The sequence below is a fragment of the Callospermophilus lateralis genome, chromosome X, assembly GCF_048772815.1.
Source record: "Callospermophilus lateralis isolate mCalLat2 chromosome X, mCalLat2.hap1, whole genome shotgun sequence".
Classification (NCBI taxonomy): Eukaryota; Metazoa; Chordata; class Mammalia; order Rodentia; family Sciuridae; genus Callospermophilus; species Callospermophilus lateralis.
This window is the reverse complement of record NC_135325.1, coordinates 106,670,106-106,742,194: the sequence shown is the minus strand read 5'-3', so window position 1 is coordinate 106,742,194 and position 72,089 is coordinate 106,670,106. Positions and strand designations below refer to the sequence as shown.

Below are 72,089 nucleotides of genomic sequence, written 5' to 3'. Positions count from 1 at the left end.
TCCCCTGATGAAATTAACTGAGTGGTAACTGTAGGCGGGTGGGATGTGGCTGCAGGAGGTTGGCATTGGGGGTATGCTTTTGGGGTACATCTTTTGTCCTTGGTGAGAAAGAACTCTCTCTCTCTCTCTCTCTCTCTCTCTCTCTCTCTCTGTCTTTCTCCCTCCCTCCCTCCCTCCCTCCCCCCCCCCTTCTTGCTGTTACTTCCTGAATCACTTTCCTCCACCACACCCTTTCACAGTGATGTTCTGCCTCACCTTTGACCCAGAGCAGTGGGGCTGGCCATCTATGGACTAAGTTCTCTAAATCTGTGAGCCAAATAAACTTTTTCTCCTCTAATTGTTCTTGTCAGGTCCTTTGGTCACAGCCCTGAAAGAGCTGATTAAAACATTCACATTTTCTTATATCAATTTTATCTTCAATCAGTTTTGGTAAATTCTATTTTGAAGGGATCTGACAAATTTGTTAGCATAAAGACATTCATAATTTCCTCTTATCTTTATTTCCATGGTTTTACTGGGATTTAATTTATATTCCATAAAGTTCACCCATTGTAACTGTAACAATCCAGGGATTATTAAATAGATTTACAGAGTTATACTCCCATGGCCACAATCTAATTTTAAGAACAATTCATTCATTTTTCTAAATTTTTTCCTTGTGTCTGTTTAGAGTTAATCTTAACTCCTGCTCAAAACCCTAGACATCCACTGATCAGCTTTCTGTCTGTAAAAAATTTACTCTTTTACTGGAAGCTTCATATGAATGAAATAATACATACGTTGCTTTTGTATTTTGCTCTTTTAATTTAATATAATGTTATTAAGGTTCACACAGGTTTTAGGCCATATCAGTAGTTTTTTTGTTTAAACTTCCAAAATGTATTCCAAGTTATAGGTAAACTACATTGTTTTTGCACATTCACTGAATGTTCCCATTTCAAAGCTCTTGTGAACAATGCTGCTATTAACACTGTTGTACATGTCTTTGGATATGTATTTATTTCTCTTAGATAGATCCTAAGAGTGGAATTGTTCAGTCACAAGATAATTTTAAGTTAAACTTAACAGAAACTGCCAGACCTTTTCCGATTGTACCATTTTGATTGTACCCTTTTGCTTTTTCATCAGCAAATGTGGATTACAATTCCTCTGCATCCACTCCAACCATTGGTATCATTTGTCTTTTTTGATACATTCCAGAGGGTGTATTGGCATTTCATCATAACTTTAACTTCCATTTCCATAATGGTTGTTGACACTGAGCATCTTTTCATGTGTGCATTAACGGTTTGTTTATTTTCTAATTGAAAGATCTATTTAAATCTTTATCCAAGTCTTTAATTGTGTTATTTGTATTCTTATTATTGAGTTATAATAGTTTGTCATATATTTTGGATAAAAATGCTTTAGGAGATATAATATTTGCAAATATTTTCCTCCAACCAAGTTTTTCTTTTTATGCACAAATGTTTTTTCATTAAATGTGTTATGGTTTGGATGTGAGGTGTCCCCCAAAAGCTCACCTGTGAGACAATGCAAGGTTTGGAGAAGAAATGATCGGGTTATGAGAGCATTAACCCAATCAGTGAATTAATCATCTGATGGGATTAACTGAGTGGTGACTGAAGGCAGGTGGGGTGTGGCTGGAGGAGGTGGGGCACAGGGGGCATAGCTTTAGGGTATATATATTTGTATCTGGAGCGTGAATAAACTTTTCCTCTCCTAAAGTTGTTCTGGTCAGATCCTCTTAGTCACAGCAGCAAAAAAAAGCTGAATAAAATAATATGAAATGTTATAATTTTTTTTCAAGTAAAGATCATGCCTTAGGTATTTAACTAAGAAATCCTTGTCTAACAAAAAAGTATAAATATTTTCTTATACTTTATTCTACTTTAGAGAATTTTCCAATTTTAGTTTTTACATTTATGTCTAATGTTCACTTAATTTTGTGTATGATATGAGGTAAACATGTTTCTTGTTTACCTTTTTGTTTTTGTTTTCTTTTGTTTACATTTGAATATATAATTGTCCCAGGATCAGTTGTTGAAAATATTTTTTCCTTATTAAATTGTCTTGGAATCATTGTTGGAATGGAAAATGTAAGAATTTGTATCTAGATATTAAATTTGCTTCCACTGATGTACATGACTCTCCTTGTGCCAATAACAAATTATCTTGATTACTGTGGCTTGATAATATGTTATGATATTGAGATATGTAAGTCCTCCAAATTTGTTCTTTTTCAAGTTAACTTTGGATATTCTTGATCTTTTCATTTCCATATAAACTTTTGCTATAAAAATTTCAATTTCTACAGAAAAACCTCTTGGGATCTTGATAGAGATTGCTTTAAATGTAAATATCAATTGGGGCAGAATTGCCATCTTGACAACATGAGATCTTCCAATTTGTGAACATGAAATGTTTTCATTTATTTAGATTAGTGTTGGCAATAGTTTTTCCTGTAAAGGGTCAGATAGTAAATAGTTTTGATTTTGCAGGTCATACAGTCTATCACAACTTCTCACTATCTGTCTTTGGTAGCACAATAAATTGTCACAAATAATATGTAAACAAATGGTCACAGCCTATTTATAATTACAGATTGTTGGCAAATCATATTTTGCCCAAATTTTATTTTGGTAATTTTTATCAATAAAATTTTATGGTTTTCAATATACCAGTCTTACTTCTATTGTTTTATCTCCCGAGAGTTAAAAACTCTAACATTTTTAATTCCCTCTCTATTAAACTCCCATCTTCCCTCCTTCCTTCCTTCCTTTCTTTCTAGTTTTCCTATTGACCTTATGATAACTCCTACTACAATGTTGAATACAGTGGCAAAAGTAAACATTTTTTCACTAGTATGACATCAGCGGTGGGGTTTATTAAGGTCTTTTATTAGATTGAGGACATTTGCTTCTACTCTTGATTTGTTAAGAGGTATTTTTTCCCTAACATGACTGGGTATTAGATTTTATCAAATGTTCTTCTGCTTTATTGTGATAATTATGTAGCTTTTGCCCTTTATTTTATTAAATAATAAATTAATTTTATTATGTCTTGTATTCAGATATTAAAGCAATTGTATCCAGTTTGGTCATATTATAAATTTTTTTATAACTTGATAAATTTTTTTGAATTTTTTTTGTAGTCATAGATGGATAGCATGCCTTTATTTTATTTGTTTATTTTTTTGTGGTGCTAAGGATCAAACCCAGTGCCTGACACATGCTAGGCAGGTGCTCTGCCACTGAGCTACAGCCCCGGCCCCAAATTTGTTTTTTAATATTATCTTTCTCTTGTGGCAAAAACACACAACATAATAATCAACATTTTAAGCCTTTTATAGTATACAATTCAGTAGTATTTTATGCCTTAATAATGTTGTACAATTATCACCACTATCTAGTTCCAGAAATCTTTTAGCACCACAAAATGAAACCCCATACCAATTAAAGATCCACAACCCATCGTCCTATACTCCCAAGCCCTAGAAACCATCAATTTGCTTATTCTGGATATATCTTATTTATATGAGGTGCTGAGGATTGAACCCAGGGCCTCACACGTGCTAGGTGAGCGCTCTACTGCGGAGTCACAATCCCAGCCCCTTATTCTGGATGTATCAATAAATGAAATCATAGAATATATAACCTTTTGTGTTTTGCTTTTTTCACTTAGCATACTGTTTTCAAGCTTTTTCTTTGTTGTAGTATAAACCATGTGCAAGAGTTTGTTTGAAATCTTATTTTTATTTCATTGTGTATATACTGAGAAGCAGAATTTCTGGATCATATGATATAATTACTCAGTAACAGCCAAACTGTTTTCAAACTGGCTTCAATGTTTTCATTATCACCAACAACGTATGAGGTTCCAATTTCTTAATACTCATAGACAATTAAGATTTTTCTTTCTTTTTATTATGACCACCTAGTGGGTAGTGATATCTCATTGTGGCATTTTTTTTTAGTTGTTGGTAGACATTTATTTTATTTATTTATATGTGGTGCTGAGAATTGAACCCAGTGCCTCACACATGCCAGGCAAGTGCGCTACCACTGAGCCACAGCCACAGCCCCTCACTGTGGATTTGAATTGCATTTTCTTGATAACTAATGACATTGAACATTTTATTTTAAAATTTTTTTATTTGTAGATGGACCTTTATTTTGTGTATTGATATGCAGTCCTGAGGATTGAACTCAGGGCCTCACACATGCCAGGCAAGCGCTCTACCATTGAGTCACAGCCTCAGCTCCCATTGAGCATCTTGTATGTGGATTGTGGTCATTTGCATATCTTCCTTGGAGAATGGGTATTAAAATCTTTTCTCCTTTCTATCTGGGTTGTTTTTGTTTTTGAGTTTAAAGCTCCTTATACATACAACACATAAATGACTTGACAGATACATTATTTGCAAATATACTCTTTAATTCTAATAGATTTTTAAAATTTTATTAATACTGTCTGTTGATATAAAAAGTTAGTTTTGATGAAGCTAAATTTATCTGCTTATTTTCTTTTGTTACTTATGCTTTTAGTACCATATTTTAAAAAACCATTGTTAAACCAAAGGTCATGGATATTTATCTCTATGTTTTCTTCTAGAAGTTTTAGAGTTTTTACTCTTATACTTAGGTCTTCAAATCATTTTCGGTTGATTATTGTAATATGGATATAAGGTAAGGGCCCAACTTTATTCTACTATACATTGATATCCAATTGTCCTGGCACCATTTTTTTTTTAAAGAAACTACTCTTTTCCCCCATCAAGTGGTTTTGGCACCTGTGAAAAATTAAAATCAGGGCTGGGAACATGGTGATACACTCCTGTAATTCCAGTGTCTGAGGAGGCTTAGGCAGGAGGATCGTGAGTTCAAACCCAGCCTTAGCAACTTAGTGAGGCCCTAAGCAACTCAGTGAGACCCTGTCTCTAAATAAAATATAAAAAGGGCTGGGGATGTGGCTCAGTGGTTAAGCATCTCTGGGTTCTCTCTGGAACCAAAAAATCAAAATCAATTAGTTACAAATGTATGGATAGTTATAGACTTGCAAATATATATGAGAGAGCCAGTACCGTTCACGTTGCTTTAATTATGGTAGCTTTGGAGTAAGTTTTGAAATCACAAAATGTGAATATCATAACTTCGTTTTTCCATTTTAAGAATGTCTTGACTCTTCAGGATACCTTGAGATTCCATGTCAATTTTAGGATGGATTTTTAATTTCTGCAAAAAATGACATTGGGATTTTGATAGGGATTGTGTTGTATTGTAGTTCAATTTTGCATATTATTGTTGTTTTAAAAAATATTAAATCTTCTCGATATGTGGCTCAGTGTTGGAGCACTTGTCCAGAGTTTAACCCTCAGCACTGCAAAAAAAAAAAAAATCACTTTTTAAATTATTTTATGCAGTGTTCACCTTTCATTCAAATCATTCAAATAGCCAGACTTCTGTTAAGCTCTGATAATACACTAAGCACTATGTTAGGCTAAAGCCCTATATTAGTCTGCTCAGACAGCCATAATATAATACCACAGATTGGATGACTTCAACCATAGAAATTTACTTTCTCATAGTTCTAGAAGCTGAAAGTCCAAGATCAAGGTGCTGAAATGTTTGCTTTCTGGTGTTGACTTTTTTCTTTCTTTCTGTGTCTTTATATGACAAGGATGAAGTGAATTCCCTGGTGTCATTTCTTGTAAGGATGCAAATCGTGTTGCACCAGGGCTCATCCTTAGGACCCTATTCTATCTTAATTGCTTCCAAAAACACTCTCTCTCTAAATACAGTTACTCTAGGCATTGGCGCTTCAGCAAATGAATTTTAGTGGGACACAAACTTTCAGTCCATAGCAAGCTCCAAAATTAATGTAACATAAGGATCAATGTTACATGCAACTTTCATGTATGTAAAAGAGAAAGGCAAATGAGCGTAGGTGAAGAGAGATGTAATCTATTAATAGTAACTTTAAAATTTGATAAAAACATGTGGAACATGATGGAGCTTTAATTGCACTTGAAGATTTTGCTTAGTTCACACAGATCATAGCTTAGCAGCAGTGCATGCAAAAGATAGTTTGAAGTCCACACTTATTCAATGTAAACCAGCAATTTTCCATAGATAAAGGCAGCTCCATTTAGATTATATTTACAGGAATAGAACATCCAAAATGAAGGAGGTTATAATCCTGCAATCCTGTGTCCCTGCAAGATAACACCTGGAATACTTTGCTCATTTCTGGGGTACCAGAATACATGAAGATTATAAATAAGCTAGCACACACCAGATGAGCAATCAGGCTAGGTAAGGAATGCAAAACTATACCATATAAGGAATGGTTGAATAAAATGTTAAGAGTTGATTTAGATAATGGAAAAATTAAAAGGACTAATCATCCATGCTTTTAAGCTTGTAAAGTGAATAATACATAAATGAAGTATTTCACTTCGGGATATAATCAGATTAATTATTAGGAAGAATACTTATTCAGATCTGTCTGAAGATAGAATGAATTGGGCTGAGATGTAGTAAGTTCCCTGTCATTAAGAGTATGTAAGTACCAACTACATGTCCACAACATGGATGTTGTAGAAGGAGTTCCAGCATCAACTAGAGTTTGTACTTTACAGGGCTCTTTCAAGTTGAACATTCTCAAAGGGCATGATTCTTAATATTATTATTATGGTTTAGATGTGAGGTGTTCCCCAAAGGCTCACGTGAGAGACAATGCAAGAAAGTTTAGAGGTGAAACAATTGGATTATGAGAGCCTTAACCTAATCAGTGCATTAAGATTAACTGGATGGTAACCATAGACAGGTAGCATGTGGCTGCAAGGAGTGCCTTTGGTGTTTATATTTTGTACTTGTTGAATGGATCTCTCTCTCTCTCTCTCTCTCTCTCTCTCTCTCTCTCTCTCTCTCTCTCTCTCTCTCTCTCTCCTTTCTGGTGCCATGAACAACTCAACTGCTTTCTTCCACACCTTTCCACCATGATATACTGTCTCATCTCAGACCCTAAGGAATGGATTCAGTCATCTAAGTTAAATAATTACCAAAGGATTATCTCATCTACAAAATAATTATCAGTAGTTCTCACTTAAATATTAAGTAGTTCTGATGGATTTTAAAAGAAATTTAATTTTCTAATTTGGTAAATGGAGGCATGGCTTAAACCTGGCATGCTATATTTGTTTGTTATTTGTACTGGAGCAATTCTTTATTATTAACTATCTCCAATAGTGGGTATGACTCATGACAATACTCAATTGATTAGCAAGTTTTTTTTAACTCACATTCTGTGAGTTGGTAGAAGTCTCAGAGAAAACCCCTGGCCTCAAGGATTTCCATTGTCCTTGAGGAGTCTCTAGGAACACAAAGGCCCAGAGAAGTAAACCAAGCTCTTGGATTTCCCATAGGGTTGGTTGATGTGGTAAAGAGTAGACAAGTGTCCGAAACATGAGCTGACATGTCCAAGTTCAAGATTGAACTTGTAGGGCTGAGGTTGTGGCTCAGTGGTAGAGCACTCCCCTAGTATTGGCAAAGTGCTGGGTTTGATTCTCAGTACCACATAAAAATAAATAAATAAAATAAAGGTATTGTGTGAAACTAAAACTAAAATAATATTTAAAATAAAGATTGAACTTGCATTTTTCTCTTTTTTTCTCTTTCTTGTGTTCCTATCTCAGTGCATGGCACCACCATGCACCAAGTGTTTCAAACAGAAACATTAAAGTCATCCTTGATACCACCCTGTCCCCCTGACTCAAACCACAAAAATCTATTGGTATATAATGCCGATTTTACCTTTATCTTTAAAATGTTTGTTCTCTATTACACTGGCCACTGCCATAGTCAAAATTGCTTGAAAAAATGAAAAATCTATTAACTGGTCTCCCTGTCTATTTATCTTATCTGTTCTGCACACTAGATGTAATGATTTTTCTCACCTCCAACATGAGGATCACACTCTTCTGCTCAAACCTTTTCATTTGGTACTTCATTGCTCTAAAGCCAAACTTCACACTCCTTGATATGGTGTTGAAAGCCCTTCATAATCTGGACCAGGCTTCTCTAGCATCATCTCATACCTCTTTTATCCTCTATGTCTCTGACTTACAAATCATTTTAATCCAGAACTTTCTCCATCCTAGCTCTGCATGTAGTGCTCTTTGTTTGGAGAGCTCCAAAATATCTTTCATGTCTCCACTTTGATATTACTCCTTTGAGACACCATTGCTGAACATTTCCATTCCAAGTCTAAGCAAAGTCCCTTCCTCAGTGGTACTAATAGATTGTATCTTCCCCTCTCTTACAGCCCTTTCCAGAGTGCCATGTAATGGTCTGCTTAATTGCCTGTGAGATATGTGAAGACAAAGACTTTGGCAGACCTGTTTAGACTTGGTAAGTATACCAAGTTATAAGCACTTTACTTGGCACACAGTAGGTCCTCAATAAATAGTTGTTGAATGAATGAGGATAAGGCATGCCAGAAAATAGAGGGAGGCTGAGGCAGGGGGATCTTGAGTTCAAAGCCAGCCTCAGGCAATTCAGTGAAACCCTGTCTCTAAATTTATATATATATATATATATATATATATATATATATATATATATATATACACACACATATACATATTTTAACATATATACATTTTAATATATCATATATATTTTTTAACCCAGCACTCTGGGCTCAATCCCTGATACCAAAAAGAAAAAGAAAAAGAAAATGGAGGGAAACTGATGTCACCAAAGGCAAGTAGGTTGAAATAAAGTTAGAGTATGCTAGGGGAGTGGACAAGAAAGGCATGTTGTATGAAGTTAGCAGCTGCCTGAAAAAAAAAAAAAAAACGAGATGACCTATAAAAATTGAACATGATGGCCCACGCCTATAATCCCAAGGACTAGGGAGACTTAGGCAGGAGGATTGCAAGTTGAGGTCAGCCTCAGCAATTTAGCAGGGCCCTAAGCAACTCAGTGGGTCCCTGTCTCCAAATAAAAATATAAAATAGTCTGGGGGGGTGCTGGGGCTGGGGCTCAATGGAACAGAACTCATCTAGCATGTGCAAGGTGCTGGGTTCGATCCTCAGCACCACATAAAAAATAAATAAAATAAAGGCATTGTGTCCATCCACAATTAAAAATATATTAAGAAAAAAAAGTCTGGGGATGTAGCTCAGTGATAAAGTGCCCCTAGGTTCAATTCCGGGTACAAGAGGGGTGGTGGGGAGAGAAAAAGGACCTATATGGGAATGCTAGCAGTTAAGGTTGGACCTTGAAGCCGGCAAGGTGGTGCATGCCTGTAACCCCAGCAACTTGGAAGGTTGAGGCCAGAGGATCACGAGTTCAAAGCCAGCCTCAACAACGTAAGCAAGGCCCTAAGCAACTCAGAGTGACCTTGTCTCTAAATAAAATACAAAAAAGGACTGGGTATGTGACTCAGTGGTTAAACAACCCTGAGTTCAATCACTTGTCAAACAAACAAACAGAAAAATTTGGACCTTGAATGCCAGTGTGAGGAATTTTTAACTTGATAAACAAGAAAATGAGGAATTTATGAAAAAAATCTTTAAATTTCTGCTTTGGGGCCCCACATATCTTCTTTCTACACACTGCTCCTCTTGGAGTACATGGAAGAAAGAAAGAAGCCAGGACCATACATCTATTAGTAGATTGACATTGGACAAATTTTTTTATTTGTTCAATTGTTTTTATCAACATTACTGAGATATAATATATGATATGTAATTTGCAATGCACCAATTGTAAACATACAGCTCTGAGTTGTGACAAATATACATAGACATGTAACCATTTCCACAAATCACATGAAGAATTTTTTCTTTACTTTCAGAAGTTCCCTTAGTCTTCTTTACAGAAATACGGTACTCCTAACCATGACTCCCTGATCCATGGTAATCACCTATCTATTCTCCATACTTTTAGTTTGCTTTTCCTAGAATATTGTATAAGTGAAATTATACAATACATAGCCTTTTGGGTCTAGCACCATCCACTTAGCATAATATTTTTTGAGATTCATTGATATTGTTAAATGTGTCAGAGTCTACCCCTCACTTTACAGCTGAGTAGTATTCTGTAGTTTGGATATAACACAATTTATCCATTCACTAGTTGATGGGCATTTGGAATGTTTCCAGTTTGGATCTATTATGAACAAAGTTGCTGTGAACATTTCAATAGCAGTGGTGGTATGCTTGCTTAGTCTCTCAACCTAGAGCAAAGGAACCTGGCAGGAGATGAATGGGTCCTGGGAGAGATTATAGGATTGAGAACCCATGAGGATCCACCTTTCCCCTCCCCAACTCTAATTCATCAGCATTATTATAAGGATATCAGTATTGGTGATCACAAGTTGGAAAAAAGAAAGCTGTGATTTCTCACTGTTTTGAAGCTTTTTATAAAGTCAGATGTATTATAGTTACCTAGATATTTGCATCTTCTCTTCCTGTTGTTTTCTCTATTTTCCTATTTAAATTTCTCTTTAATCTATTTCTGTTCCGCCTTCTCTTTCTTTTCACTTCCTTTTCTCCTATTCCCATCTTTTCTGTCTGTCTTTCCCTTTCCTTTTGCCTCCTGCTTTTTATTTTTCTTTCCCTCTCCTTCTATCTGTTATGTTCTAGGATAGAAATTTATATTTACAAAATGTTTAAATCAAAGATGTGGCCAATTTGCATGAACTGCTGCACACCATAAGCATTTTAAGCATTGCCAACTCATTTTATTTACTTGTTTTAACTGTGAGGATACTAAGCACTCAGTCCCATTTCTATTACATGAGATCACATCAGTCAATTACACCTAATTTCCTATAGTGATTCTGAGAATTTCAGCCGGATAGAGCTTTTATGTTTTGCTTTAAAGTACGCAGTTGTTGATTCCTATGCTGCATACCATTGCCAACCCTTCCTGCCCCCCATTAAAACTCCTATGTTTTGACAAATTGGAGTCATTAGTATTTCAGCCCTCTGAAATAGGTTTAATCATTCAGATGGTGATGTTCTATGTTCAAACTTTTGTATTAACAAACTCCCCTTTCCTTTTCCTTGTTAAATAGGAACCTGATATTTAAGCATCCTAGATTAGTGTTACAGGTGCACTTTCAGCCCACCCATGAGGAGCCTTGCTCAGATTCCCATGTCTAATGCCAGCGAGCATTAGGGGGACTAAAGAAGTTCATTTCATAGCTTTATTAGAATTGCTCCTTTTGTACCTAGGACATTTTTCACAAGGCCTTGGCTTAAGGGTCTGTGTTGCTTAATTCATATTCTGTTTCCTTTCCCAGGGACAGGAAGCCCTTCCGAAAAAAAAAGAAATGTGGAGTGTGGCGGTGGCGGATTGGAGAGGTGTTTACTGCGGTTCGATCTCTCTGGCTAGCAGAGGAAGCACAAGAACAAGGGAGAAATGTAAAAGGGGCGCAGGCAAGTGCAGTGTTTAGGGTATGCATGGAAATAATAGCAGTCTCAGATAGGAAAATTGGTAAATTGCTTGAGGAAGAAGAGTAGGAAGGGGGAGGAGGGGCAGAGGAGGGAGAAAACACAGTGGGGTGCGGGAAAGACAATGGTGAGGGAGGATTCAAAACAACTTTTACTTCCCATTCCTCTTCAAGAATTCTCAAGTCCGGGTTAAGCCCAAGACTCAGCCGCCCCTCCTCAGCATGGTTTCCAGACTCTCTGGCTACTTGCTCTCTCCCTTCCAGATGCACCAGTAGATTGTGGCTGCTACCCAATCCCTCCCACCCACTTCCATCCTGCTATTCTCATTGAATATTTCAAGTACAGGTCTGCCAAGCACAGAGCTAGGCTGCGCTATCACTCCCTTGTTTCCGACTCTATCTTTCTATTAATGCAGATGAAGATGGATTTAGCTCTCTGTGCAGCCTCAACACACAACTGAATAATATTGAGCTTACAGTCCCTCGAAAACCCCTAAATCTTTTTTTATGGGTGTTGTTACTTAGCCACATCTCATCCTCTGCTTGTACATCTGGTTGTTTTGGACCCAAATGCAGGATTTTTACATTCATGATCCATATCTGTGAATGTTTAAAATTATTTTAGATGCATTATTAAGCTTAATTCTGAATATTTGGAAAACAACTCTCATCAGTTTTGTAGTCAAGTAAATGTCCTATTTTGTTTTGTTTTCATTCTGAAAAAAAAATTAATTTCCAGAATGAAGGCACAGATAATTAAGCATTCAAGGGCATTTAAATTTTCAAAATTCATCTTTAAAATGTAAATGTCCTCCAATTCAACCTGTTGACAAATAATAGATTTAAATTATCTTTTGCTGTCTGTTTCAGCCTAAGGTGAAAAAAAGTGGCATATGCTTAGACTGTCCCCAGCTTCCTAAAATGGTGCAATGCTGCAAAAACAACCATAGTCCCTCGTTGCTGGGCAATGGACAGCATCACAAATCAAACTCCCTTCATTTTTGCATCTACTTATCTAGCTTAATGTTGAGATGGTCACAAACAAATAAGGTATTTATTATATAAATGGGATGGCTAATGTACTTCAGGAAATTTTTAGATTTTACTTAATGTTTATGTATACTTTCTGTGTTTTTAACCTTGCTAAGGATACAAATTATTTACAGCCAAAATTAAAATTATATTAAAAGAGCTCAGTCTAACCTTATTAGCTTGTGATAAACATGAGTCTTAGAAAATCCTCTTGTTTTCTATTTGAATAATTTCCAGCAGATGACATTAAGTTAGAAGGTGATGAATTTAAAAAATCACAGAATGGTCTTCTCATTTTAAAAGAAAATGTAGGTTGTTGTTAGCTATTATTTCTCTCCTCAAACTCTGAGGGAACACATATTCAAAGAAAACTTTCCCAATGTAGGACACATAATTAGTATATTTTCAGTTCTTTTCAGTTTATGCCTAGTCTTTTATAACTGCTAAGAATACTATTCAATGACATCTTTCACAAGTATCATAAGCTGTTATATGTCCATTACCAATTATAATGACTTTATTATATATGGCACATCAACATTCAGTCCAAAAGCACCATCACCTCTGAACAGATTGTTTTTCTGCAATTAGATGCTGTATACTAAGATAGCTGAGAAAATAAGCATCAGCCCCATGCACCCAGGCTCTGTTTAACAGCATTGTTGCAAAGATAAAAGCAAAAAAAAAGGATCTATGAGCACTTCGGGTGGAAAAAAAAAACAATGGTACCATACATAGATAAGGAATTATAATAAAATAATAACAGTCATCAAATCTAATCTCATGGAAATTGAGCAACAGAACTAAAAGCAATTTCACAAGCCCTTCATGACTTCCTCCTCCTCCTCCCCTCCTCCTTCCTCTTCCTCTTCTTTTTACTATTTTGGTTCCCATGGCAATCTGTATTTTCATAAAAGTCTCACCATTTGGATTAACAGCCCCCCATTGGTTCAACCATTTTCTCCACCTCACTCCCAAAAACCTTTTTCTGACCACATGTTTAACCAAACACCCAAGTCAGTTCAACTCAGCAGTTAGTTAGCTCAGTAAAAATGGTCAAACAACATTAAGACTTAACCATTTCAAGATGGCATCTAAGTAGTTATACAGAAGCTAAACTTTACAATTATATTGTAGGTTGCATGACTAATAATTACGCAAACTTGAGATGGTTTCTTTTTGTCAAACTGGAAATTTTGCAAGGATAGAAAAATCAACAGAAATTGATACTATAGGAAGAGTAAAAATATTATTATTCCAATGATTATTTTCTTTGTTACTTCTAAAATTATGTATAAATTATATACATACATGTATTTACTCTCATTATATACTCATTTTCTTTTGGCTTTTTTATTTTATTTTTTCAAACTAATTTTTCTAATTTTAACATATATTTAGACTTAGAAAAATGTTGCAAGATTATTTTCTAAAATTCCAGAAAACATTCTTTTCAATGTTCAGATTCTCTCTCTCTCTCAATACATATAGATAGATAAATCTATATATGTAAAGAGAGTATATACTATGTATCATGTATAGAATGTATATTCTGTAAACATGTACTCTATATAATATACATAGTTTTGAACCATTTAAAACTAAATTGAGTTGCTCATGGTGAAGCACATGTGTAATCCCAATAACTCAGGAAGCTGATACAGGAGGACCACAAATTCATGCTCAGCCTTAGCAATTTACCAAGACCCTCAGCAACTTAGTGAAACCCTGACTCAAAAAAAAAAAAAAAAAAAAAAAAAAAGCTGGAGATGTAGCTGAGTGGCAAAAGTGTCCCTGGGTTAGATCCCCAGTTCCCCCCTCAATATAAATTAAAAGTTGAAAGTATAACATTCTTTATAATATTCACATCACCCCTAAATATTTAAATATTAAATGTGCATTGCCTAATGACTCAGAATTCTGATTATTATTTTTATTATAGCATTATAGTTACACATAGTAATTGGGTACAGACAAAAATCATACATGCAAGGTATTTGATTTCAAACCCCATTCTCTCCCCACTTCTTTTCTCCCTTTCTCCCTCCTCAATTTTCCCTCCTCTGCTCCTACTAAATTTCCTTTCTTCTACATATACATAAAGGTGAAATTCCCTTTGGTACCTTTATATATAAATATAACATGATTTCTAACATGATTTTTACTTTTAAAATCTGCCCTAAAATTTTAACCACCTTTTAAAAGTTTTTTGTAAAATTATAAAGTATTTGTTGTCATAATAGAAAATACAGGGATGAAAAAAAACAATATCAGCAATAATTCTCTATCATCTAAACAATGAGAATGAACATTTTGCATGTTTTCTTTGAGGTTTTTTCTAGGACACCTTTAATGGATATTACTCTATGTCCTTAGAAATATCATAACATTTCTCAAATTTGACATAAAATAATTTTTAAAAGTTCAGTACATGATAGCTTACCTTTTTCTAATTTTTTTTTTAAATTTGTTTTTTGTTAGATATGCATGACAGTAGACTGTATTCTGACATATTATACCTACATGGAGTATAACGTATTCTAATTAAGATACCATTCTTGCAGTTGTACATAATGTGGAGTTTCACTGGTCGTGATTTCATATATGCACATAGGAAAGTTATGTCCAATTCATTCCACTGTCTTTCGTATTTCCATTCCCCCTTCCTTTCCTCATAGCTTATCTTTTACCAAAGAAAAAACTTCTACATCTTTTAGCTTAGACTGAAAATACAGTGACTGTTTTGTCCCTTCTCCTCTCTCTCTTGCTCTCAGTCTTGTCATTTGTCCTCAAAAACAGTTTGCAGATTCAGTGATCTCTGGCTTCACAATATCTCTCTTCCTTTGTTATTCCATTTCCATTCACTTATTCAAAATAACAGATACTGAGTCATGATTGCACAGGTTTAGGAATCACATGACCTGAGTGAAAATTGCAGCTCTTCCCTCTGACTAACTTGTGTGATTCTCAGTTTTCTCATCTGTAAGAAAGGGATACTAATAGTCATCAGAAGGTTTTTAAGCAATACCTGGATCATAGTCAACATTCAATAAATGTTGTTGCTGCTGCTATTGTGTCACAAAGGAATCTTCTGAAGGTAAGTATGACAGCTTGTGTAAAATATTTAACATGGTGCCTGGCAAAATGGTAAGCACTTAATAAATAGTAGCTGTTGTTAGCATTATTTCTGTTTGAGTCTAGGAGATACATAGATGAATAAGTCACCCTCTGTACTCTTGGAGAACTAACCATGTAGTATTTACAGCTGCTAGATTAATCCAGCCATACTTCAGAGTTCAGTTCACATGTGACCTTAACCGCAAGGCTTGCACTGATCCCCTCAGCTGGAAAGAATATTAGCCTTTACTAAACTCCCATGGTCATTTTACTCTGAACTTTTCTTATCAAACTTTAGCACATTGTACTTTTTATTTTTGTTTGTTTGTTTTTGTCTTTATTCATTAGTATGAGGACACTAAATTTATTAATCTTTAACTTGCCAACATATACATGTTCTTCCTTCCCTCCACTTATTTTTAATTAAATAATTGTTTATTTTTGTTTGTTTATGTATTTATTTTGCAATAGTAGAGATGAAACCAGGGCCACGTGCTTGCTAAGAAAGCACCCTACCACTGAACCACATCCCCAGATCTCTTTCCATTCTTTATTTATTTTATTTCACTAAATATTTGCAGGTTCCTTGTTTATGGTAGATGTTCAATAAAAGTTGGTTAAATGAATAAGTGGAGGAGTTAACCATTTGAAAAATCAAGAAAGCATACATTATTGTCTGTCATATATTTTTTTAAAATAGAATAAAATTTAAATTACTTTATAGTATAGGTTAGAAGTCATAGAAGAAATTTTCAATCATGGCATTCGCAGGTAAGTGGATGGTGTTGGAGAAGATAATGCTAAGTGAAGTTAGCCAATCCCAAAAAAACAAATGCAGAATGTTTTCTCTGATATAAGGAGGCTGACTCACAGTGGGGTAGGGAGGAGGAGCATGGGAGGATTAGATGAATTCTAGATAGGGAAGAGGGGTGGGTGAGAGGGAATGGGAGGGAGCAGGAGATTAGCAAGGAAGGTGGAATGTGATGGACATCATCATCCAAAGTACATACTTTATATACAAACAGAGATGAAAAATTGTGGTATATATGTGTAATAAGAATTGTAATGCAAAAAAAAGTACATATATAAAGGCATGAATTGGCGTGAACATACTCTTTTATACTAACATATGAAAATTGTACTCTATATGTGTAATAAGAATTGTACTGCATTCCACTGTCATGTATTTAAAAAAATAAAATCAATAAAACTAAAAACAAAACAAAACAACATTATTATGTATTTCTTTCAGATATGAGGGCAAAAATAAACTTCATGGATTAATTAATAATGTAAAAAAAAGAAGAAAAAATTCCATTTCATTTTGAGTCTGTGCTAAGTTCCACTTGGTAACTTTTTGGCGCCATCTTACAGCTATTTCAAGTGGGATTCTTTCATGGTGTACATATTTTTAAAATATTGTCATGCTGTGCCCAGGATAGTCACAGAACTTCCACAGCAAGTGCTCCTTGTTGAAATCCTGGGTTATTAATAATGACAAGTCATTTGGATACTTTAATTAGTGTCCAGCACTATTTCCATTAGTTAATATGTATTTTTAACATCACAGTGCCTAAGGACAATTGTAGTGTAGATTTCCTTGGCATTACAATTTCCCCTACTGGAATATATTCTCCTAAATTTTGGGAGGTCTTGTTAAAAAAATTAAAAGGAAAAATCATGTAGATAAAGGTGATAGGATTAATCAAAAAGATTTTTAATGCTGTGGCCAAACCTTTCTTTCTACCCCATTTTAAATATGCAGAGAACATTTCATAAACTTTCTCCTTTACTCTTATACTTCCTGTACTACTTTGTCATTTAATTTTGAATAAAAAGGTTCAGGAAAGGAGATGAGATAGGACAATCCAAAACTCTTCTTAGAGTTATCAAACCCACAACCAATCCCAGACAAAACTGATGTTCAAAAATTCAATCGCTGCAGTTAGTAGCAAAAGTCAGTTCTATATTTTTAGTAACAGTATTGAAAACATATAAGGATATGAAAGCATTAAAAATGTCTCTACCTAGGTATTTAGTAAAAACATTTATTGAGTAATATGTGGGGTTTTTCTGTTTTGTTTACTGATGTATTCCCCAAAGTAGAAAAAAAAGTAGCTGTGCAATAAACATTTTTTAATATAAGCTTAAGTGAAAAGTTGTATTTGCCTAAGATCTCACAGTACCAAAACACTCTAAGCTCCTGTTTTTTAGTTGTTTTGAAGAAAGAGGCATCAAGTTCCTGTTCTAGTTTTTATTAGGCAAATCCTATCAGGTGCTTATACTAATTTTCCATAACAATTCTAAGTATTTCTCAGAATTCATATGGTAACCTGATGAAATCATCTTTTGTATTTGAATTTGTTAGACCTATTTTTGTTTTTATTTTCCCTACACAATATCTTCTTCTCTAAACAGTCTTCCTACAAAATCCATTAAAATTTACCTCCACTTGGATACATTGGAGTCTAAGAGAGACTCTGATTTTAAAATGATTAGACTGCTGAAAAGGGCCAGTGTTTTCATACATGGGTATTTAATTGTGTGTGACTCTAATTGTAAACTGCCCCATCTCCAGTTTTTCTTTTGGAACAGAAACCTTAAATAGGGGGCTGGGGTTGTAGCTCAGTGACAGAGCTCTTCCCTAGCAAGCGTGAGGCACTGGGTGCAATCTTCAGCACCACATAAAAATAAATAAATAAAATAAAGGTATGTGTCAAAAAAGAAAGAAAGAAAGAAGAAGAAAGAAAGAAACCTGAACTACTAGGAGCCTGAATTAGAGGGACAGGTGGACTGTCAGCTCAGAAAGTGGCCTCTGAGCCCTGTCACTGAGGATCTGTGCCCAGGATAGCATAACCGGGAGAGCATTCGGAACTAGAGAAGGTCATGTTCTGCATGGACACAAGCCATCCTTTTGGACCTAGATCATGACCTGGCCTTTCAATTTGGCACAAATATGAAATTTTACTGACAAATGCTCTAGGGCACACATGGTCTTTAATGACCTGGCTTCTGCCCATGTCTCCAGCCTCATTTCCAGTCCTTCTCTCCACACAAGATTGCAGTGCTATACTTTGAGGTTCTTTGCTCTGTACTCCCAAAGTGAGGCATATGGTGAAATGCTAGGGAGACATCAAATGGGTAACATGGATATGGATATTCTGATTAGGAAGCCTCATATGTGCCCTCAACATGCCCAGTTACAGGGATGGGAACTTAAGATGGGGAAGCTTGAATAAAGAACTCTTAAGTGCTGTCGGTCAGAATTAAATGCTTTCTAATTTATGCTCCTTTTGTGCTTTATTTGACACTCTTTTAAAGCTTATGTGCTCTATGCTGTATTATCCTTATTTGTGAACATGGATGTATCTCCTAGTGGATCATAATATATTTTTTCAATATTTATTTTTTAGTTATAGTTAGGCACAATACCTTTATTTTTTTATTTATTTTTATGTGGTGCTGAGGATTGAACCCACAGCCTCGCACATGCTAGGCGAGCACTCTACCACTGATCATAATATTTTAAAAAAATTTTTATAGTTGCTGGGGATCAAATCCAATGCCTCACACATGCTGAGCACACATTCTACCACTGAGCTACCATCCCAGCCCAAATTATAATCTTGAAAGAAAATTTTATTTTCCCATCTTTTAACAATACTGGGGTGTAATCAAGCTGAATCCTTATTCTTTAATTAAAAAAAAAAATCACACATGCTGTGGGACCTGAGAACCTGTCCATTTAAGACCTATTGAGGTTTTACCCTTCCTGTCACTGTCCTGCTTCCACCCCTACCAATCTAAATCCCAGATACCACTGTAAAGAGATATATTAAAATATGATTCAAAAATAAAATATGATTAAATGGAGGCAAATAGCTGGGTGCGGTGGTGCACAGTTGTAATTCCAATGGCTCAGGAAGCTGAAGCAGAAGGATAGTGAGTTCAAAGCCAGCAACCTAGGGAGGCTCTAAGAAACTCAGTGTGATCCTGTCTCTAAATAAAATATAAAAAGGGAAAGGGGGATGTGGCTCAGTGGTTAAGCACTCTTGGGATCAATCCCTGGTACTAAGAAAAAAAAGGATGAAGGCAAATAGAGAGTTCTATATTCAGATTTAGCTCACAATTATTTAATACTCATTTGACTGATGAGGAGATGGAGACTCAAATAACTTTCGGTAGCTTGCCAAATGTCACACGATTACACAGCTAGTAAATAGCTCTGCCAGAACTGAAATTCAAGCCCTCTGACACAAAGTCAAAATCTCTTTCCACAAACACTGAAACATTTAGGTGAACTTCTCTCACTCTCTGCTTTATAACTTGAATGAATTTAGCTGTTTAATCAGAAATATTCTGTGTACTCCCAGCCAGGCAGAGACTAAATATTCTGAAAACATGAGGTTAGTTTTATGTATGTATTTGTTTCCATGTGTATGTATCTGTGTGACTATTTATATTATTTTTGCATGCTTATGTGCATGTGTATTCAGGTATTTAGAGTCCTTATGTATGTTTATGTGTGTGCATTTATTGTTTCATTCTTACACTTGTGTATTTCTTTATCTCACTTATAGGGTAATGAAGCTCTTTCCATCAATGCTATTAGATGAGAGTACATCAGTTGATTATACCTTAATTTCCTACAGGATTTCTGAGGATTTCAGTTTAAAGTAGGTCTTGCATTTCAATGAAAAGACCTCAGCTCTTGAGCTTCTGGGGGGTGGGGGAGGACAGAGAAAGCAGCTGTGTGCAAAACTAAATTGCCAAGTCAGAAGCCTCAGCCACAAGAATAGGAAACAAGAAAACCTAAACTATCCAAGCTTAGAAAAGAATGATGAAAACAAGCTTAAGAGCAAGCAAGAAGAGCTATGATGCCAGGAAAGAAGAAGGGACCTCAGAGGGTTCAAGAGCTATGGCTGGTGCTTGCTTCAGCAGCACATATACTAAAATTGGAAGGATACACAGAAGATTAGCATGGGCCCTGCACAAGGATGACAAACAAATTCATGAAACGTTCCATTTTTTTTTTTTTTTTAAAGAGCTACGACTGGCCCAGAGGAGTAGCAGGCAAAAACCCTGAAAAAAGAGCCAAGGTGAAGGAGTCACCCTGAAAGTGATGTAGGACTAGTGGACATTTTAAAAGCACAAAGGAAAAGCTCCCTAAACACTGTGAAGTTCAGGAATTGAAGATAAACCCGAGAGAGAAAAACTGCCAAAAAAAAAAAAAAAAAAAAAACATGGAAAGGAGACTCAGTACAAACGAGAACCAAATTTAGCTTGGGTCTCAAAGATAAAAATTTTAAGAAAATAGCTCTTCATGGCGCAAGAAAAGGTGATAGATCTTGAAAGTACATCAGGGTGGTATAATATTCATGTATCTGGCATCCCAGAAGGTGCAGAAAATGAGAGTAGCCTTGAAGCCATTATTAAGGAAATTATTGGAAAAAAAACTTTCCAAAGCTAAACATAGATCTCAACTTATATACAGAATTTACAGATCACCACTCAAATATACCTCTCAAACTAAAAATCAAAGGCACATAATTGCACAGTTCTTCAACTTGAAAGAAAAAAAAATCATCTTGTGAGATGCTCAGAGGAAATAAGTGATTTTTTCTACACGATAAAGATGGGCTGACACCTGACTATGCATTAGCAATAATGGAAGAGAGAATGAGTTGGAGAAAATTATCCAGTTGAAGTTCCTGGGCCTAAAACACCAAATGAACCATCCAGCCAGGCTAACTTTCCAAATTGAAGATGAGAGCAGTCTTTGACAGTCAAAATGACTTCAAGGCGTTTATCAGTAAAATTCTTCAACTACTGGCTTTACCAAGAGCAGCTGCAGCACAAGAAGGTGCTCCTGGAGATAAGTGACTAAATTCACTTATAAAATCCATTTCTTCTTTCTTTTCTAGTTTTTTTTTTAATTTTTTTGGTTCATTTTTATGTTTTGGGGGGTTGGGGGCACTGGGGATTGAATCCAGGGGTGATTAACCACTGAGCCATATCCCTAGACCTTTCTATTTTTTACTTTGAGACAAGGTCTCACTAAGTTGCTTTGGACCTCTCTAAGTTGCTGCGTCTGGTCTCAAGTTTGCAATCCTCTTGCCTCAGTTTCTCAAATCACTGGGATTACAGGCATGTGCCACCATGCCTGGCTTAAAGCCAATTTCTTAATAGAATGTAGATCTTATTTTTATGATTACTTGTATTTTTGCCAGGGTGATTAGTGAAAAAGAAAATAAACATGTAACTTTGTACCAAGTTGTTATTGTTATGTATGTGTACCCATTTCTATGCATACACACATATGGTATATACATATGCAATATATATGCATGAGTGTGTAAGCATATATACATACATATACATGCATACATACATAGGGCCCAGGAGCCTGGCATGGTGATGCATGCCTGTAATCCCAGCGTCTTGGGAGGCTGAGACAAAAGAATCACAAAGTTCAAAGTTCAAAGCCAGAGTTCAAAGCCAGCCTCAACAACTGTGAGGCCCTGAGCAACTCAGTGAGACCCTGTCTCTAAATAAAATACAAAATAGGACTGGGGATGTGGCTTAGTGGTCAGTGCCCCTGAGTTCAATCCCTGGTACCAAAACAAAACAAACAAACAAACAAAAAAACATTGTGCACAGGAAAGGAGGATAAGAAAAACAAAAAATGAATGGGATGGGATGGAAAAGGATAATGAAAAAGAGTATGTGAATATAGCAAGATAATTCAAGTTAGGTGAGATAGGGAGACATTGAAATATTAGAGATCAAATAAGAAATAAATAATTTTATTTTCAATCTAAATATAATCAACTATATGAAATTAAAAGACTTGTTTGCTGGAAGTCACCTCCACCCTATGTCAAGGCACATGTGTCTTATAGAAAATTTGATTATATTTTAGGGCCCCAAACAAACAGAACTCTAAGAGATGCATGTACATTGAAATGATTGCCTGTAAACTGTTATTTTTAGAAACAGATTGTATACAGTGGGTTATATTGCAGGGATGTGTTTTTAAATTGCTGATTTGTGTTGTTCTTGCAATTTTGACATCTCTATTTAACTTTAATTATATAATTGGTGAATCATACAATAAATAGGATGATAAAAGAACCCAATTGTTAACTTCTAAACTTTCCTTTGGACAAGTGATTAAAAGTAAATACAAAAAGCCTAGTTGTGCATTCCTGAGTGGCATCCCCCTCCTTCTCCCCTCCCCATCCCCCATGAAAACGTCTGCAATTTAAACACACTGGAGGCAAGTCAGACTTTGAAGCAGAATAAGGTTTTCCTGATACTGGCACTTGGAAGCATTCTACCTGGGTCCAACCTGAACTGCCCTCAGAACCCTCTCTGACTGCCCAACCTAGGCAGTGAGGTTGAACCTACCTGTCGTCCTTCTGTTACCACCAACTTGATCCAGCACAGGAAAAGGGGATACTAAAACACTGCATAGCCTATACTCAGTGCACCCCACATTTTATAGGTCTATCTTAGAACCACCACCCACCCCTGCCCACCATATATTCAGATGCACACTGTTGCTCATATTTTAAAAAAGGCATTTTGTGATGCTGGGAAGATTGCAATTTGGGGCTGGTAGTTTAATAGTTGATCCTGTTGGTAAATGGTATGAGGGACAAACAGAATCCTTTGGCCCTTCTAGATTGAAGCACAATAAAACCTCACTTTCTCTATGTACCCATTAACCTTAAGTTAGCTTCACCTAGGTAATCACACTGTTCATTGGCTCTGTGACACACACAGAAGCCTGATCATGTGGGTCTCTGTCTAATACCTTATGGCTTACAATGGGTGTTCTGATTAAAGAAGTTTCAGTTCTGGTTCATTACTTGCATGTGATTTACTCTAGGAAGCTTCCAGCACAGTCCTGAAAATACCCTTAGGGAAGCTTCTGCAAGTGACTTACTGCCCCAAACTATGCCCTTCATAATTGAAATGCTTGACAAAGGATAAGTTGAAACCCAAGCTCTGTGGGTTGGCTCCAAAGTCCTTTTCTAGCTCTAAACTCCACACCTCCAAAGCCAGACTCCCCATCCAGTTTCACTATTGGGAGCCTAGCCTTTCAGACTGGGTCTGCTCAGGAACAACACTTGCTTATTGGTACCTGAAAGCCTCTTTCATCTACTCCATGCCTTTTTTTCCAGTGTAGAAAAGGATGGTGGCTCTGGCAGACTCAGAAGTTGGGAGAGGTGCGAAGATGCATTATCAACAGGACACATTCCTCAGGTGGTTTACCATCACAATGAGGTGGGGGCAGGAGGAGAGAGCTAACACAATGCTCCTTATCTTGTTAGTGTGGGGAAATGATCAGGATTCTTAGGGGGGTTGCAAAATTTTCTGTATGCCAGTAAAATTTACTGTCTTAAAGCATAAAACTGGAGGAAAGTGGTTTGCTAGTAAATGTTTTAAAGAGGATGCCTGTTTTGCAGCATTTGCTTCCTCTGTGGTGAAAATCCTCTGACCATGACCAATTTCAAGCTACTACTGTTATGTCACTGAATGCCAGGTTGTGATAAGATGCACAGAGTTGGTGAGCTCCAGCATATTGCTGGGAGGAGGCCAGCTTTGCCCTGTGCATCTCTTATTTAGGATACTACAAGACAGATTTAGGAGAATAAAAAACCTCATCCTCTTATGCTGGACTTGATTGGGGTGAAAGACTGCAGATCACTCTGAACCTTGCTGCTTCTCCATCTCTTCCTTTGAGTTCTACCTTTCTTTTTCCTTTTTTTGTTGTTGTTTTTGTGTTTTTGTTTTTTTGGTGGTGCTGGGGATTGAACCCAGGGCCTTATGCTTGATAGTTGGCTTATAATCCATAACAGGTGACTCTAAGTTTTTGCAGGAGGAATTCCCTTACAGCCCCAGTGCTCAGAGTCTGAAATTCAGGAATATTTTTGTCATCCCCTCTAAGAAGGACAATGAAGGCAGGGGAGCTCCCATACCACCCCACCAAATTTAGGTAATACAGACAGTCAAAGGAGGCCTTGGCCATTAGGATTAAGATTGGTCATTCTCAAACTATTCCCTGAAAGAAGAGTTGTGGAAAGCAATTAACTCTAGAGTAATAAAACAGGAGAGAAAACAGGTCTTCTGAGTGGGGTGTGTGTGTGTGTGTGTGTGTGTGTGTGTGTGTGTGTAGGAGAGAAAGAGAAACAGAGATAGAGAGAGGTTTTCAGAATGACAGACATGCAGGATCCCTGATAGAGGAAGAACAGCAGAATCAATGTCAGGAACTCTGTCTCTGCTGAGTCCTAACCCCAGACCCTGTTGGCCTCTACTCCTAGCTTTATAATATTGGGCAACTCAAGGTTTCTTCAGGGAGATTGGCCAGAAAATGTTTCTCTTTCTGTGGGCTGCAGAGTTCAAAACCTACGGAGGTAGCCTAGAGACGAAGCTTCTGGCATCTCAATTGCCAGCCATAGTTTGAATGAGGGGCTCCTATGAAGCCTGAATAATAAGTCTCTTCAAGACTCCATAATGTCCCAGACCAAAAGGCGAGAGTGTGTGGTATTCTCACCCACACAGCCCAGGCAGGACCTTCTCAGGCTTCCAAGGCCAAATGGTGGGGGGGGGGGAGTGGATTCTGAGCTCTAGATTCAGGCTGCTCTCCAAAAGTACAAGCTTGTGCCCAAGAACTTGCAAAGAGCTGGGGGATCTTCTGTCGTCTTCTTTCCACATTACTAACTGCATTTGATTGGTGCCTTTCTATTTTATGAAGCACTTTCATAGTTTTTTTTTTCCCCTTTTTTTTCAGTCTGGTCATATCATTCTACCTATTCAATGCAGAAGCAGCATAGAGTAGTGATTCAGAATATGGGACTCTATGCACAGACAATTTAGGTCTGAATCCTAGCTCTGCCACTTGTTAGCTGTTTGGCCCTTGAGAAATTTGCTTAATGGCCCTGTGTTTCAGTATGTTCGTCTGTAAAATGGAGCTGAAAATGATAGCTACTCCATAACGTTGCTATGGAAATTAAATGAGTTCAGATTTATAAAGTACTATTATAGTGATTTCTATATAAATATTTTGAAAATCAATCATCACGGATACTTTCACTCTGACAGATAATAACTGTCACTACTCTCTTCCAAACAAACATCAAGTTTGTCCAATTTTGCCTCTCCATAATTTGGAAACCCTTGCTCCCCTTTCTTTCTCCATTAACACTGCCCTGGTTTAGACATATAGTAACAGCAAACTGCTTGCAGTTCTGTGCAAACATACTGTCGTGCCTTCCTTGCTGGCCGTTCCTACTGCAGTCCTCTTTGACTCTCAAGGCACCTCCTTCTCTGGCTGCCTCCTACTCATTCTCTATCACCAGTTATCCTTAGACTGCAGACTCTTGAGAAGGAACCGGCATCCTCTCTGAATTGTCAGCATCCAAAACAATGTCTGCCACAAAGAAATTACCCAACAAACTTGTTGAATTAATGGCTGCTTGCTGTGATTCAGGCCCTATGGTAGTGGTTTAGAGGGCAGTTTTTATTCCATCCGACCCAAAATCCTGCATGATAGTAAGTACAATTTTTATCTTCATTTTACAAACAAGCAAATGAAGCTTGGAGAAGTAAAATAACTTGCCTAGAAACACATATTTATATTCATATGGCTATTCTAATCAGTACACAATAATCTACAGTGCATAATGGTATGTGGGAGAATGCCAGGAAGCCACAATTGGTGTCACCTGATGCATGAAGATACATTGTTCATCTGGCACATTAAAAAAACCCTACTTTATTTTTCACATAGTTTTCTGGTATTTTAAAGCTATTTTTTAAAGCAGGAGCAGTTATTTATTTATTTATGGTGCTGCTGGGGATTGAACCCAGGGTCTTGTGCGTGCTAGGCAAGAGCTCTGCCAACAGAGTTACATCCCCAGCCCCAAATTAAGGTATTTTTCATTAGATAACCTATAATCTTTTATGAAGGTTAAAAAAGGCACATGCATATAAAGAAACGTTTGGCTATTTTTTAACCCATTGATTTGTGAGGTGCATATTGCTTACCAATTGGTCTGTGAGTCCATTGGAGTTTAATCCTATCACATGTTATATGTCAAGAGCTTTGGGTTAGTGCCTTATCCGTACATTATCATGTTAAAAGGTATTTCATGCTCAACAATTCATGAAACTTTGTTCTATATTATCAAACTCATGTTGCTCTAAGAAAGTTGAGGAAGGCTTTGCAGATTAACAATGCTTACTACTATTAGTAGCGCAACAGCTACCATTTAGTAAGTACCTACTGTGCTGGACCTACTCTGTTGTGAGTTTTACTTATGTTATCTCATTAAAGTCTTATGAACTAGGCTGTCTTGTCTTATTTTAAAAACAGGTAAACTGGGATTCAGAGAATGTAATTCACTTGCTTGAGGTCACACAGCTATTGAATGTGGAACCTGAACTGAAATCTAAATTTGTATGTCTCTAAAGCCTGGGCTTTTATCCCAAGCTGGACTTTGAAGATTGTCCAAGTTACTTAACCCTCTCTGAGCTTCAGTTTCCTCATCTGTAAAACTGAGGGAAGAAATACTTATCTTGCAGGGTTGTTGTGAAGTTTAGAGATAAACAGATGCTCAGTTGTCGGGGGCACATAGTAGGCATTTAAACCACGGTAGCGATGTTTCTGAACCCATGGGGCGCTAAATGAGCCCAGGAATATCTGAGAGCCCTTTAATGGCAATTGAGAGCTGGCGAGGAGGATCTACAGCTCTGGCTGACTTAAGAGCTGGCCATCTCCCCCTCCAGGATACGGTGACCCAATGAGATTCTGAGCGACAGGCAGGGGGCAGGGGCCTGAGTTTGGCTGGGCAACCTCTGCAGGGAGTCAGCAGAGAGGCGGGGAGCTGGGAGGGGCGTATATATTCCGGTCGCCCGAGGACTGCAGGTGCTAGGCAGAGTTGGTGGAGGTGGGCTCGCGGAGCCCAGTGAAGGAGGTGCGGAGGCTGGGGCGGGCCAGCAGCGGGCGGGGTGTGGGGGGGGAGGCGGGGCTCGGAGCCTGAGAGGCTGTCCTTAGACAGCTCTTCTCATGCCGGGCAGTTTGCTGCATCTGGAGGAGCTCACTGGAGAATCTCCAACATCGGAGCGGGCCTTCAACTACCGTAAGTACCTGCAAATGAGCGCATAGTCCAGTGGCTGAAGATTAATTACTGGCCACCAGATCCTAAACAAAACCCCGAAAGAGTCTCCCTACTGTAATTAATTGCTGTAAACTGCTCCTCAGTTTGTCCCCCTACCCCCTTCATCCCTGCCTTTCTCCTTCCCTTCCCGGATCCCAGCCGTGCCTCGCTGAGAATCTCTGGGCACTGTAGATTTCTTCCCTTTTCCTTCTCAGTCTTCCCTCCCAACCCTCAGCGGAGCATGCAACCGGCACCCCGCCGAGCCCAACCCCTTTGATTGCTGGAGCCCTCAAAGCTATGCAGGGGGCGAGCCATTAGAAATTTCGGGTATGTCACCCTCAAAAGCACTGCGGTGCTGCCTAAGGGTGGGGGGAAAGTGCTTGGTGTGCAGTAGAAAGAGAGGGTAAAATGGTTAAACAGCCCAAGTTGGGGGTGGGGGTGGGGGGGTGAAAGGGCAAAAATGGGCGTGGCCAATTAACCTGAAGCTTAGGGCTGTTGCCACGTTCCCTGAGCATAAGATTAATCATTTTGGCTCGATATAAATGATATAGTTTCCTTAGTGATTGAGGAATGATCAATTATTCTGAGAAGCCCAGGTTTCCTGAATCCACTCAAGCCCCCAGGAAGCGAAGACCCTGATTTGGGGGTCCACGTGTTAAGGCTGGAGCCTCAGATGGCATTTCCTGGGTAGAATCCCAGGTCAAACCTTTCCCTTGGCAGTAGAACCTGGCTTCCCCCAATAGATCCTGGCCCAGTGCCCCAGGGGAACAAAGCAACAGGGTGGCATCCAAGCCTTGGCCTGGCCCTCAAAAGTGGGGACAAGGGGCTGCAGGGACTGAGAGAGGAAGAGCATCTTCAGGGTCCTACACCATTTGGACATCCCCTTTGTAAAGAAGAAAAAAAAAATAATCACCTTTTAACACAAAATGTCCACTATGTGCTGACACTATATGTATATTCTCTAATCTACCACAATAGCAATACGAGGTAGATATTATTCCCCCATTTAACAGGTAAGAAAAGTTCAGAGAGGGTAAATTAAGCCTCCTTCAATACAAAGTGAGAAATGAAAAACGAAGCACTGCCTTCTTGGGTCTCTCACTGTCCACCTAGTCTCTAGTCCAGAGGTTTTGAAAAAGAATCTTCCTCTCTTCCTGTTCCTCCATTCTGCTCAATGTCAGCACTGGACCAAGTTAGAGGCTGAGGTCCCAGGGTCAGTTGGAAAAGCAAAATTAGTCCCTTTCTCTGTTCTGAAGCCACCACTACTCTACTCCACTGAGTTCTGATTAAACAGCAGGAGACCTCAGACTCTGAATAGAAATTTAGTAGAGGAGAATTAGCCTGAGGGTTTGTGGGGGTGGGTACACAACTTCTGCTTGGTGAAGTTTACTCTTGGGGAAGGGGAGAGACACAAAAGCTTAGGGGTTCACTTTATGCAGGGCCTGTAGTCCATGATGACTTCGGGAAAAATCAGAAGGCCCCCCTGCACTCAAATATCCTTGTGGTATTTCCTGAAATTTCTAACACTTCCATTTTCCTTAGGGCAGTGATAAAAACTGCTTAGAAGTTATGGGTGGGCAATGAATCATTTATACCTTATATTAATTAAGTGTAATCAGCTTGATTTTCCTACTTAAGGTGGGAGTATTGAGAATTGGGGGGTAAAAGATAAGAATGAGAAGAGAATGTCTTCATAACATGAGGTTGGACGGTTGAGGGAGGATGAGAGGGGAGCTTAGGCCTTGAAGTTAAACATGGATTTGAATTTTGGCTTGAATATTCAGTAACTTTTGACTTTGGTGAATGAATAACGTCATTTTCCTTATCAACCAAATGGGGATGGTAGTAATGTCTTTTTTGCTAAGTTGTTGGAGAGAGAGAGAGAGAGAGAGAGAGAGAGACTGAACAAAGGATCTGAAAAGGTGACTATATCTCCCATCTCCTTCATTCCATGGGGCTTCTGCAGGCTTACATTAGGCCACCTTCTGATCCCAAGGACAAGTAGAAATTTCTACAAAAATGACATTTTACATACAGACAGAGGCCTTCATTGAAAAATAAGGGCAAGGAGAGGATGAAGCAGGTAGCTTTGTAATATCCTGCGTGCCTGTGAGGGAGTAGAATGAAGGGTTGTTAAGTGAATTCAGTCGTTTATACTAAACTTTGAAAAGCATAACAAGTCCCGTGTGTAAAAACAGTTTTACTTTTAGATCCTACTACATACTGAGGAGCAAAATTGGAGACTCAGGGTGCCGACCAGCACCAGAGGCCCCACAATGCAGGACAGACCAGGGGAGGGGGCCACCATGCTAAGGACATTCCTCATCTTGCTCTTTTGCATTCGTGAGTACAAGGAAGGGTTGAGGGGCAAGTGACTTCGTCATAGGTACCCCTGTGAGCGTGTATCTCTGGGAGGGAGAGAATTTTAAGGTTGGAGGGAAGAGTGGGGACAGAGGGGCTCTAATTCATCATAATCTCTCTTTTTAGGGCTGAGTCTAGGGAAGACACCGATAGGTAAGTGAATCCCACCCCTCAGGTCCCTTCTTTCCCATAGGATCCAAAGACATTGTCCTGCCTGCGTGACCCTGAACATAACTGCCTTGAGATCCCAAAGATAGATGAGCTGCTTGGGAATCAGAGCCTCTCCCTTTATGCCTTGGTTTCCCACAAGGAAAAAAATGAAGAGCAATATCTCAGATGCAAAGGAAAGCACTGTACTCCCCAACTCATTTTTGATTCCTTCAACAAATATCCTGGGGTCCCACATAAGCAGACACTCCTGCCCCCAAGGAAAGGCAAAAGGAGGGATCTGGCTTGGAGCTAGTTTTGAGTTACATTGGGGGGTACTTTATGGGATGAAGAGGGATGACTGCTCACATCTTTATGATCTTTGGGAATGACAGGAATGGAACCTCAACCGGAGCTGTGGATCGAGTCCAACTACCCCCAGGCTCCTTGGGAGAACATCACACTTTGGTGCAGAAGCCCCTCTCGGATATCAAGCAAATTCCTGCTGCTGAAGGATAAGACACAGATGACCTGGATCCGCCCTTCCTACAAGACCTTTCAAGTTTCATTCTTCTTAGGTGCCCTTACTGAGTCCAATACAGGTCTTTACAGGTGCTGCTACTGGAAGGAAACAGGCTGGTCAAAGCCCAGTAAAGTTCTAGAGCTAGAGGCACCAGGTAAAAAAGACAGAGATACATACTCATGAATAACCTCCAACTCCTGGGATTCAGATCCTGATTTTCCAGGGCAGGGTTTGTTTAATTCATACATTCACTTATGTCAAATGAACGCAAGCACGCATTCCACAGTTAGTAAATAAGTACCTACTCTGTATTAGGCAATGCATGGCGGCGAGGGTATAGACTCTGGAACAGAAGTGGGGGAAGGAGGAGTAGCAAATAAGGATCATGCAGGGAAGCCTTATTTAAAGTAGAGCTGTCCTCTGCAGCTCTCCAGGCAGCACTATCCTTGTTCTACCTAATTCCAGTTCATTTTTTTTCTTTCAGGCCAGCTACCTAAGCCCATCTTTTGGATCCAGGCTGAGACCCCACCTCTTCCTGGATGCAACGTTAACATCCTCTGCCATGGCTGGCTGCAGGATTTGGTGTTCATGCTGTTTAAAGAGGGATACGCAGAGCCGGTGGATTACCAAGTCCCAACCGGGACAATGGCCATATTCTCCATTGACAACATGACACCTGAGAACGAAGGGGTTTACATCTGCCGCACTCACATCCAGATGCTCCCCACTCTGTGGTCAGAGCCCAGCAACCCCCTGAAGCTGGTTGTAGCAGGTGGGTGTGGCCATGGCTGCTGGCATCTTACAATTATTATCCCAGGGATTATGGCTGGTTGAGCCAGGGTTTCTGGTTTTACTTTCCTCAACTAGTTCCTACACCCTGCAAGGTTCATGAGGTAGAGTCATCTGACATTTTACTAAGATTTAATGTAAATTAGAATCACACATGCTGCAAGGCAGATGGATGGGAGCCAATTATTTGGCTAGTGAGTGAGCCCAGCCAACTGTCCAGAAACTTTCATCATAGCTTTGTACTTTCTCTACTTGTTGAATATTATGCATTCATTTATTTGTTCAGTATTTATTGAGCACCTAACGTGCCAGGCACTGCTGCTGCAGTCTTATAAACCAATTTTTAAATCTAAATTTAAATTTATAAATTGATTTTTAAATTCTTTTCTGCAATTGTTATTTTTAAGTGTAGTTAATAGAACAAATTGCTTTGTTGATGATTAAAAACAAGCCAGACAAGTGAAAAAAGTGAGAGATTGCATTTTAGAGATGGCTTGATAAATTATTTTGGCCCCATATCAATAGGTCCAGTAAGGTGGCACCAAGTTCTAGACACAGAAGAGGGCTCCCCACATATCCAAATGCCAGACACATATTCCAGCCCCAATGGCCTGGATGCTTTTAAATGGAATTGTTCACTTTTGCTTTAGTCCCCTCCATCAAGCTAAATAGACTTGGGGGAAAACTGTGGGTGCTACACAAAGTGCCCTGGACTTAGAAGTAATAACCCTGATTCTTAGTTTCACCTCTGACACTGCCTCCCTGCGTGATTTTGAGTGAGTCACTTCAGTTCTCTGTGCTTTGGTTTCCTCCACTTTAAAATTAGATAGCAATATCTATCCGACCTATTGTATGATGCCTCTCTGTGCCTCAGTTTCCTAATCTGCAAAATTGATATAAGAATAATGCCTACCTCACAGGGTTGTTGTGAGGATTTGCCTAAGTATAATATTTGTACAGTGCCTGGCATATGAGTTCTCAATAAATGGTAGATATTACCATTATATTAGTATAGCTTTTTATTGAGGATCAAAGAACAAAGGACTGTCTGTTTGAACTGTGTGTATGGATGTTTGTTGTACACAAGCCCTTCCAGCACAGATTCCACTAACACACACTACTGTAGTTACCTGTTCACCAGAATCCTCCACTAGTATCCCCACTAGTCCATGAACTTTTTGCTAGTAGTGATGGTGCCTTCTTAACCCTTGTACTCCTAGAATTATCTGATACCTGACACCTCTTAAATGCTCCATGAAAGTATGACAAAGCTGATCCATTTAAGTGGGTGTACCTGGGATTGGGATGGGGTATGGGGTGGTATGGGAGTGAAATTTGATCTTTTATAGTTCAATCATTTTGGAAGAGGAATTCATGGAAATGGGGGTGGGACTCCATTAACAGAGATTTTGTTGGTTTGCAGACTTACTGACTAAACCCTCCTTATCCACCTCCTCCAAACCTATGTTGGAAGTAGGATCTTAAGTGGGCTTAGTGTGTTCAAAAGCTCTCCTTAATATTATTCTATATTCATGCTCTACAAAGATGGAATCAGTAATTTTCAGAGGTTTGGTTTTGCAGGTGGTTGGAAGAGCTACATTTGTCATTTCAGGTACCTGAAGATGCAAGGAATTATGGATGTAGATATTGCACTGAGACACACACCTACACAAGATCAGAGCTCAGTGGAGCTGATAGTCTTGTGAGAGGGAAGGGGCGTGGGTGAACCTACCCTGACTGTGGCCTAGAGGAAGCAGAGATCCAAGGAAGAAAGGGAGAAAAGGACAAATTTCAGCTACCATTTATTATCCAAAGAAACTAGGAAAATAAAAATAGATTAGGGAAGAATCATCCTACTTCTAACTTCAGGGTCTCTTCCCTTTTTAGGACTCTACCCCAAACCAACTCTGACAGCCTATCCAGGGCCCATGATGGCACCTGGGGAAAGCCTGAATCTCAGGTGCCAAGGGCCAATCTATGGCATGACCTTTGCTTTAATGAAGCTAGAAGACTTGGAGAAGTCCTTTTACCATAAGAAGCCAATAAAAAACGAGGCACACTTCTTCTTCCAGTCCCTGAAGAGCCAAGATTCTGGACATTACCTCTGTTTTTACTATGATGGGTCATACAGGGGTTCACTCCTTAGTGATATCCTGAAAATCTGGGTGACTGGTAAGAGAGGGGTATGCTATGGAACTTATGATAGGGGCTAAGGATATAAAACTTCTTCTAGGCCCCCTGGAGAGCCTAGTCATGCAGCTAGGGCTAACAGTGGTGAAAAGAGGAGTATTTGTGTAACTGGGCTTGGGTCAGTATTTACCAAGGGTAAACTCGGGGTGGGGGGAGTTAGACTGTACAGTTCTTTATATTTACATTTTGTCCTAGACTCTTTCCCCAAGACCCGGCTACTTGCTCAGCCCAGTCCTGTGGTCCAAATGGGTCAGAATGTGAGCCTGCGCTGTCAAGGACAAGTGGATGGAGTGGGGCTTGCACTCTTTAAGAAAGGAGAAGACAAACCTCTTCAGTTATTGGATGCCACCAGCATCAATGATACTAAATCATTCTTCCTGAACAATGTGACCTACAGTGATAGTGGCATCTATAGCTGCCACTATCTCCTCCCCTGGAAGACCTCGATTAGAATGGCAACACACAACTCTGTGGAGCTTGTGGTTGTAGGCAAGTGCTAACAACTGTTTTTATCACCAACCTATTTGTTTCTATCACCATTACAGTGTTCTAAGAAGGAGCTAGTGGCCCTTTGCACTCTCCTGGAGCTATGAGCCAAGGATAAACACATTATGAGGGTGGTGTAGAACTTTCTCCAAATCCTTTAGGGGCCTTCTCTCCCAGGTTTGTTCCTTAAGCCCTAACCTCTCAACATGGCCCAACCCCACTGCAACCCCAGGAAAAAAGTATTGTCCTTTAGTCCAGAAGAAGCTTACAGATATGACTTCTTCCTCATTGAAGATAGAAACCATGAGTTTTAGAGCACCCAGGTGATAGCATAAGAATTCTAGTACATGGTCAAATTTTGAAGCCACTGATCAAGTGGAAATGAAAAGGAAGAGATAATCAAATGGGGAGCTTATAAACTTCTGGTGGGGAAGAGGGTGTTGAGTGCAAGGTTACTTCTAACTCTCATCTCTGGATTGGTTTCAGATAAGCCCCCTAAACCTACCTTATCAGCTTGGCCCAGCACTGTGTTCAAGCTAGGCAAGGCCATCACCCTTCAGTGCCGAGTATCTCATCCGGTACTTGAATTTTCTCTGGAATGGGAAGAAAAAGAAAAATTCCAAAAATTCTCAGCGGATGGTGACTTCATCATTACTAATGTTGAAGGGAAAGGCATAGGCACCTACAGTTGCAGCTATCGTGTAGAGGCACACCCTAACATCTGGTCTCATCGTAGTGAGCCTCTGAAGCTGATGGGGCCAGCAGGTGAGAGGATAACTATTCACAGGAACGCCCCTTCATACTTCTGGGATCTCAGAGCAGTGCCCAGAAAGATATGGAAAGGGGACTCGGGAACTTTGAAGTCAGGGCCCATGGATTTGGGCACCCTTCCCCTGGGGGTGGTCTAACAATCATTCAAAGGCAGAGAGCACGAACTTCCAAAGTTCCCATGAAAAAGAAGTTCACTTTTTCCTGACCTTCCCCCACAAAAGCACTCTCAGTAATCGGCTCCCCATTCCCCCCGTGAATATATTCATGTACCTGTCCCTGTCTCCATCAAGGCCCCTGCTTCTGGCTTTCTCTGGTCACAGGCTTTCTCACCTGGAATTACGTTCTGAATGAAGCTATCAGGTTGTCCCTAATTGTGCAGCTTGTCGCCTTGCTGGTGGTAGTACTGTGGATAAGGTGGAAGTGTCGGAGACTCAGAATCAGGTAACTGTCTGGCCCCAGACCCTGTTTCCTGCCCAAGTTCAGTCCAAGCTCCCCAAGTATCAGAAACTGGTTACACCCTATTTGAAACAAGGCACAGTAGCACACCTTATGTATCCCCCGCCATCTTCTGGGTTTAGGAAACAAGACCTTCTCACTCCAGCTGTTTCTCTTTCACCTCACAGAGGGGTCATCGCCCAAGCCAGAGGGTGGAGAAATGCATAATTCTCAGAGGCTGGAGAAGCTATCAGAACCACATTCACTAACCCTACCCCTTCTGAGAGTGACCAAACCCCCAAACCACTCTGTCCCTCTGCATGATTAATGTTTCTCTCTTTAACTTGATCTGAACTTTTTCTCTTAATAACAAGCCATGCTGCCTGTCTCCCAAGTTCTTATCCACTCCCACCTCAACTCTGCACCCTTACCCCTAACTCTCAAGGGCTAAAGAGCCTTGCGGCCCATCCTAGTTGCCTTAGAAACCTGTCTCTCTGCCACTCTGGCCTCCAAACACCTGTGCAGAGCATCCTGGGAATACAGTCTTAACCTGAATAGGCATCTGATGAGGCAATGGATGGAGCCAGGGAGTCAGACTGTCTCATCTGACCCTCAAAATGACAAGCCAAAAGATTCTCCTGCTACTTCCTTTGATCCTTCGGTGTCCTCTGGGCTATTCACCTCTCTCCTTGATCCCTGTGGCTTGTCTCTGGCTACTCCGCTTGAGAACGAGAAGAGAAATGACAGCTCCAGACCAGTGGGGGCGTCACCTCCTGAATGCTTTGCTCTCTTCCTCTTCCCTCTGCTTCTGGCTGTACCCCTCTGCCACTGTGATCATAGACCTTTGTGTGTCTGGGAGTATTCAATACACAATGGATGATGACTATGATTATGTGTGTCTGTGTTTTCCGCTGGGATCTGCGGGGTAGAATGTTTGGGTACCAAGAGGGGGCGACACCAAAGGCTTCTGCAAAAACCACCACTCTTTGAGTTTTCCAAAAGTTTCAGTGAGGTTCAACTCTCCTTTGTCTCAGATTCTGTCCTGAGTCTCATGCACATAAAGATAACCCCCAAGCCAGGAGTTAGAAAAAAATGTACCTTCATGTGCCCTGACCCCAGTCCAGGAGCATTGAATCAAAGAATAAGATCAGAAATCTTATTTCAGAGAAAACACCTACAAAAGCATGTTTTCCTCACCAGGAAGGAGCTGGGGGCATCAGTGTTTTCTAAATAGAAAGTGTCAAATGGATTTTGGGTTAATATCATGTAATTCTACAGGACCCATACTCCAACACTGCTGCACTGTCATAATATGGGAGGGGGAGGGGAATCCCACTCTCTGACGAGCTTAGCTCAGCACTGACAGTCTTCTGGTAATTCATCGCGGCTGCCTAGGCAACCCTTCCATAACAAAGGCAGGTGAGGCAGGTCGGTCTGAGGACCAATACTGCCATAATAACAACTGCTGCCAAACTTAAACTTGATGACACAGAAATACTCAAGGTCTCTCCCTCCACCCCACACCCACCACCCAGAGCTGCCGATCACACTGAGCTGCAGGAGTTCTGAGAACTACAGGTACAAAAGCATTTTCCCATTTGATATCTCAATTCCAGCAACAGTCTGATCAGAGGCCATGGGGAGCTGACATATGATATAGGCTGGGGTGAGGGAAAGGGGCAGGGGGGCATCTGGGTCATGAAAGAGCAAGGGGTTTGTAGGTAGTTAGGCCCTCCAAAAGAAAAGTCATCGATGTCAGAAAAGATTATATCCCATTATCCTGACCTTACCCAATCCCCATTGGGTAGTGAGCAAGCCAATGACATAAATTGCCGCCCCCTTCTCTCCGCCCTCCCCCTAATCCCAGCAACTCCTCTCATCTCTTTTCTGGTCTCGCTAGAGAAGCCTGGTTGCTGGGAACAGCTCAAGGGGTCACCATGCTCTTCATAATCACGGCCCTTCTCTGCTGTGGTGAGTACAAGGGGGTGGGGAAGGGGCCTGGGCAGAAGGCCGGGGTGAAGTCCTGTGGAGGAGGGGGCAGAGCCCTGGCAGCAGTTTCTTTTGCAGGACTGTGCAATGGGGTATTGACAGAAGAGACTGGTGAGTTTTTCCTGCTCCAGACTGGGACATTCCTCTCTGGAGATCCGAAATAACTACAGAGTGTCAGTGTCAGTGGCCAGGGAGTGACTGGTTGGGAGGGAAGGACAGCCAGGAAGGGGCACTTGCTAAAAGCTGCTGGCAAAATTCAGCCTCCAATTCTGCCTTTCTGCCTGCAAAATTTCCCCCAAGCTTCTGCACTTTTCTGAGGCTCCGCTGACACATCAGATTCCCCCTTCCCCAGCACCTGAGGAAGAAAGGAAGGAAGGAAGGAAGGAAGGAAAGGATTCTGTTTGGGGTTGAAAGGGGAGGTGGGCAGTGTGATCTGGGCAGGGGGTTCAAGGGCAAGGAAAGGAAGGAGGGAGGATGGCTTCATTAACTCTGCTGTTTCTAGAAATAATCATGCCAACCCCTAAGCCTGAGCTGTGGGCAGAGACAAACTTCCCTCTGGCCCCGTGGAAGAACTTAACCCTCTGGTGCAGAAGCCCTTCTGGCTCAACTAAGGAGTTTGTGTTACTGAAGGACGGGACTGGGTGGATTGCAACTCGCCCGGCCTCAGAGCAGGTCCGGGCTGCTTTCCCCCTTGGCGCCCTGACCCAGAGCCACACCGGGAGTTACCACTGCCATTCATGGGAGGAAATGGCTGTGTCGGAGCCTAGTGAGGCGCTTGAACTGGTGGGAACAGGTAAGAAAAGGCAAAGGATCCCCCTGGAGTGATCCCCAGTGACCCTGGGACTCTTGTGCTGCAGGGAGGAGAGGAGGGGCCCTGGGATGGGGGAGGGGCGGGGAAGAGAGTGAGAGGAGCCTGACAGGAAGAGCCTAGGGCCAGCCCAGGATGGATTTCTTTTTTGCTGACAAAGTGACTCTGAGTGTCCCATCTGAGCACTTCCAAACTTCTGACTCCTTTCCCACTCTATTTTGTTTTCCAGACATCCTCCCCAAACCTGTCATTTCTGCTGCTCCCCCAGTTCGGGGCCGGGAACTGCAAATCCGATGCAAAGGATGGCTGGAAGGCATGAGTTTTGCTCTGTATAAGGAGGGAGAACAGGAACCTGTCCAGCAACTTGGTGCCGTTGGGAGAGAAGCCTTCTTTACAATCCAAAGAATGGAGGATAAAGACGAAGGCAATTATAGCTGCCGAATGCACACTGAAAAGCGCCCCTTTAAGTGGTCTGAGCCCAGTGAGCCCCTGGAGCTTGTCATAAAAGGTAGAGCTGAAAAGGGTGTGTGAGGGAGGAGGGGGAGGCAAAGCCTCTCCCCAGGGCAAACTTTCCTGCTGGTCCCAGGAGCCTGTGTCCAATCTTAGAGCTAGGCAGGCGTGGCGCTGGGAGTGCCAGGGCCTCTGGCTGCATGATATTAATAGCCATAATCGTTATTAATAGCTTGGGTTTGTGGAGGGTGATTTAATTTTTCTAATTATTTTCCCATCAATTATCTCATTTAACTGTAGAACAAATCTTCAAGGGAGGTGGAGCAGCTACTATTTCCCCCTCTGGTCCAAATAGGCAAACTGAGGCTCAGAGAACCAGCAAAGCCCCAGTGAAAATTCGCACTTTTCACTAGTGTCCATTGCCTGTCCCATTGACAGTGAGGACTCATATGGAGGCAATGAGACACAGGGGTGATGGATCCCTGAGTAATATTTGGGGGGGGGCGGGTATTAGGGATACTAGGGACTGAACCCAAGGGCACTTTCCCACTAAGCCACACACTCCCAGCCCTTCATATACATATAATTTAAAAAATTTGAGACAGAGTCTTGCTAAGTTGATCAAGGCCTTGCTAAGTTGCTGGGGTTGGCCTCAAACTTTCCATCCTCCTGCCTTAACCTCCTGAGATAACAGGTGTTTACCACTGCACTCGCCTATGTAAGATTTTTAAATGCACCTATTTCTGAATTAACACATAATTGAAAACAGAGCAGCTTCCTAGAACCAATATTTGCTTTTTTTCTTAATTCAGTTTTGTGTTATTTGTGTGTGTGTGTGTGTGTTTTCTAGAAATGTACTCCAAGCCCTTCTTCAAGACATTGACCAGCCCTGTGGTCACCCCTGGTGCCCGAGTGACTTTCAACTGCTCCACCCCTCACCAGCACATGACCTTTATTCTTTACAAAGATGGCAATGAAATAGCAGCCAGTGACCGGTCTTGGGCAAATCCAGGGGCCAATACAGCTAACTTTGTGATCAATTCAGTGGGCATTGGTGATGGAGGGAACTACAGTTGCCGCTATTATGACTTTGCTATTTGGTCTGAGCCTAGTGACCCTGTGGAGCTGGTGGTGACAGGTTAGGAAGGGGGAAATCCTGGTGGATGTGGTGCTCATCCTAGGACAGTGAAGTGGAAGGCCTGTCAGTGGGAGAGGAAGAAATGTTCCTTCTAAAAGACACTAAGTGCTTAGGACAGCGCCTGGCACATGGTGAACAGTCCATGTGGGACAGCTGCTCATGTTATTACAGGAAGGAGAGACAAAGGAGAGGGGAGAGGCAAATAATTCACTTCTGAGGAAAGAAGTGAGGCAGATGGGGATGTTCAATCCTAGAGCCAAGCTCAAGTTGTCCTATTTCTAAAATCTTTTTGTGGCTTGGCCTTGAGCATTAGGTTCAATGTCCACTTTTTCTTTAGCTGGGCTTGTCAGAGATTGGTGGGCTGGATGGCCTTAAGAGAACAGAAGACCTTGAAACGTCAGCTGCATGTTAGGCAGCCATTGCAAATGATAGTTTTCAAAGGCTGTTTAACGTCATAGGAAAATGTTTACAATATAAAATTAAATGAAAAATATCAGAATAACCAACTGTGAAGACAGTGGAATCCCATTTATGTAAATACTTATAGCTACATGGACATTGGCATATCTAGAAAAAATAAATGGAAAATATATAAATAATTATCTTTGAGTTGGTAGAATTGTGTTTTCTTCATTAGGTAACATTGTTTCTTATGATAACACTATAAAGGATATTTTCACAACACAGTGGGTGGGCTTCTCTCACGTTGTGATCTCTTTAATTTCAGAATTCTACCCCAAACCCACTCTCCTGGCACAGCCAGGACCTGTGGTGCTTCCCGGGAAGAATGTGACCTTGCGCTGCCAAGGGATTTTCCAGGGCATGAGGTTTGCCCTTTTGCAGGAGGGAACCCAGGCTCCCATACAGTTCCAGAGTGCCTCTGGGAACTCAGCTGATTTCCTCCTCCACACTGTCAGCACAGAGGACTCTGGAAACTACAGCTGTATTTACTATGAGACAACCATGTCCAACAGGGGCTCATATCTCAGTATGCCTCTTATGATCTGGGTGACTGGTAAGGACAAACAAGATATGGGACTGGGATATAGATAATTAGAGCACAAGTTAAAGAGGGTACTCCTTCCTGAAAGGTTAGACTAAGCCTTAAGGGGAACAACTATATCCAGGAAAAAGATAAAGGGTTAATTCAGGGAGGGACAAGTTGCCATACTCACTCAATCCACCTTTATTCTCTTTCTAGACACATTCCCCAAACCATGGCTGTTTGCTGTGCCCAGTTCTGTGGTCGCCATTGGGCAGAATGTTACTCTCTGGTGCCAAGGTCCTGTCCATGGAGTAGGGTACATTCTGCACAAAGAAGTTGGACCCACTTCAATGCAGCTCTGGGGATCCACCAGTAACGATGGGGCATTTCCCATCACCAATATATCTGGTGCTAGCCTAGGGCGTTACAGCTGCTACTACCACCCTGACTGGACTAGCTCTATCAAGATACAGCCTAGCAACACCCTGGAACTCATAGTCACAGGTATGGGATGGTGCTCTGAAACATGCAGGGGAGTGTAAACAGGAAGGAATATACTGGTTCATGGGAGATGGTTTTCAAAGAGCTGGAGGAAAGGCAAGCAATAATCTTTCCTTTTTATCAGAGAATCCAGGGGTGATGCACTGGATAGTGTCCTCTTGTCTCTGACCAAGCATTAATCTTTTCCAGGCTTGCTCCCCAAACCCAGCCTCTTAGTCCAGCCTGGTCCCATGGTGGCCCCCGGAGAAAATATCACTCTTCAATGTCAAGGGGAACTGCCAGACTCAACATTTGTCCTACTGAAGGAAGGGTCTCAAGAACCCTTAGAGCAACAGAGGCTAAATGGGTACAGGGCTGATTTCTGGATGCCCGTGGTGAGAGGTGAAGATTCTGGGATCTATAGCTGTGTTTATTATTTGGACTCTGCTCCCCTCGCTGCTTCAAATCACAGTGACTCCCTGGAGATCTGGGTGACCGGTAAGGTCCTGGATACTTAAGCAAGCTGTTAGATTGTGTAGCTTTAGCAGTTCACAGAGGGTCGAGCTGAGTTCGGGATCAATTCTCTGAATTCTGTGTTCTTTTTGGTCGCAGATAAACCTCCTAAACCCTCTCTGGCAGCCTGGCCCAGCACTGTGTTCCAGCTAGGGAAGGACATCACCCTTCAGTGCCGAGGCCCCCTGCCAGGTGTCGAATTTGTCCTAGAACAAGAGGGAGAGGAAGCACCTCAGCAATTCTCAGAGGATGGTGACTTTATCATCAACAACATGGAAGGAAAAGGCATTGGGAACTATAGCTGCAGCTACCGCCTCCAGGCCTTCCCTGATATCTGGTCTGAGCCTAGTGATTCCCTGGAGCTGGTGGGAGCAGCAGGTGAGTGCATAATCCCTCTCTAAGGGTCCTGGCCTGACACACTGAGATCTCAGGGACAGCCCCTCTAAAGACAATCCAAATCAGGAGAGAGGAGGGACTTGAGATTTGGAAACCTCAAATGTCATCTTTCTCCTAAGGATGGTGATGAGGTGAGATATCAGTTCAGGACTCCTTCAAGGCCTCTTACCCACCAGGAAAGGAGAGGTATCTTCCTTAGTGGCATATGTGCCACCACTGATCACCCCTTCTGCCCACCCTTCCCACGTGGCTCTGGAGGAGGCTAGAGTGAGGGGGTAGCAGGAGATCCAGGGGGAACTACACTTGCTAACCTCCATGGCCTTTGATTCTGCTCTTTTATATACACCAGGGCCTGCTGCTCAAGAATGCACCGTGGGTAACATTGTCCGAAGTAGCCTGATTGTGGTGGTTGTGGTAGCCTTGGGGGTGGTGCTAGCCATAGAGTGGAAAAAGTGGCCTCGACTCCGAACCAGGTAAGTGCTCATCTCAGGCTCCTTCTGGATGCTGAGAGCTGCTCGACAATGATCCAAATACTCCTCCAGGATCTGAGCTGTACTATGTGACTTGGTTTCAGGCTCATTGTTCTGAATCTTTCCTTGCTCATGTTGTTTTCTTTACACAGGGGCTCGGAGACAGATGGAAGAGATCAGACTATAGTCCTTGAAGAGTGTAACCAAGAAGGAGAAGCAGACACCACTACTAACTCTCCCTCCTCAACCTCTCAGGGAATCTCAGTGGAACTGCCAGTCCCAATATAATAATCCCCTTTACAAGAGCTTTCCTCTTCTTTCCTTTACCCTCAGAGACCTGGAAATCCAGCTGATTACCCTGAGTGTCAACCCTATCTACTGCTCCTTGACCTCTAATCACCTGAGCTGGGTGAAGGGGATTCTGGGAGTTGCAAGCTCTACCAGGATGAGATGTTTCCCAAAGAGAGGTTCCTTACCCCTATAACTCCTCACTGTACTGATTCACTGGTGCATGGAATTCTATTAAAATGTATTCTTCTGAATAAAGAGAGTATTCACTATATAACTGCAAAAACTATGGCAATCGTCTTCTATTGGTATGTTGCCCACTTCTAACTTAGCAGAAATGGTGAATTGGAACTGATCTCCATGGCAGAAAAAGAAGACACAGGGCTACAAGTACAGAAAAAGGAGTACAAGGATGGGTGGGGAACAGGGGGGCAGCTTCACAACTCAGTTTGGTTTGAGATGTGGTCACCAAAAGGAGTATTCTTCTGTCCTTCCATCCAGTTATTGAATGAATGAATGAATGAATGAATGAATGAATGAATGGCAATGTTCTGTCCAAGTTGAGCCTGAAGACAAACTCTAATGTTACATTGTATTCACCATGTTAGAACATCTGCTTTCACACAGCAGGGTTGGCTCTCTGTAGAATTTTGAAACTGTGCTTTGTGATACTTAGTAACAATTAAAGGGTATATATTAATTCCCTTTTAATAAAGTATGAACAATTGATAAAAGCCAATACTCTAAAGACAGCCCCAGTTCCCTAAAGGTGTGCACTTCTAGTGGTGGGAACTCAGGGAGTAAGGAAGCAGGTGACATGGGTAGTTTGTTGTTTGGGTTTTTTTTTTTTTTTTTTTTTTGGTGGGGTACCAGGGATTGAACTCAGGGGCACTCAACCACTGAGCCCTAGATTTAGCCCTGTTTTGCATTTTATTAGAAACAGGGTCTCACTCAATTGCTTAGTGCCTCACCAAATTGCTGAAGCTGGCTTTGAACTCCCACCTCTGCCTCCAGAGCTGCAGGGATTATAGCCATGCACCAATATGCTCGGCTTGGGAGTATTTTTTTGTTTTAGTTTTTTGTGGTTTTGTATGGGAGATTGAACCCAGATGGGCTTAACCACTGAGAAACATACATGGCCCTTTTAAAAATATTTTTAAATTTAAAGACAGGGTCTCACTGAGTTGCTTAGGGCCTCGCTAAGTTACTGAGGCTCCCCTTGAACTGCCTCAGCATCCCGAGCTGCTGGAATTACAGGTGTGTGCCACCATGTCTGCCTGACGTGTAGTTTGGAGTGGGAGAACACCTAATGTTCCTTCCAGGACCCCAAATGGGAGCTGGCTGTCATTCTTAGACACTAACCTCTCTCTCTGGATCAGCATGTTCTTTACCCCATGAGTGGAAATTCAGTACACATTAGGTGGGTTGAACTGGGGTAGGAGGCTTACCTAGTTCCTTGAACCTTGTTCAAGACCTCAGAAGAATTGATCTATGGGACCTAGAGGAGGTCATGACCCCTTCAAACATGACCCTAAAGTTCCTTGCCTCTCAACACTGTTTAATTCTAAGCAAACACTGTTCACTAGAACAATGTGCAAGGGTTCTGCACACAGTGCGTTATTTATCCTTGGTTACAATAAAGTTTAAAAAGTAGCTCCTATATTCTTGCATTAGGAAGCTTATTTACCCAGCAAGTTAATGAAAAAATTGCATCCCATTTCCCTTAATCCTTACAGAATGAAACACTCTGAGTATTATAGACTAATTTGTATTAAGCTTTTTGGAATGTAGAAGTACAAAGTCCCACTCTGATTTCCATTTGATGAGATTCTATTAGTCGCTTATACTAATTTCTTATAGCAGTTCTAAAAATTGCATTTCAAAGTGCTTTTACATTTGAATTTAGCCAAGCCTAATTGTTGCTTTGTGCTGAACAGCACTCTCTGCCCTCAAACTCTGCATCCCTAACTCTCAATCAAGCCGTACATTTTGAACACTGGAAGGAGGCCTGTCCTTGGTCCTTGGTTTTAGGATAAAAGTCCTTTGATCAGGTCGGATTCTGTTTTCTGATCTTCGGGTGTTTCAAAGTGTATATTGTCAAGGCTAGTGGTAGGGCCGTGCAAGTTAGGAAGTGATCTCTCAGTTGTTTTAGCTGTTCACCAAGGGAAAAAGAAATGGGAAGAAACCATGGGAGAGCCAAGGAGTAAAGTTTAGAGAAATCCCCTAGTCAGAAAAGCAGGATAAAGGAAAGACAAACATGACAGAAAAAGACACTTGTGAAATCCAGACATTGAACCTGGGGTCTTTTGTGTCAAAGAGGGTCAAACAGAGATACTCGGGCAATCAGAGAAAAAGTTTGATAAACCTTTCAGAGAAAAACAAATAGAAATATTGTAACACTGAAATGTTAGCTGGCTTTCTGAAAAAGCCACTCATGTGTATCGTTCTTTCACTTACAGAACCAAGTTCTATATGTATTAGAAGGAAACAAACAGTTGTCAATTAACCGTGAAATACTTCAAGAATGGCTTTGGGATTTAACTTCCTACTTGCTGTCAGAGCCATCTCAATGAATTAAGTATCTATTTATAATGCAGTTGTCGTCACAAACCATCTCAATGAATTAAATATCTATTTATAATGCAAACGTAGCTTGTTGCTGACAATTCTCCACATGGTATGTTTTTTCAACCCGGTTGCCATGGGAATCAGTCCCTTTACCCCTGGCTGGCCTCTAATCATCAGCCCAGCATCAGGTAATTTCTGGGAAATGGAATCTCAATTAGGGTGGAATGAACCTATGACAGGAGAATTTGTTTCCGGAACTCCAAAAAGAAACATCAAAGGGAGACTTCTCCTAAATTTTAGAACACAAATATAAATTTCCACGCCTTTGGCTTCAACATCTCAGAGCTATGAAGATTGTCAAAGCAGTGTGGATCAATTCCCCATCCAGTACAGGATCTTCTTTATAGCAAAGCTGATAGGTAGCTTCTTCTTGTACACCTCCAGGGACAGGGAGCTCACCACATTATGATCCTTGCAAATCTCAAATTGTTCTATTGATCCTTAATCTGCCTGTGTGTGTTCCCTCCTTACTTACTGGCTCCAGTTTTGCCAGAGGTTGCAACCCAGAGCAAATCTGCTTCCAAATCAAGTTTGGAAAGTGGAGATTTCCCTTCCATTTGATGACACACACTGGTGCTATCAGAGTTTGGTGAACATTCATTTGCAAATGCATTTATGTTGTCAACTATCAATAATCCAAGCTCCAGAGATGGCAAAATTCATGCCTACCCCACTCCTGCTAGATTCAACCAGAGCAGTACTTTTGTCCATTTTATATATGTTTATTCTACAAATATTTTTTGGTTGCCTTCTATATGGCAGACGCTTTTGTGAACACTGTATAAAATAGTGAGTGAAAGAAATGACAACTCCTGCCCTTATAGTGTGGGAAACAGATAATTAATATAATTGTTAAAAAATATGGAATATATATGGTAACAAATGCTATTTGGAAAAACTGAGCAGGAAAGAGAGATACAGACATTTTGTAAGCAAATTGTCACAATTTTCAAAGAGTGGTTGAGAAGACCTCACTGAGAAGGTGACATTTGAGTTATGGTTTAAGGAATGTGAAGGAACAAGTTGTGCAGATATCTAGGCAAAGTGGGTTCTGGCCAGAAGTCACAGCAGGTGCAAAAGCCTTGAGACAGGACAACGCCTGGCTGCTCTGTGGAGCTGCAAGTGGGCTGGCATGGCCCGGAGCAGAGTAAGCAAGGAGGAGAGTTAGAAGGAGATGAAGTCTGAGAGGCAATGGGAGCTGAGCCAAGAAAGCCCTTGGAGGTCTTTGTAAGGACTTTGACTTACATGCTGATTGAAATAGGAAGCCACTGGAGTTATATTTAAATCGGGCCATGCAGATTTCTCTGTGGAGAAAGAACAGACTGAGGCGTTAAGGGTGGAAACAGAGATGTGCTAGGAGGTGATTACAACAATCCTGGCAAGAAAGGCTGTGTGACGCCAGGACGGTAGCCGAAGAAACAATGAGAAATGGCAGGATTATTGCTATAATTTGAGGAAAGAAACAACAGCATTCACTGACAGATTGGGTATAGGATATGTTCTGTATCATGTCCAGTAGAAAAAAAAATAATTGCTTCAAATATTTCTTTAGTGTTTCCCTCCCTGGATTATTTTCATCTCATTCTCATAAAAGAGATTTCCAATCCCTCCCACCCCAGGTCACCACTCCTGAATTGTTTGTCAATGAGTTTGTCATTGTCCATCCAGAAACATTGTAAGCAGAATATAGTCCCATATAGCTTTAGCAATATGACCAGCACAGTATAGAGAACAGTGAAATCATTACTTTGTGGCATCTCAACTAACCATTTTTACTAATGCCATCTAGAATTACATTAGTCCTCGGGCAGCCAAATCACACTGTTGGCTCATAGGAAACTTGTGGTCAACTAAAACCCACAGCTCTTTTTCACACAAGCTCTTGCCAATTCAATTCTTCCTTGTCTTTTACTACTGCAAGTGATGTGTTATTTTTCAATTGTGTTTTTTAACGAAAATGTAAGATTTGGCATGTTTTCCTGTTAAGATTTGTCTTCTAGGTCCCAGCTTACAAAAGTCATATATTACCACTTACTGAGCCCATTTTTATATGTCACACCTATAGATAATATCTCATTTACTCCTAACAACAACCCTGCGTGAGGCTCCTTATTATTTTCCATGTTTTACACGTGAGGAAACAGAGGCTCCAAGAGGTTAAATTCTAAGGCCAACCAGCTCCCAGATAAAGGCACAGCCAAAAGTAAAATTCAACTTTGCCTGCTTCCAAGCTGGAACTCTGAGATGAACAGTATCTGCAACATAGTAGATATATAGTACGTATTTACTAAATTGACCACCTTCCTACCAGGTTCTTTTATTTATTTTATTAAGCAACACACATATTCAGTTAATATTTGTTAGGCTTTGTTCAAGAGCTTTCAATTTATTAATCCTAACAACCAATCTATGAGATAGGTACTAACATTATTCACACTTCTTACAAAAGAGAAAAAGGAGGCACATAGAAGTTGAGCAAACTGCCTGGGTCACACAGCTAGCAAGTATTAGGGACAGAATTTGGGCCCAGGCTGTCTGGCTCCAGAGTTTGTGTTTATAACCACTAAGCTATGCCGTGTCAGGTTTCTGTGAGATTCTGACCTTGCACTCTCAAGGGAAGGAGGTGCCTTGGCCTAATTCACTGTCCACTGCTAATACTGAACCAGTGGACCTCCTGTGGAAATCCATTCCAGTCCCCCTTCTTTTTTCCTTCCTTGACTATGAAAGCTGACCACTAAGCTAACTAAGAAGAAATACTTGTACATGTCTCCAATGTTTCTCTTATCTTTCCCCTTCCCTCACAGGATTCCATGCTCTGCTGTACATCAAATTCTTTCAACTTCCCTCTGTAAGAGACAGAAATTGATTCTAGCAGCTGAGGAGGGAACCAATATGATGAAATGGTCTCCATTCTGGGGCAATCCCTGAAAAGGAAACCCCATTACTGGTGGCAGCAGGCCTGGAGAAGAAAGATGTTCTGGAAACCACTTCCTGCCCCCAACAATGCACTTTTAGCCAGAGTTATCATACCATGTGGTAAATTAACTCTACAGAATCCTGGCCTGGACTCATGTTTTCAATTGGTTGTGGTAAGAATTATGGAGTAATTCAAGCCATTCACATGATTTACTGACCTACCAAGGATGACTGTGGTAAAAATCCCTTCTTATTTCAGAAGGCCATCTTTGGCACCACATGCAAAAGATCCATGAACAATCTACATGGATTCATAAGCTAGCAGAATGTACAGTGGGGACCAGAATTAATTTTGAACTTGAGACAAATCCTGTAAGGATGGCCTGTGGAAGGAAACTTGCCAAAAGTAGCCAAAGTTCCCTTAATTTGTAGGATCATTATTCAAGCCTTCATTGCATTTTGGGCCTAGCCGTGAGTCCTGAGTAATTCATTGACTGATATCCTAAAGATGTATTTGACCATCTTCATGCAGACACAGTTAAGGAACATAGACCTGGAAGTTAATGGGCTGTCAGAGATGATACAATGCATAAACTTTCTACAATAAGCCAAAAAAAGTGTCTGATCAACCTCTGCTTTTTGAAAACTTCTAGAGTCAGGAGGTCTTGCTGCATACCTGCCCCTTCAATTATCAGGTACCTGTGAATGATGGGGAAATATTTTTAAAGTTTTGAGAGCCACCTCCTATCAGTTTTTATGCCCATTGGCCGATAGAAAATGTGTAACGCAAAAATTTTCCTTGAATTCTTTGCTTTTCCAAGTAAAACATCTCAATTTTCTTCAAATGGAGCATCCAGTGTAAAATGATATCTTAGAGATGCTCTGATGTATTTTGGATACAAAGAAACTATCACCTGCAATGTGATGGGCATTATGTTTTCATGAATATATCCCTGTGCTCTCAATAGCATATTTAGTAACCCCACTACACTCATACTAAGTGGGCCTATTCTAGATTTGAAGATAACTGGCGTCAACCCCATGTCTTTTATTAGAAATACTGCTTGATAATTCTTGCCTTCACTCTGAGTTAATGCAGTTAATTTTGAACCTGAAATATACAATTTGGTATTTGCCTGAACTGCATCAGAGTAAGAATTGTGGGTTGTTCTTATTGTTTTTTTTTATGTTAAGTTTCATAACTCTTCATCCCTTTGGTAAATTACTGCATAGTACAACCTTAATTTTAATTTTCATTTCTGTAAAATGGATATAATTACTATTTTCATTTTGCAAGTTGTAAGGATCAAATAAAACATAATAGGTAAATGTGTTACATAACTACAACAGTATTAAATAGAAGGCCAAATGATGACAACAATAAGAATTGTTATTCTCTGTTGTAGATGTACACAAATATCCCTTCAAGCTTGGTCTTAGTCCCACTTGGTCAATATCTCATCCTTATCCAAGTGTCTTCCTGGGTTTACAATAATTCATTGAATCCATATATTTTGTGTATGCCCATTTAACAAGTGAAATATTCAACTCTCCATATTATCAGCCATCCCCCATTTCTCTGTGTTCTCCAGGACATCACAAAAGTGTTTGTCCTGATCTTTGAAGCCCAGGTAAATGATTTTTGCAGCTTTGTCTTGTAAGCCCATTCAAAAGGAAATGAGCTTAGTCTGGCATGACTTGTTCTTAATGAACCCATGCTGGTTCTAGTGATTAGTAAATCTCTTTCTAAGGGCTCAGAAATCATCTTCCTAATAATCTATTCTAGAAGTTTGCTGAAGATCGACGTCAAACTCACCAGGCGAGCATTAGTAGATTCTCCTTGCTTTATGAGAAAAAAAAAAATCATTGCTTTATTTAGTCTTTTAGCACCTCTCTCCTTATGTGCAAGTCCTTGAAGACTCCCAACAGAGATATTCAAACTTACAAGACAGACCAGAAGGAAACAGTGTTAGATGATAAGCTGTCTATCCTCTTTTTCAATTTTCTTAAATGGTAGAATTTATCTCAGACTTATATAGATTATCTACCCTGCAATTGGTTCCATAGGGTTTTTATGCCATTTTGAGAAAACCCAGAATGCCAATTGGGCAGAATAGTTGACTGTGCAAAAGTAATCTTTCCAAGGTACATGCCATGGAGCTCATGCTTCTTCTAGAACAGTTCCATTTGATCTTTAACTGTGCATGAGAATCACGACAGAAGCCCATTAGAAGGCAGAATCTGATTCAGTAGGTCTTGGGCAGGGCCTTAGCTTTTGTATTTTAAAATAAGGCTCCAAGTGATGTTTATGCTGTTGTTGGTACACAGAGTATACTTTGTGGAACAAAGTTCTAAATCAATGAATATAGAACACTAGCTACACACAAGAATCCCCTGAAGACCTTTTCAAAATTCCCATGACTACTGGCTTCCTCAAGAGAGTCAATAAATCAATTCTCAGGGGTTTGGATTCAGAGACTCAGTATTTTTTTTTTTTTGCAGGGGGGAATACTGAGGATTAAACTTAGGGGCACTGAACCACTGAGCCATATCCCCAGCCCGATTTTGTATTTTATTTAGAGACACAAACTCCTTGAGTTGCTTAGCACCTCATTTTTGCTGAAGCTGGCTTTGATCTCATGATCCTCCTGTCTCAACCTCCCCAACAGCTGGGATTACAGGCATGTGCCACCACAGCCAGAGACTTAGTATTTTATTTATTTATTTATTTATTTATTTGGTACTGGGGATTGAACCCAGGCATACTTAACCACTGATCCACATCCGTAACTCTTTATTTTTTATTTTGAGACAGGGTCTAGCTAAGTTGCTCAGTTTCTCTCTATGTTGCTGAGGTTGGCTTTGAACTTGCAATCCTCTTGTCTCCGCCTTCTGAGTCACTGGGAATATAGTCATGCACAATCGTGCCCAGCAGAGATTCAGTATTCTTAAAGGCCTTGTGTTACTTGCATGCACAGCCAAGGTTGAAAACAGTTGTCTAAAGCTAGTTAGTTTTCCTCTTTGACTATTAGCTTCTCTTCAGGAGGACTGAAAAACTATCCCTTGGCTCTTGCAACTGCAGCAATGTAAGTTCCCACCTTCCTACTATAGGCTTATGCATAACGAGGCCTTTTTTTTCAGGAAAATGTTGTTAACCAAGAGTATTGGAAGTATTAAGTTTTAAGAGACTGTATTTCAATGTTGGTGATTTTTAGGGTTACTTTTGCTTTCCGACTACTGCCTACTACAATAATTGAGAGGCCAGAAAGGTGGCATGTGTAGGAGGAAGGTTGGTTAGAAATAGTTTTGGAGCAATAAAAACTCACTTTTTTTCCCAGTGGGTTATTTTCTATGACACAATCACTTGTATAACAATTTAGAAAGTGCTATAGAAACCGTCAGGTTGTAGTTTGTGTGGGACCTCCATAGAGAACTCCACTTAGAGTAAACATCTTTCTTTTGATCAGTGTGAATACACATAAAATGGAATATGCTTTATTGTCAAGCAAACTCTGTGTTTATTGATACTGCTGGGTCAATGAAAGCGGAGGCGGGCTAGCCCAGGCAACTAAAAGAATTTGAGACACAGAATATTAAATTTAAGACTCAAAGACAAATCATTCAAAAATAGGCTCTTCCATGAAGATTCCCTGACACAAAGGTTAAAGATCCATACCAGGAAAGAATGAAAATACAACAGAGAGCAAACGTTGGAATTGTACAGAACTCGTCATTTCTTAGGAGAACAATCCTGATAGAAATGCTCTCCCTGGCAGTCAAGCAAAGGGAGGAAGCATATCAGTGTGCGGGTGGAGTGTGTGAAGGGCAGCATCTTGGCTGGCACCCCAGCTAGAGGCATACCAGAGGGAGAACAGCCAAGTGAGGCCAGGCTCAAAGAGGAACAAAGAGCAGACTGGATGGTGGCAGGTCTCAAAAAAGTTCTAGGCAAGATTCCTCCCTCAGCAGCAATTCTTGCTGGCGCCAGACCTGAAAATCCTTTGGGACAGCATGGAAAAGGGCCACTTTGAGGCCTGCTAATAGGGTCACCATTATTACACTACTGACCAGTGTACAACATTAGAGAGTCAACTTTCATTAAATCTCTGCTCTTTACACACTGGTCACACATAAGAAGACTTAAAAAGAGATGAACTGGTAGGAAGAATTCGTGATTCTTGAGTGCTTTTCAGTAAGTGCCTTGACAGAAGATTTTCCAGTGACTCATCCCCTTCTGGAGAACCTCAGGAAGACAAAGGAGAGATGAGACTTCATTTACCTTCCCCTCCTTCAAAACCCAGCTTGCCTGTACTCTTTGCCCTCTTCAATCCTCACGAAATTCTCCTAACAACACTTCATTCCATCAGCCTGGCAGGCAGAGACAGAGAGAGAGAGAGAGAGAGAGAGAGAGAGAGAGAGAGAGAGAGAGAGAGAGAGAGAATATTGTACAGTAGCATCATCATAAATGAAAATTATATATTACATATTTCAGAAAGCTAGGAGAGCTAGTCACGGTAGAACATGCCTGTAAGCCCAGTGGCTTGAGAGGCTGAGGCAGGAGGACCATGAGTTCAAAGCCAGCCTCAGCAACTTGGTGAGGCCCTAAGCAACTCAGGAGACCCTGTCTCTAAATAAAGTATAAAAAAAGGGTAGGGATGTAGCTCAATGGTTAAGTGCCCCCCCCCAAAAAAAAGGCTAGGAGAAAGGACTTCGAATGTTTTTTTTTTTTTTAATTTATAATTATAGATGGACAGAATGCCTTTTTAGATTTGTTAATTTTTATGTGGTACTAAGGATCGAACCCAATGATTCACACATGCTAGGCTAACCTCTTGGAATGTTTTTTTCATGAAGAAATAATAAATGTTTAGGGCTGGGGCTGTGGCTCAGCAGTAGAGCGCTCACCTAGCACATGTGAGGTCCTGGGTTTGATCCTCAGCACCACATAAAAATAAATAAAATAAAGGTATTGTGTCCATCTATAGCTAATAAATAAATATTAAAAAAGGAATAATAAATGTTTAAGGAGATAGATAAGTTTAACCTCATTTAAATATTATACAGCATATATATATATATATATATATATATATATATATTAAAATTTTCATGTTTTATGTATTAGTTAAAATTAAAAATAAAATAAAAATTAATTTTGGAAAAAAAGACCCCCAAAACATCCCTTTCACATCCTTGTTCCAGATGCCACTTAGTGGTTCAAGGGTCACCCTACTAAAGGACTATATTCCAGGGGAAGTTGATACAAACTCCCAGAGATATTTCTTAGTATGCCAGCTGCTCACCATTCCCCTCTTTCTGCCATGGCCCTAGGCATTGTTCAGAGCTCTCCTGTAAACTGCGCCCACTCATCTCCTTCCCAAAGGCTAATGCACGTTAAGACTTTTCTTTGTCCTTGTCTGACCAAAAGCATCTGCCCTTAGGCAACCTGGTACCTCAAGAGTCAGTTTTATGGTAGGGCAAAGAGCATACTTTGGAGTCCAGAGCCCTGGGTCTGAATCCTTCATTTTGCCACTTATCAGCTGCATGCTTTTAGACAAACCATTAAAATGCACCAAAACTCAGTCTTCCCTTATATCAGATTAAAGCAAATAATAATACTATGCAATCTTAAGGGCTGTTACAAGGGTTACTTCTCATGTATGTGAAATGCCTAGTGTGCCATAGGAAATCAATAAATGATAGCTTTAATTTTTTTTCTACAGACATTTAAAAACCACATGGAAAACAAGCAAAGAGGTTTTAAAATGCTAATTGCAAACAAAAGTTGAAGGCTACAATGTCACAACAAATGTAAAAGGAAAATGTAAGAGAAAAATTATAAAAATCACAACCTGAGATAATCACCAAAGTATGAATAGAAATAACCTTGAGTTGTCTCTGCCCTAGGCTTGCTCAACTTCAAGGATTTTTTCTTCTTTATCTTTAAACTGAAGCCTGAAGTACAGATTAAAGTCCCTGGCCTAGGAGTCAGACAAGCTTGTGACCTTGCACAAGTCTCTGAATTTCTTGTAGCCTCAGTATCCTCATCTGCAGGATGAGAATAATAGGAGTACCCAATTCATAGTAAAGATGCAATGTACTTAGTACAGTGTAAACTAAAAAGTCTCATTATGTCACGTTTATAGCATCTCAAAATTTCTGCATTTCTGATGGTCTTCTAGAAAAGGTTCATAGATACCATCTACATCTAAGGAATATTTTTACCTTCTCCTATGCCCAGGGCCTCCTATGCTTTCTGGGAAAACTTGAGCTGATACATTTCTACCTACCAGTTGAACTTAACTTACTTCCATCACTCTAGCAAGGAAGAAAGGAGCAGAGGAAACAGACCCCCAAAGAGTAGCAGGCCTTGGGCCTTGGCAAGTAGGAGAGGGAGGAGGGGAAGCAGAGATTGGCAAGCCGTTCACTGGTGCCTTCTCCACAGGCTAAAAGTCAGCAGGGAAGCCCTGAAAGGTCAGGTGTGTCAGCTCTGCTGCTCCCTCCAGTGGCGGGGCCTGGGGAAGTCAGGAAGTGGAGAGAGGCTATGGAGTCTAATTCTAGGAGGGCTCACTTGAAAAGACAAATATAATGTGGGTGACTACAATAATAATAATGACAACAGGAACAATCATCTGCAATGGTCTCATAGGGAAGAGGTAATAGTATTAATAATAGTAATATTTGACGGTCTTCTAGAAAAGGACAAAAAGTTCTGGGAGGACTTGTGGGTAAGAATGGATAATGATAATTTAATTAATACACCCAAGGCTATAGAAATCCTTAGTGGGCTCATTGGAAGAGGGAATAATTATGATTATAAAAGCTAATAGTGATCAGTTGCTCCTTACATGGCACACACTATGCTAAGTGCTTAGTATGTATCATTTCACACAACTTGCAGCTCAGAAAGACTAAGTAATTCACCCACAGTCATAGACCTAGCAAGTGATAGGGCCAGTAGGAAAACCAGGTCCCAAACCTATGCAGTTTCCCCTATATGGTGTAGTGGCAATGGGCGGGGGGCAGAAGACCTAGCTGGTTAGGATACTTGTTTGCCTCCCAGTCCCTCAGCAACAAATGCCTGCAGGGTTCTGGGCACAACAGACTGGTTACCATGGGAGCCACCTGCTCTCCGTAGCCTCTTATTACCAGTCCTGGACCAGGGGTTTCTGGAAAATAGAATCCTCCCTCACCTCCACTAGGGTGGCAGATTCCCCACTGAGTAGAACAGTCTGGTACCCAGACAACCAGGTGTGTCATCTTCTCATAAATGTGTGAATTGAGAGACATGAGGGAAATTCCTCCTCCCTAATTACTAATGCTTGAAATTGGACCTTTGGAACATTCTGTCCTTTATTAAAATGCAAATACCTGTTTTGATTCATTTACACCACAGTGTGAATCTTTTAGTTCATCATTTTCAAGAAAACTAAGTCTCTGAGACTCTAGTCTAATGTAGTTAGCATTGCAGGCAAAGCACTTCATAATCTCCAGTCTCTGTTTCCATCTTCAATTGCTCCCACTCTCCATTTCAACATCCTTTGCCACATTCCATTTTAAACCAATAAGTTCTATATGTAGTGTTCTCTACCAGGAATAAACCCTGCACTTCTCTTTTTCACTTAATTCTTAGTCATCAATCAAAATTCAGTACAGATGCCTCCTCCTTCCAGCAAACCTAACCCACCCCAAACAGGACAGCTATACATGCTGGGCTTAGGTGACCATCCTTTGTGCTGTTAGACTGTTGTCTAGCTTTCTATTTGCATAACTAGTCATATATTATACACTTTATATATGCTATCGTTATAGTTGGCACGTATTATATTTCACTTATAAAATAATACTTAATAATAGTAATGATAATAAATGCATGTGGTTAAAATATTCAGAGTACACAAGATTGTGAAGTAAAAATAGAATGCTTCCATATCCCTCTGTCATAGTTTTAATCCTGAGATGTAACTATGTTAACAGTCTATTGTGTTTTTTCAGAATTGTTTAATGCATATACAAGAATATCTGCATATGCTTTGTTTTCACAGTTAGGATCATACTGTTCTGCACTTAGCTTTTCTCATTTCATATTTCTTGAAGCTCTTCCTACATCAGTATACATATACAATTTTTTTTCTAATCTGTTACGTAATATACAAAAGGTGTGTTTATCAAAATTTACTTGCCTTTCAAAATTCTGTCCTTTTTTAACTTTCTGTTGTTTGTTTTATTCTTGCCTTCCTTGCTTTGCTTTTATTTGCTTTTAGAGAAAATGTTGTGACGAATATCCCCTAACTTTTGTATATTTGGTTGTTTATATGAATATGCCCTTAGGATGAATTCTTGGATTTGGAATTGCAGGATTAAAGGGTAAGGCCTTTTACAGTTTTGATAAATATGTGAAATTGCCCTCCAAAAATATAGCTCCAGGTTTTACTCCAATTGATTGTGCATGATAGTTCCTGTATCACTACATTCTCAAGAACATTATGTTTTACAAAACTTTCTCATATTGTAGATCTGGCAGGGAAAAATTATAACTCATTGTTTTGATTTGTCTTTAAATAATTATATGCAAGTTTAAGGAGAATTTCTTTTTACATTAATTGAGCCTTATATTTCTTTTTCTGTTAAAATTCCTTATCCAATTTTCAATTGAGTCTTTTCTCTTCGTGATTTTTAAATGCTTTGGGTGTATTTTTAAAAGTAGCCCATCATTATATATGTAATACATTTCTTTTTTAGTTTGTCATTTGTCTTGCTTATTTATTTATTTATTTACTTATGTACTAGGGATTGAACCCAGGGATGCTTTACCAGTGAGCAATATTCCCAGCCCTTTTTATATTTCATTATGGGATAGGATTTTGCTAAATTATCTACGGCTTCACTAAGTTGTAGCGGCTGTCTTAGAACTTAGAATCCTCCTGCCTCAGCCTCCTGAAATACTATGATTATAGGCAGGTGCTACTGTACCCAGCTTGACTTATTTATTTATTATTGCCATACAGAAATGAAAATGTTGGTGTAGTGCCATACAGAAATGAAAATATTATGTAGTCAAATATGTCAATCTTCTCCTTGATTTTATTTTATTTTTGTAACACACTCTAAGAGAGTTTGCCTTCATTGTAAAATTGTACCAAAAAAATCACCCTTTTCATCTAATTCCTTGTGGTTTTTCCTTTTTAAATACTTAAATATATTTAATATTGATATTTAATATTTAAATTGTAAGTCAATTAATTTGGTGTTGAGGGTTAGGTAGAAATTCAGGTATTTTCTTCAAATAGATGGCTAACTTCATCCTTTTTAATGTTTACTTGTCTCTCCCAGTGGACTTTTAATTCCTCCAAGAAAAGAAACATACCTTATTAATTATCATAACCCAACATCTAACACTGTGTCTGACACATAATAGCACTTGCCAAAGACAGAATGAATGCCAGATACTGTTTCAACTTCCCCTGTTTGGTGAACAAAGGCTGCTTAAAGGCAATTAATAGCATATATGTGCCACATTTTGTTAAGTCTACTGCTAACCCAGTGGGAGCCTGTTCTCATCAGCTGCTGCCTAATACCTATAACCTCTTATCCAAGCTAGATGATTAAAAAGACTGGGTAGACATGAAGAGAGCCTAATTAAATATTGCAGGCACGTGGTATAAAGAAATATAATAAATCTCCATCTAGCCAAGAAGCCCCCTACTCCATAATTACTACTGCCTGAAAATCTATCTTTAGGACTTTATGTCCTTTATTAAAATGCAAATATCTTGTCGAGCTGGGTTTCTTTATTTGTTCATATCACAGTGTGAATTTTTGTTGTCTGACTCGATGCAAAATATGCACACGACAATAACAACAACATACAAATGCAAGTCTAACGAAACAGAGATGTGAGAGCAAGGCCAGAAAGAAGTAAAGGTCGTGAGAGGGCACGAGAAGGATCACTGGGGAACAAGGGAGCATGGAAAAGGTCATTTACAATTCGTGTATTAACAATGGCACTTAAATGTACCAAGCTGCTTAATCACAAAATTCATCATCCCACTCACCTCTCCCTGAACCTCAGCAATCTAAACCCTCTAGGCTCATTGGACATATTTGTATGAGACTCTTTAGATTAGAGAAGATCACATGAGTCAGTTAAGGGCTAATTTCTTTGAAGTGTTTCTGAGAACTTCAGCTTAAAAGAGCATTTGGATATTATCATTTTCCTTTCAAGAAACTAATAGTTGTTTCACAGTCTCTGTTGACCCCAAACTTAATATCCACCCGATTAAAAGTACTTTGGGGAAAGAAAGGGTAAAATAAAAAGCCAAGAAGAACCATGGCATGTTTCTGATTTGAGGTTCTGAAATGTATATTGTCAAACTCTCACTTCCACATTTTGCCTGGCTAAAAAGAAACCTAAAGTTTAAGGATCGTAAATTGGTGTGACAGGTAAACTTGCAAGCCTGCTCAGTGCCTGGGCTTGAGTGCTTTTGGGTTTGACGTCAATAAGCAATGGGGGTTAAGAAAGTCATTTTCCTGGTTTATTAGAATCTCTCTCTTTGGGCCCAGGTCATACTTCACATGCCCTGGTCACTTTGGTCTGAGCTTCTTCCATCACAAGCTGTTTTTCATTTCCTAGTTTGTATGAAAAATTGACCATAAAAGTCTGTACATGAGCCACTTGTTTATTGCTAATCTATCCCTGGAGTTGAAGGGAATGAAATAACTAATGGGCTCTGAAATTAAGGGACTACCCTTATTAAAAGTGTAAATTCAATAGAAGGTGCCATATTTGAATTAATACCCATTCATATCTTAGCAGAATTGGTATTGTAGTCTTCCATACAAAACCTCAGAGTTTATGAAAGAGCAAAGAAGAGCAAAAAGGAATAGAAATGGAGATAGGGCACTGAACCCTTGGGTCTGGTGGGTAAAAAGATCCAGAAAGAAGAACTAGGGTGACACCAGGAAAAATCTTCAATTTCCCTTAAATTCTTCTAAAATCTGAACCCAGACTGATTGATGTAGGACTTCCAAATAATTGATTGACCCTAGGAGATGATGATGATGGTGATGATGATAATGTTGGAGATGCTAATGCTATTAATAAGTTATATTTACTGAGCATTTTCTTTGTGCCCACCGCTAGATGCAGAGTAACTCATTTAAGCCTAACAATAACTCTAAGGAAGGCATGACTATACTCTTAATTTACAGAAGAGGAAATTGAGACTCAGCAAATTAGTAACCTATGCAATATTACATAACTACTAAGTGAAGTCCCCCTTTGTTAAGTAGCAAGTCAAGGCTGGCCCATGAAGACCTCTTCTGAACCATCATGCTATTTAATAACAGGTTTTGAACTGCTGCTGAATGTTATCTCCAAGCTGTTGGTCCACAGAAATCCCAAACTTGAGCATAATTCTAAGTCAGAATTCAGTTTTCTGTATCTTGATGTCCCTGCCTGGGTCCTTGAGATCCTTTAGGGGCCACTTCTGTGCCCTACCTTGCCACTTCCCTTCTCAGTTAACTAATGCATATCAAGCAAGAGAAGGTAAGAACATGGCTCTTACATGTCAAGCACTTTCCTAGGTACCTTCACATTTTTACTTCTCATTTAACATATGGACCTTTGAGGGAAAGATTATCAGCCCCATCTGACAGATTGGCAAACTGTGACTGAAACAAGTTAAAATAAACCTAAGACAAGTGACAACTTGGACATGGGTCTGCCTGACTCCAGAGTTTGAGAGGACTTATGAGACAAATAATTTATACTTTCTGGAATATTTGCATAGTAAGAGGAACTTCCATTTTTCCAAAGGACTTAATATGATTGACTAATGTTGGAAAACTCTGGTAAAAGGGATAAGAAGGTGAAGCACATGCTTTAAGAGGCCTCACCTTGACCCAAGCAGATGTTGGTTCATTAACACTCTCTTCCTCATCCTCTCCTCACAACATGCACAAAGATAACAAGGCTAGCCCTTGTCCTAGGCCTTTTCTTTCCCTCACTGGGATTACTCTGAAAAAAACATGACAGAAATACAAAGGTCAGGCTCTAGCTTGGCTCCCTTTTTTTTTCTGGCTTGGTCTACCTTTTGATAAAGGCAGAGAGTTTGACACATATTATAAAGTGAAATAAGTAGTGTGGAGTTTGTCCACACTCTCAAATTTAGGCAAAAATGTTTGGAAAGAACTAATGAGTTCTGGAAATGTCCTATTGGTTCAAGGCCACTAGGGACTCATAGCACCCCCCTTTATCCAGTCACGATAGCTACCATAAAATGCCCTCTCTTTTGTCTACCTAACATTGATGAGTCATTAGGTTCTTTATTTCTAATTTCAATAAATTAAAATGAGGACTCAGACTTTCTAACATAGAAAATTATATTTATCCAGTCACTTAATGAAAAATGCATCATTGAAGCCCTGCAGTACCGAAGCACTCAGAGCACTGTAGATTAATTTTATTAAGTTGTTTTGCCTTTAGGATACTAAGCATCCACTCTCAGTTTTATTAGATGAAAACCCATCAGGTGCGTATGTTAATTTTATACCGAATCTGAAATTTTCAGCTGCAAATCACCTCTCCCTTTGTCTGTAATGAAGCAACTCTGACGCTGCAAAACATTCTCTTTCCATTTCCACCAAACTGCCTGAGAAGTCCCACTTCCAATATGACCTGACCTCATTAAAATATTGTTTGTCTTGGGCTGGGGCTGGGGCTCAGTGGTAGAGTGCTTACCTAGCATGTGTGAGACACTGGGTTCTATTCTCAGCACTGCATATAAATAAATAAAATAAAGGTCCATTGACAACTAAATAAAAAAAATTTTAAAATTTCTTTGTCTTCATATAGTGAGGTCCTATCTGATTTTGACTGTTTATTTTCAAATGTGAAGAAAGAATTGGATTTTTAAGACCTGTATATTTACAAGTTTTAATTTTAAAAATATCTCTTTTATTTCTTGTAAATAGAAACTACAAACATAAGCTAGTTATGTCAGTGTTCTGTGAATATAATCAGCCTACAGAGTTGTCCAAGAATTTGGTATATTCTTCACTGTATCTATTTAAGTGTTTAACATAGACAAACTTTTTTTTTTTTTTTTCAGTACCGGGGATTGAACTCAGGGGCACTCAACCACTGAGCCACATCCCCAGCCCTATTTTGTATTTTATTTAGAGACAGGGCCTAGCTGAGTTGCTGAGGCTGGCTTTCAACTCACAATACTCCTGCCTCTGCCTCCTGAGCCACTGGGATTAAAGGCATGCACCACTGTACCCAGCTGATAGACAAACTTTTAATAAAAACTGCAGGTCATTTTTGTAGTCTATTAGAATCATTACTTTTGAGCACAGGGCATTCCTCAAAATTGTCTCTTGGGTTCTTAACTTTTGGTGTCAATTCATAGTTGGCATGACGCACTTCTTTTTTTTTTAATATTTTTAGTTTTTAGTTGTAGATGAACACAATATCTTTATTTTATTTTCATGTGGTGTTGAGGACCTTGCACGTGCTAGGTGGGCACTCTACTGCTGAGTCACAACCCCAGCCCTGAGTCACAACCCAGCCTATATTGGAGATGTTTTGTTAAAAGATGTATATTTGCAATTAATAAATCCATAGCAGAAATTGAAAGTAAGATGCATATTTGTGTATCATAAATTTTGAGAAATCCTTTTGTGTAACATAGTGTTGAGAATAAGATCAATGGAGAAATTGGACAACCTAAAATATATGCAGTAAAGGATGATTGAATAAGGGAAGTATGACTTCACATGATCTCCAAGTGCAGAGATAGGAGATGCAGGTAGTATATGGAAGCCATGGGAAGAATTATCTTTTGTTATGGCATGCCATTTTGAGCAGTTGAGTGGTTTTAAACCTTAATTCCCCATCTCCCTAATTGTGTCAGGGAGTAGGTAGCATAAACATGTTCCCTTCCCTGTGCTACAACAATTATTAAAAATGCCTGGGCTGGAAAACCTAGGCAGGGACCCCAGTTTTGGAGACACCCAGGAAAAACAGGAAGCCTCAATGTCCAGAGAATGAAGTACTAAGACCCTTCATTCAGTAACTGCCTTGTATTTTCTCAAACTCTTTATGAATGTGCAGGCTATGAAAAAGAGTAATGCCATCTACAGGAAAAAAAGGATCTCCAAACTCAAGGTGAGCACAAACCAAAAGTCTAGCAACACTAAGAAAAAAACAGCACCACAAAATGGAGTTCCAAACTCATGATTCAAGACTAATGACCAAAGAAACTCAGTAGACAAGAGGTAAAGAAGAAGAAAGAAAGCTGAAGGGGAAATTGATCAAATAATGAATAATAGTATAAATTTTTTTTTCTCAAAGTTAAGTAAAGATAAAAATCTTCAGCTAAAAACCACACACCAATCACTGGGAAAGATAACTTAATAAAAAGATAGCCAATGTTCCTAACATAAAGAAATGACAAACGTCTGAGGTGATAACTGTGCCAATTACCCTGATTGATCATTGCTCATTGTATTTATGTCATGAAATGCTAAACTATACTCATAAATATGTGCAATTACTATGTGTCAGTTAAAAATAAAAGGATACTTAAAATGATATGGAGACCTCAGGCATCTCATGGTGAAATTTCATAAAACCACATCTGAAAATTTCCAAAGCAACAAGAAGGCTACCTACATAGGAATAAAAACCAAAATAGTATTAGACTGCCTATCAGTAATATTCAATGTTATGAAATAGAAATGGATTAGCTTCAAATCTATGAGAAAAAAATCATTTGGAAGCAAGAATATTATACTGAGAAAAGCTAAAGTTAAAGTTGAAGGGGTGAGGGCTAATGTAAAAATCAAGATTTTTAAAAAATATGCAAAGATAGTAATATTAACAAGTGCAACTTATATTTTTAAAATTTATTTTTTAAATTAGGTAAATATGACAGCAGTTGCATTTTGTTTCATTGTACACAATTGCAGCACAACTTTCATTTCTCTGACTGTACATGATATAGCGTCACACCATATGTACATGTACCTAGGGTAAAGATGTTCATCTCATTCCACCATCTTTCCTGCCCCCACTGCCCTTTGACCAATCAAAGTTTCTCCATTTTTCCCATGCCCTCCCCCATTAAGGATCAGCCTCCACTTATCTGAGAGAACATTCGGCAGTTTATCTTTGAATGAACTACTGGAGAAGTATATACTAGCAAAATGAAAAATGAATCCAAGGGTCTGATTTAGAATAAAATAAACAATGTTGAGCAAACAAACAGGTCAAAGTTACCTAAACAAATCTAAATTAGTATTATTGTAAATAAATAACAACACGGAACTAAATCCCACATAATCCCAATATAGAAAATCATGGAGTTAAGAAGAAAAAAGAAAAGATAACAAAATACTGCTGAGGTTGTTGTCTTTTTCAGAATGAGAATATAGATAATCATAAATTGTAGAAATGTATAGAGAATGTTAGAGTAAGTTTTAAGAAATCAAGTGTATCTACTAGAATATGAGTTATAAAAATCTACTAGAGAACAAAAAATGAAATACAGAAACACTACCAATCTCATAAATATCTAAGAAGGAAAAAAGGCAACAAGCATCATGGTATACAAAAGGTAAAGCAAAATGGCAAGATAATCACAAATATCAATAATCATATTAAATCAGAATGAATTAAATTCCCTAAGTAAATGACAGATAATCTCAGACTGGACAAATAAACAAGATCTGACCACATCCTGTTTAAAAGGGACACACTTTAAATAAGAACTTGTATAGAAATGATTTGAGAAACATCCATGAAGAAATAACAAGAAAAATAAAGTTGGTGAGCAATACTAATATCAGAAAAAAAATAAAACAATGACAAAAATTAAAAGGGACAACAGGGGTATTTCATATTCACATTTAGAGAATGTATCAATCATTAGATTATTCATAAAAATACTACTTTGAAATAAATATGGATAGAGAAACAAAGGTGAAATTGGCAATCTATACCATCAAGGGGAAAATTTAAAGTTCTTTGAACTGGATAAAAATAAACCTACCAAACTGGATAAAAATAAACCCACTAAAACTAAAATTGAAAACGCTTTAGAAATGAACAAGAGTGAAAACACTGTATAACAAAACTATGAAGTGTGGCCAAAATATCACTCAAAAAAAAAAAGCAACCTAAATAAATTTATTAGAAACCTCAAAATGTTAAGGAAAGAACAAGGTTAACTCAGAGAAAGTAAAAGTGAATATAAATATAAAAGCATAAATTAAAGAATTTTGATAAGTATAAAACAAAATAAATAACAAGGAGGTAATACTGATCTGTAAAACCTAGAACAATTTATTTGGAAATATTACTAAAATAGATAAAACTTTTTGGAAGTCTGGGCAAGAAAACCAGGTAGAAGGTATAAATAAGCAATTTTTTGGAACAACAGTTTAAATAACTATGCATAGGGAAGATATTTAATGGTGAATTAAATTCAGTTACATAGAATTTTATGACATTAACATTTTGAAAATCAATAATTATATTTTCTAGGAAAACATTAATTTCTGAAATTGACTCAAGAAGAGGAAAAAATCTGAACTGATCAATAATCAGGAAAGTAGTCATTGATCTAGAAAGATACATAAGGGCTAAAAATTTAGATAGACAAGTTCTATCACATCCTCAAACAACAAATCACTCTCATCCTCTATGAAATATTTGGGAGCACCTAGAACGAAGACAATATTCTCCACTTATTTTGCAAGTCTAGCATAATTTTTAGGCCAAAAAAGTTTTCGAACATAGCAGGAAAAAAACTATGGGGCCAACCAATCTTGCTTATGAAGATATATGCAGAATACTAAATAGAATATTAGCAATTCAAATCCAGTGGTATATTAAAAGAAAAATACACCATAAATCATGATCAACATTGCTTTTCTCATGAAATAAATATATGGCTTAATATTAGTCCACTTATTAATGCAATTTACTTCATTAACAGATTGAAGGATAAAAAATTATATAATCACCTCAATATATGCCCAAATTATGTCACGAAACTCAATATTCTCCACATGACAAACACCATTCTAGCAGATCTTATCTTAGTATTAATAAAATATTACTGTTCTCATTCAGCAAATTGAGTTTACAATTGAAACACTTATTTCTCATGTTCTCTTCTTCTTTGTTGATTGCACCTCACTATTTGAGTCTGCTACTTCTGATGATTTAATCTTAAGGATTTTCACTCTTGTCATTTCTGTAATATTCTGTTTGTTTTTATTGTTTTGGTGCCTGGTTTCTATCTTATGGTTAATTTGATGTCTCCACTAAAGTTTTATTAGCGTTTCTTCTGTGGTTCCTCTGAAAACTTACATATAATTCAAGCATGTTTACATCCACAAGACTGTAAAACTTTTTATTAATTTAACACCTAAGTGCAGGTAGTAATGAATGCATAGTCATGCTAAAAAAAAGTCAGTTCTTAAAAACAGTCTGTGTCAGTGTCAGTATAATCATAATCTCTGAATAAATAGAAATTCATTAGCTAGAGTGATCCCATGACATTTTAGGTTCAGCTAAATCTTCTGGAATATATCTAAGCATTTATATTGACCTAATTAACACCCATATTAATAATGAAAATTTTAGGTAAACTCAGAAAAGAATGAAAAATCCTTACTTTATGAAAGGTATCTATCATTAACATCAAGCAAACATCACATTTAATGATGATTCAGAAGAATTCCCATGAAAGTTACAAACAAAAAATGGATGCCTATTTTCTTTTTATTATTTTATTCAACATCGTACTAGAAATCAAAGCCAATTCAATGATACAAAAAAAAAATAAGAAACACAAGAATTAGAAAGGAAGGGGCAGAAATGTTGCTGTTTACTTTGAAAAGACCAAGTAAGTGAAACGTTACTAGAGCTCAGTGAGAAAAAGCCTTGATTGTTTTTTTTTTTTTTTTTTAGAGAGAGAGAGAAAGAGAGAGGTTTTTTTTAATATTTATTTTTTAATTCTCGGCAGACACAACATCTTTGTTTGTATGTGGTGCTGAGGATCAAACCCGGGCCGCACGCATGCCAGGCGAGGGTGCTACCGCTTGAGCCACATCCCCAGCCCAACCTTGGTTTCTTTTTAATCCCTGGTGCCAAACATAGTGTCTGGCACATTGTGGGAACTCAAATAAAATTAGTTTCATGACTAAAATAAATAAAGCAAGTGATTAGAAAATGTAACAGGAAAAAGATCTCATTGACAACAGGAAAAAAATAATGAAACACATAGAAGGAAATATATAAAACATTAAAACCCCAATAAGCCTGCTAAGACATGTTTTAAAGAAAATTCCAAATTCTACTGAAGGTCCTAAAACAAGAATAAATAAATCAAGGGATTTGTAATATTCCCAAATGGGATGAATCTCTGTTATAGAAAGACAGTTTTGGAAATGAAAGCAAAAAAGGAGGATTTAATTTATCACATATCAAAATATGTTAGAAATCTACAATTATTCAGACACTGTATTATTGATATAAGAATAATCAAAGAGATCAATGAAACACAACATAGGGCTCTAAACCAGATACATGTAAACAAATGGAAATTTAGTATATGATTAATAAACATGTCAAATCAGTGGGGAGGGTGTAAACTCTTCAATAAATGTTAGGACACTTGGTTATTAGAAAAACTGTGTGCATATGATGCATATGCATTACATGTTTACATATATTCATGTATTTAAAGAGACATAAAGAATAGTCAGACACAGATAATACCTCAAAGTATAAACAAAAACACATTCCATAGGATTAAAGAGCTCTATACTAAAACAAAACCATTAATTTATTAGAAGAGAATATAGCAGAAATAATTTAAGTGAAGAGAAACACATTTTTCCACATTTTTTATTGGTACAGTATATTTGCATATACTTATGAGATTTGTTATTACATAGTCATATATGCACACCATATAACAATATAGTTTGGCAATATCACTCCACAGCACTTCCCCCATTCCTCCCCACCTATCCCCAATCCTTTCCCCTACTGCTATCCCTTTGATTTTTATGAGATCCCTGCCCCACCACCAACTTTCTTTTCCTTTTTCTCTCTAGCTTCTGCATATTAGAGAAAACATAGGAACTTTACCTTCTGTGTTTGGCTTATTTCAATTAACATAATGGTCTCTAGTTCCATCCATTTGTTTGCAAATAACTTCATTTTTGAAGAGAAAGACTTTTTAAGTAAGACTCAAAACTCAGAAATCATGTTCATAACCCACTTGAATCAAAGTGTGAAATATGATATATCAAGAACTATGTAATGTTTTGAACAACCAACAATAAAAAAATATATATATAAAAAAAAAACTCAGAAATCATAAAGAGAAGCTTAAATCAATTTGACAGGATCAGTAATTTTTGTACAACATTACCACAAGGAAAGATAAGAAATGAGATTGTATTCTTCAATAACATAATTACAATCTGAATGTGATTTACAGCTATCAATATATGCATTTATATGAACATAAAAGGATACTTTTATATAAATATCCAAAATGCAAACTATAATTTGGAACCAATGGGCAAAGGATATGAATGAGAAACTTACCAACAAAAAGGAAAAGTACATGGACAATAAACATGGGAGAAAATGTTTAGACTCACAAGTGACCAAAGATATCTTTTTTCTTTTTTATTAAGTATTGTAATTTTGCTTTCTATTTTTATTGGTTCATAATAACTATATATAACATTAGGATCCATTTTGACATAATTATGAATGCATGGAATAAAATTTGCTCCAATTCAGTCCCCAGTAGTTACCCTTGCCCTTCTCCTCCTTCCTCTTCCTGTTTCCTTTCCTCTATTCTACTGATCTATCTATTTACTTTTTTTAAAATTAGTATATTGTGGATATATATAATGGTGAGTTTCATTGTGGTATATTCATATACGTACACTGAAAAGTTAATTTAGGTTCATTCCACTATTTTCCCCTTATTGCATCCCTTCTTCCCCACCCCCAATTCTCAAAGATAACTTTTTCATCAGCAAGACTGACAAATGACAATGTCTGACCACATCAGGTGTTGATAAAGTTGTAATAAAACTGCCAACGGGTGTGTAAATTGGCATAAGCAGTTTAAAGAGCAATTTTACAGTATTTAATAAAACTGAAATATTCAAACCTACAAGTTCTAAATGAAAGAATATATCCTTCAGAAACAGTTCCACATGCATACAAGGAGATTCCAAGGTTATCCTTGCAGAATTATAACTATGATTATTTGTAAACAACTTAAATATTTATCAGTGGAAAAGTAGCTAAACAAATTATGGTTTTCACATACTAGACAGCAGTTAAAAAGAATAAGATAGATTTATATGTACTGACGTGAAAATATCCCCAAGACATGTTGTTGAGTGGAGAAAAATCAACTTGCAGAAAAACATAGTTTGGTATCATTTATTTAAAAAACAATTCCCACAAAACTACAAATACCTTTATGTCTGTAGACATGAAACAATCATCTGGAAAATTACACTGCAAACATAATTTCTACTGTGAAAAAAATATGAAATAGGGATTGAAGGAGGATTTGAGTATTTCTTAACATTTTTATAATGAAGAATGATCCACACATTATTTGTGCAATTTACAGAAATAAATTTTTAAAAAAATAAAAACAATAAAATATGACAAGAAGGACAGGCAGGTATTCTACTGTAACTTTCACATTTCATAAGTGAGAAAACTGAGCTAAAGAGAAACTGAGTGACTATCTCAAAATCACACAGTTAATTAGTAACAGAACTGGAATTAGAGTCCAGACCCTGGTCTCCCAGGCCAGGGAACGCTACATAGGTAGTCATCCCCATTATTACCTAGAATTCTGCTTGTTCCATTCAACAATAGAAGTCATTTTGTGATGTTACCAGCATTGCCATTTGGGGATTATTAGACGAGTACCTTCTTTGTAAATGCTATATAAGCCAAACAGAACCTTTTGGCCCCTGTAGAATGGAACACAACAAAACATCATTTTCTCCATCCACCTATTAACCTTAAGACAAATTACCTTCGTAATCACAATACTGGATATTTTCTCTGTGACGTGCATGGGGAAAACAATTCACAGTAGACCTCATATAATACCTCATGGTACTTTTATTAAATATGTTTCTGTTAGGACTTTAGTGTTTTATTTATCCCCAAAGTCCTCTGTACACTTCTGAAAATATTTTTGTTTATACTTTCTGAAAACTTCTTTAGCTCCTGAAACTTGGTCTTTAATAATTGAAATACTAGATAAAGGATAAAGGATCCATTCTTTAAATCAACATTTGGACTCTACAATATGACCTCAGACAACTATTACAGGAATTCTTTATGGCTCCACAATATTTCTTGCTTCTGGTTACACTAGACTGGGATAATTGGTGTCTCTGGGACACATTCTGCCCATTCTTACCCCTAGAACATTATTCAAGCTTGAGTTTCTCTCTATCTTGTAGTGGTATACCTCAACCATCCATCCATTTCTACTAAAGGACAGCTAATGTGCTGGATAAAAAAAAAAAAAAAAGAACAGGTTCTGGATCAAGACTGACATTCAAATTCCTCTTATATTTTCTGTGTAATCTTAAGCAATTTATTTGAAGAGTTTCAGTTCCTTCATCTTTCAAATGGTAATAATTATAGCTATGTCATACAGAGTTTTGAGGGTAAATAACTCCCTCACCCAGTGTCTGAACCGTGACAAATCATTATTACCAGTGCCCCTCTTCCAACAATCACCCTACTATCCCTTTCTCCTCTAACATATGCAAGAATACTGTATTCACCTACACATGTGAGCTGACATATAAGCTTGCCTGCCCACAGAGGATCATAGGTGGGGAGAGGCCAAGTGAATTTTTGTCTTAACAACCAACCAGAGAATCGAGTCAACTGTCACCCAAAGTGCCATCATACTATCTTCCCTATCTTTATATCCCACATTCAGTTCTCAATCCCATTCAAATGGACTAGATGTGTTCCCTGGTAACTGCAAAGGGCTTCTGGAAGTGTGTGGGGGGTGTCATGAACGCCACATCAAGTAGCTGTGCCAGAGTTGGATCTCATTAGGGAAGAGAAGGAGTACACTCTACTTGCAAATATTTCCCCAGGATCAAATTGACTTGCCAGAAATGTTCCCGTTACAATTTTAAGTCTACAAGGCCTAGAATTCAGGGTCTTGTGCATGAGTTTCTGAAGTTTCTGGGCATGGACATTTAAAAGAGAGGCTTATGTCTCCATATTGAGTGGCTGGTCTTCATTAAACTGCAAATAACTTACAAAGTTGTTTTTATCCATTCACACCGCATTGTGAATTTCTATATCGGGCTGATTCTAAGAAAAACAACCAGAGAAAACAAGCTTTCAAAGAAGATTAGAGAAAAGAAAAGGTCACTGCAATGCACATGAGTGCCCCACCCCTAGGGAGAAGGACACAGGAAGAGAGTTGTATAGAGGATAGCACTTACAGATCATGTTCCGATGCAGGGACATTTATTTAGAAAGCAGGTTAATTTTAAAAAAGCATCTCACTTACTTCTTTATGTACCAAGGCAATCTAAGCCCTCTAGACTCATTGGATACATTTGTATGAGGCTATTTCTGTTAGAGGGGATCACATTAGTTGGTTGTAGGCTAATTTTCTAGAATATTTCCCAGAAATTCAATAGGACAGAGCATTTGAGCATTATATTTTTCTTGAAAGGTTCCAATTGATGATTCATATGACAAACATACCTTCCTGCCTCCCACCAAACACAACAACCCCTTTTTAAAAATAAAATACTGACTTTGAGTACTTGCTATTCAGAGAAACCGGGAGAAGGAAGCAGCCATGGGAGTGGGTGGTAGTAGGGATAATTGGAAGCCAGGAAATGTTGATTCCTACAAAGATAAACCTTCACATCTGGTCTCATTCCCCACTCTGCTTAAATTTTCCATACTGCAAATCAGTCCATAGCCCTGTCATTGTTCTTACTACATGACATTGTCAATATTTACTGAAGTCTCTGAATCCTTCAGGAGACTGAAAACTGCAGCCAAGTAGGAACTATGCCCTCCTCATCAATGGATCCTCAACTCTTTGCATAGTGCCTAGCACTTAGGAGATTATCAATGAGGTTGAAAAAATGAATAAATGAATGAGTGGGTAAATGAAGGAATGAATGAAAATCTAGGAACAAGACCGGAAAGACCTCCAGTTCAGGTCATTCAAAGCCTATATGGGAATGGGATATTCTCCAGTACAAGACGGAGCATGAATTACTTGCCATTGCCTTAAGTAACAAGAGATTGGAGGCCCCAGGGTAAAGTGGTACAGCAAACTCTGCTGCAAAGGCCCCTTGGGTTGTAATGATGAGATAGAATGAGTTTTCAAAGATCCCACTCTGTATTAGCCTTCAGGAGCCAAGTGTAACATCTGCTCCTGGGAATATGTGGTCCTCAAACTCTCCTGTTCTTCTAGT

At 39.0% G+C, this 72,089-nt stretch overlaps 1 protein-coding gene and 1 non-coding gene across 2 annotated transcripts; both read left to right on the top strand.

Annotated features, from left to right (window-relative positions):
* The first annotated feature begins 20,540 nt into the window (after window positions 1-20,540).
* LOC143639618 (U6 spliceosomal RNA) lies at window positions 20,541-20,647 on the top strand. The gene has a single exon (XR_013154761.1). It is a non-coding gene; the product is annotated as a U6 spliceosomal RNA (small nuclear RNA).
* Window positions 20,648-27,687: 7,040 nt separating this feature from the next.
* Igsf1 (immunoglobulin superfamily member 1) lies at window positions 27,688-43,001 on the top strand. The gene is made up of 20 exons (XM_077106973.1): window positions 27,688-27,764; window positions 29,993-30,125; window positions 30,270-30,296; window positions 30,686-30,967; window positions 31,298-31,585; window positions 33,490-33,774; window positions 33,988-34,281; window positions 34,765-35,043; window positions 35,370-35,490; window positions 37,385-37,455; window positions 37,552-37,584; window positions 37,976-38,266; window positions 38,511-38,789; window positions 39,582-39,869; window positions 40,597-40,884; window positions 41,071-41,358; window positions 41,545-41,832; window positions 41,947-42,225; window positions 42,593-42,716; window positions 42,866-43,001. The coding sequence occupies exons 2-20, from the start codon at window positions 30,059-30,061 to the stop codon at window positions 42,999-43,001; spliced, it is 4,008 nt and encodes a 1,335-aa protein (XP_076963088.1). The 5' UTR covers window positions 27,688-27,764; window positions 29,993-30,058.
* Window positions 43,002-72,089: the final 29,088 nt, after the last annotated feature.

Coding starts and splice junctions, on each gene's coding strand:
- Igsf1 (XM_077106973.1), top strand. CDS start 30,059: ATGCAGGACAGACCAGGGGAGGGGGCCACCATGCTAAGGACATTCCTC. Junction 33,775..33,987: donor CCTGAAAATCTGGGTGACTG/GTAAGAGAGGGG, acceptor ATTTTGTCCTAG/ACTCTTTCCCCAAGACCCGG. Junction 37,456..37,551: donor CACGGCCCTTCTCTGCTGTG/GTGAGTACAAGG, acceptor TTTCTTTTGCAG/GACTGTGCAATGGGGTATTG.